Source organism: Solanum lycopersicum, chromosome 10, assembly GCF_036512215.1.
Source record: "Solanum lycopersicum chromosome 10, SLM_r2.1".
Lineage (NCBI taxonomy): Eukaryota > Viridiplantae > Streptophyta > Magnoliopsida > Solanales > Solanaceae > Solanum > Solanum lycopersicum.
The window spans coordinates 50,901,507-50,973,595 of NC_090809.1; positions in this window are offsets into that span (position 1 = coordinate 50,901,507).

The window sequence follows — 72,089 nt, forward strand, 5'->3', positions numbered from 1 at the left end:
TCTCTGAGTTTGGAGGTTATCCCCAGACTCCGTTGTTCTCACAGAGGCCTATGCTTGAACCCATAGAGTGTTATGGATGTGGGGAGACTGGATATATTAAGAGGTATTGTCCAAAACAGAGTTACAGACCCCCAATAGTCAGAGGTAGAGGTGGTCATGGAAGAGGCCGCTATTCTGGAGGACGTGGTGGCCGAGGTAATGGTGGTCACAAAAACGACCGGGGTGACGGGCAAACTGGAACTTCTGCAATACAACATGGTAGGGGCAAAAGACAGGCAGGTGATAGGGCCCATTGTTATGCTTTCCCTGGGAGATCTGAAGCAGAGACATCTGATGCTGTCATCACAGAAATCTTTTGGTTTGTGATTGCATGGCTTCTGTATTGTTTGATCCTGGATCCACATTTTCTTATGTATCTTCCTCATTTGCTACTGGTTTCGATTTACATTCTGAGTTGCTTGACATGCCTATTCGTGTTTCTACTCCGGTGGGTGAGTCTGTGATAGTTGAAAAGGTGTATAGGTCTTGTCTTGTAACTTTTGTGGGGAGCAATACTCATGTAGACTTGGTTATCTTAGAAATGGTTGATTTCGATGTAATTCTGGGTATGACTTGGATTTCTCCAAATTTTGTGATCTTAGATTGTAATGCTAAAACTGTAACATTTGCCAAGCCTGGGACAGATCCGTTAGTGTGGGAGGGTGACTACACTTCCACTCCAGTTCGTATCATCTTTTTTCTTTGTGCTAAGAGAATGGTTAGTAAAGGGTGTTTAGCTATCTTGTCACACCGCAGGGATGATACTACCCAAGTACCTTCAATTGAGTCGGTTTCGATAGTCGGTGAGTTTCTGGATGTGTTTCCTGCAGACCTTCCAGGTATGCCACCGGATAGAGATATTGATTTCGGTATTGATCTGGGCTGGGTACTCGCCCCATTTCCATACCCCCTTATAGAATGGCTCTCGCTGAGTTAAGGGAGTTATATTTCCAACTTCAAGAGTTGTTAGGTAAATGCTTTATTAGACCAAGTGCATCCCCCTGGGGTGCTCCTATTTTGTTTGTGAAGAAGAAGGATGGAAGTTTTCGGATGTGCATAGACTACAGGCAACTGAATAAGGTAACTGTTAAGAACAAGTATCCTCTTCCTCGCATCGATGATTTGTTCGATCAGTTACAAGGTGCTTGTACCTTCTCAAAAATCGATTTGAGATCTGGTTATCATCAATTGAAAAAACGGGCAGCGGATGTGCCAAAGACTGCTTTTCGGACCAGGTATGGGCATTATGAATTCTTAGTAATGTCTTTTGGGCTTACGAATGCCCCTGCTGCTTTCATGAGCTTGATGAACGGGATTTTTAAGCCATATCTGGATCTCTTTGTCATTGTGTTCATTGATGATATACTGGTATACTCAAAGAGCAGGAAAGAACATGAAGAGCACTTGAGAATTGTGTTGAAAGTGTTGAGGGAGAAAAAGCTTTATGCCAAATTCTCCAAGTGTGAGTTTTGGCTAGATTCAGTGTCCTTCTTAGGGCACGTAGTTTCTAAGGATGGAGTGATGGTTGATCCATCTAAGATTGAAGCAGTGAAGTGTTGGGTAAGACCTACAAATGTTACAGAAGTAAGGAGTTTTGTTGGTTTAGCTAGCTACTACCGTCGATTTGTCAAGTGATTTTCTTCTGTTGCTTCCCAATTGACAAATTTGACTAAGCAGAGTGTTCCATTTGTATGGTCGAACAAGTGTAAAGAAAGCTTTCATAAACTCAAGAGCTTGTTGACTACTGCACCAATTCTTACCATTCAAATGGAAGGTAAGAATTTCATTGTTTATTGTGATGCATCCTATTCCGGTTTGGGTGCAGTGCTAATGCAAGAAAAGAATGTAATTGCTTATGCCTCGAGGCAATTAAAGGTGCATGAACGTAATTATCCGACCCATGATTTGGAGTTGGCTGCAGTAGTGTTTGCATTAAAGCAATGGAGACATTATCTATATGGGGTTAAGTGTGAAGTCTATACAGATCATCGTAGCTTACAGTATGTCTTTACTCAGAAAGATTTGAATTTGAGACAGGGGAGATGGATGGAACTACTGAAGGACTACGATATCACTATTTTGTATCACCCAGGAAAAGCTAACGTTGTGGCAGATGCGTTAAGTAGAAAAGCAGGGAGCATGGGAAGCCTAGCTCACTTACAGGTGTCCAGACGCCCATTGGCTAGAGAGGTTCAGACTCTAGCTAATGACTTTATGAGAGTAGAAGTAATGGAGAAGGGAGGATTTTTGGCCTGTGTGGAGGCAAGATATTCCTTTCTTGACAAGATTAAGGGAAAGCAGTTTACTGATTAGAAACTAATTCGGATTTGAGATAAGGTATTGCGAGGAGAGGCTAAAGAAGCAAAAATCAATGAGGAAGGCGTTTTGAGAATTAAGGGAAGGGTATGTGTACCCCGCATCGATGATTTGATTCACACTATTCTTACATAGGCTCATAGTTCAAGGTATTCTATACATCCTGGTGCAACCAAGATGTATTGTGACTTAAAGCAACATTTTTGGTGGAGTAGAATGAAGTGTGACATTGTTGATTTTGTTGCTCAATGCCCTAATTATCAGCAGGTAAAGTATAAACACCAGAGGCCTGGAGGGACAATTCAGAGAATGCCCATTCCTGAATGGAAGTGGGAGAGAATTGCAATGGACTTCCTGTTTGGTCTTCCAAAGACATTGGGTAAGTTTGATTCCATTTGGGTAATTGTTGACAGATTAACTAAGTCTGCTCATTTCATTCCGGTCAAGGTAACTTACAATGCAGAGAAGTTAGCCAAACTTTACATCTCAGAAATTGTTCGATTGCATGGAGTTCCACTTTCCATCATATCAGATAGAGGTACACAATTTACTTCTAAGTTTTGGAGAACAATTGCATTCCGAGTTTGGTACTAGGTTGGATCTTAGTACTACATTTCACCCTCAGACCGATGGTCAGTCTGAGCGAACGATTCAGGTTTTGGAGGATATGCTTCATGCATGTGTGATAGAGTTTGGTGGTCATTGGGATAACTTCTTACCCTTAGCAGAGTTCGTATACAACAATAGCTATCACTCAAGTATTGATATGGCCCCATTTGAGGCACTGTATGGGAGAAGATGTAGGTCTCCCATTGGTTGGTTTTATGCATTTGAGGTAAGACCATGGGGTTCTGACCTTCTGAGGGAGTCGTTAGATAAAGTAAAATTTATTCAGGAAAAGCTTCTAGCCGCTCAGAATAGGCAGAAAGAATATGCAGATCGAAAGGTTAGGGACTTGGAGTTTATGGAGGGTGAGCAAGTCTTGCTGAAGGTTTCGCCCATGAAAGGAGTGATGTGGTTTGGTAAGCGAGGTAAGCTTAGTCCGAGGTATATTGGTCCATTTGAAGTTCTGAAGCGCGTGGGGGAGGTAGCTTATAAATTGGCATTTCCATCAGGGCTCTCAGGAGTGCACCCGGTATTTCATGTGTCTATGCTGAAAAGATACCATGGAGATGGAAACTACATTATCCGTTGGGATTCAGTTCTTCTTGATGAGAATTTGTCTTATTAGGAGGAGCCTGTGGCAATTTTAGATAGAGAAGTCCGCAAGTTGAGATCAAGGGAGATTGCATCCATAAGGGTTCAATGGAAGAATCGGCCAGTTGAAGAGTCCACTTGGGAGAAGGAGGCTAATACGCAAGAAAGATATCCACACCTTTTTACTGATTCAGGTACTCTTTCTTGCCATTGTTTTTCTTCTTGTGATCGTTCGAGGAAGAACGATGGGTAAATTGGTATCTATTGTAACGACCTGTTTAGTCATTTCGCGCAGTAGAATTACTTTTGATAATAACTGACTGGGTCGACAGATCACGTGACGGACCGTCATGGTCACGACGGATAGTGACGGACCCCATCGTCCCACACTTGTGAAATTTCTCCTGTGGCTCCCTTCATTGCCTTGACGACAGGTAGGACGAACCGTCTGAGACCCGATGGTCCATCGAGTGTCTCGTGCCAAAACACTTAGATTCTGAAAATTTGGGTATTGAGAACAACTCTCTGAACTTCGCGACGACATGGCAGGACGGACCGTCGTGGGCACGACGGACCGTCACAGGCTGCGTAACCCTGACTGGGTCAGATTTCTGTTAAAAGTTTTAAGGGGTGTTTTGGACTATTCCTGCTTATAATTATAAAGTTAGTGGTTTAATGTTAATAATTTAATTACTTGGGGTTAAAGGAGATAACCTTGAATTAATTAGTGGGTTACTTTTTTCATCTTTTATACTTAATTATATGGTAATTAGGGAAAAGAAAAAGAGTTGATAAGGAAAAATAAAAAGAACAGAGAAAGAGAGGGAGAACAATCGAGAGAAGAGAGAAACGAAGAGGAAATCAAAGGTTTTGGGGGATAGCTTGCTTGATCGCGAATTCTTCGGTGGAGGTAGGTTATGGTTTATTTCTATTTGATAGATAAACTCTAAATAGAGATTGATATGTATTGAGTGATATTGTAAAGTCCCCTATGTACTTGATTCTGTGTTTTGTGGTTGACCTAAAATTATGAGACTGTTGAATTTTTAATCTTGAACCATCTCTATTAAAATGACGCCTTGAATAAAGAAGGCTTGATAAAATAAAATAATGAGATAATTGGATCGAAGTGTAACAATCTGTTTAGTTGTTTCGAGCAGTAGAATTACTTTTGATAATAACTAACTGGGTCGATGGATCACGCGACGGACTGTCATGGTCACGATGGACCATAACGGACCCCGTCATCCCACACTTGTCAAATTTCTCTTGTGGCTCCCTTCATTGCCCTCGACGACAGGTAGGACGAACCGTCTTAGGCACGACGGTCCGTCGAGGGTCTCGTTGTAAAACATAGATTCTGAAAATTTGGGTATTGAGAACAACTCTCTAAACTTCGCGACGACATGGCAGGACGGACCTTCGTGGGCACGACGGACCGTCACAGAACCTTTAGTGAAATTTAGTCTCTGAACTTTGTGACGGAAGCAGCAGGACGAACTGTCACAGGCACGACGGGCCGTCACAGGCTGCGTAACCCTGACTGGGTCGGATTTCTGTTAAAAGTTTTAAGGGGCGTTTTTGACTATTCCTGCTTATAATTATAAAGTTAGTGGTTTAATGTTAATCATTCAATTACTTGGAGGTTAAAGGAGATAACCTTGAATTAATTAGTGAATTACTTTTATCATCTTTTATTCTTAATTATATGGTAATTAGGGTAAAAGAAAAAGAGTTGATAAGGAAAAATAGAAAGAACAGAGAAAGAGAGGGAGAACGATCGAGAGAAGAGAGAAACGAAGAGGAAAGCAAAGGTTTTGGGGGATAGCTTGCTTGATCGCGAAATCTTCGGTGGAGGTAGGTTATGGTTTATGCTATTTCATTGTAAACTCTTAATAGCGAATGATATGTATTGGGTAGTATTGTAAAGTCTTCTATATTCTTAATTGTGTGTTTGCATGATGTGATTATATAATTGTAATAAAATAAGCATGATGAGGCTGTTAAATCTTAAACCTTGAAACCTCTTTGTTAATGATGATGCCTTGTTAAAAAAGAAGGGGTGATGAACTAAAAGAATGAGGTTAGTGGATCAGGTGTAACGTTCCGGCACCAGGATAGTAGTACTGGATCGGGTGTCACCTTCCGACACTAGGATAGTATTAGTGGATCGGGTGTCACGTTCCAACACCAGGATAGTATTAATGGATCGGGTGTCACGTTCCGACACCACGATAGCATTAATGGATCGGGTGTCACGTTCCGACACCAGGATAGTACTAGTGTATCGGGTGTCACATTCCGACACCAAGATAGTATGAGGAGGATCGGAGTGTCACATTCTGACACCAGCATAGTAAAGAGAATGAATCTTGAATTATGCTAATATACTCAGATTTAATGAACCTATTTCCCAAATGAGTATGGTATGGAGGCTCGAGTCCTCAAGGGTGTACTTGGCATTATTTATCAATGATTCTTGTACTTATTTTTGCTACCTGTTGAGCATTGTAGTTGATGTTATGATATTATCTGATGTATATTGCTTTCTATTTTGAGTTGGCCGATGATATCTACTCAGTACTTGTGTTTTGTACTGACCCCTACTTGTATGTTTTCTCTTTGTTAATTGTGGAGTGCAGCAAACGTACCGTCCTTTTCAACTCAACCGCAACTCTAGCCAGTCTTCATCACGTCAGAATTCAGGGTGAGCTATTGCTTCTAGCTTGGACTGGAACTTCTTTTTCACGTCTTGATGCCTTGAAGTTCTGGCATGGACTAGCTGTTTAGTTATTTTAGCTTCTTAGATACTCTTAGATTTAGTAAGTTGAGGATAGATGTTCTTGTGGTGATGACTTCCAGATTTTAGGGATAATAATAAGTATTGAATTTTAGAAGTTATTTATTGGTTATATTAATGAGTTTTTAAGTCTTCCGCATTATTTTCTGTTGATTATAGTTGAAATGTTGGGGTTCAGATTGGTTGGTTCGCTCACATAGTAGGATAAGTGTGGGTGCCACTCGCGGCTCGTTTTGGGTCGTGACATGTAGTATGTACACTCGAAATTTGATAATCATCAATATTATTCCAATAATGTTATTTCATTTTATGAAAGACTCAGTTTCATCATGTTTTTCAAATTTAACCAGAGTAAACTTGTTCAATAATAAAGGATAATCTTTTTATTAGTACTTAACTATAAAGACATCTATCAAATACGCTAATAAGAACATATATTTTTCTGTTTCGTAAAAAAAAATCATAAGAACAAGTACGATAATAACATTCTAAATGACTTAGAGATAAAAAAAATAGTATAATATGTAATTGTTTCAATAGGTAAAAGCACACTTATGGTTAAGTGATTACACCAAAATTCATGTTTAAAGAAGCTATACTCGGAGATGGATGTGTAGACCAATTTAGTCGTTCAATTGAACCAACGATTTTTCAAATGTACATATTTGCAGGTTCGTTGAGAAAGAAATTGAGGTCCTAAGAACAAAATGTTAAACATATATGACAATAATTAATAAACGCATAATACATATATTGAACCCTGAACTTGACTTCAAATTTTAACGTTTATCTCCAACTTTCATAATGCATAAATAGACAATTTCACTATCCAACTTTTAAATAAATAAACAAATGAGTCCTACATGGCACAATACACGTAGGACACCACATATGGCAAAAAATGACATGTAGGATGATATGTAAGACATGTTGTCTGTTTGTTAAACTTTATACAAGTTTAAGTGTCTACTTGTGCACATCAAAAGTTGAAGGGCCTAAATATGATTCAAAGCCAAGTTAAAAGGCTTATTTATATATTATGTCATTAATAAATACGTCCATTAATACTTATTATTATACACAATACATTCAGTATGATTTTATAAGTGAAGTTTAACGGAATATAGTAGATAGACCTTACTTCTTTAGAAAGATAGGTCGTAGTCCAATAGATCTCAATTGAGAAATAATAATAATGTATTAGTTCACATCGTGTGAAATGTAACTTCTAAAACAACAATCTAGTCATTATATGAAAAGCATCACAATACATACTATTAAAAGCATCACAATACATAAAATGCAATTGGATAAGAAAAATTAATGTTGTAATTGAGATGTAGTTAAAAGTTATTACATGCTAAATATACTATTTAAAGTCACTATTTGAACTCAAAGAATTCTATTGAAAACTGTCCTAGGTTATTGTAAAAAAAATTCACTTTGATAGTGAAGAAAGGAAACTGTAATGCTTTCATGTGGAAAAATTAGGATGCTTTTAACTATTGAGTGATTTTTTTCGCACATGCATTTTTTGATCAGCTAATTTTATGGACATCAAGTGAAAAAATTAGGAATCTTCTCACTATTTAGTAACATTTACTTTTTGCATGCATAATTTAAATGGAAAACGATTGATCATGCCAACTGATATTTATGTTGGAAATATGGAAGGAAAAAAGTATCTTTAGAGAATGCTCAAGTTTATTATGGGCTACTTAAGATCACTTGAGATGATTACAATCATCAACTATATCACTTTTTGTACTACTCAAAATAGAAAACAAAAAGTCTTTCACAAATAACTAAGTACATGTATCACAATTTACTAGATACATGTACTATGAAATTCTAAAGAGACTTTTTGAAAAACTAAGAGACAACTTTGGAAGACTAAATATTGATGCATTAATTCGAACAGTCTCCCTTAATGCATTTGCCTGATAACTCCAATGTGTTCTCGAAGATAGCAAGAAAAATTTCTAGAAATTTCTTTGGTGAAGATGTCAGAATTCCCCTGTCTGACAATAATGAAACTGAATTTCACCTTTCTATTTTGCTTCTCAGATAAAATGATACTCTATGAAAATATGCATTGATCTTTCATGACTGACTGGATTCATGGCAATTGCAATTGTTGATCTGTAATGACCTGTTTAGTCATTTTGAGCAATAGAGTTTATTTCTGGTAATAACTATCTGAGTCGACGGATCCCATGACGGACCGTCATGGGTACAACGGACATTCGAGGGTGTCTCGTTCCAAAACACTTAGACTCTAGAAAAATTGGGTACTGAGAACAACTCTCTGAACTTTGTGACGGAAGAGCAGGACGGACCGTCGTAGGCACGACGGACCATCACCGACTCTTTAATGAATTAAATCTCTGAACTTTGTGACGGAAGCAGCAGGACGGACCGTCGCAGGCACGACGGGCCGTCACAGGCTGCGTAATCCTAACTGGGTCAGATTTCTGTTTAATGTTTAAAGGGGTGTTTTGGACTATTCCAGCTTCTAATTATAAAGTTAGTGGTTTAATGTTAATAATTCAATTACTTGGGGGTTAAAGGAGACAACCTTGGAATAAATAGTGGGTTACTTTTACCATCTTTTATACTTAATTATATGGTAATTAGGGTAAAAAAAAAGAGTTTGAATAAGGAAAAAATAGAAAGAACAGAAAAAAGATGGGGGAACGAACGAGAAGAGGGGAAAAACGAAGAGGAAAGCAAAGCATTGGAGAAGTAGATTTCTTGATCACGATTCTTTGGTGGAGGTAGGTTATGGTTTATGCTATTTCATAGTAAACTCTTAATAGCGAATGATATGTATTGGTAGTATTATAAAGTCTTCTATATGTTTAATTGTATGCTTGCATGATGTGATTATGTAATTGTAATGGGTTGGAAAGATGAGGTTGTGAAGGTTAAACCTAACACCCTCTCTGTTAATAATGATGCCTTGGTATAAAATAAGGCTTGATGAACTAAAAGAATGAGGTTAATGGATTGGGTGTCACGTTCCGACACCAGGATAGTAGTAGTGGATCGGGTGTCACGTTCCGACACCAGGATTGTATTAGTGGATCGGGTGTCACGTTCCGACACAGGGATAGTAGTAGTGGATCGGGTGTCACGTTCCGACACCAGGATAGTAGTAGTGGATCGGGTGTCACGTTCCGACACCAGGATAGTAGAGGATCGGAGTGTCACGTTCCGACACCAGGATAGTAAAAAGAATGAATCTTGAATTATGTTAATATACTCAATTTCAAGACCTATTTCCCAAACGAGAATAGTGTGGAGGCGTGAGTCCTCATAGATGTGCTTGAGTTGTAGCCAATGGTTATGGTACTTGTTGTTGTTATCTTTTGAGTATGGTATTCGATTTTATGTTATTATCTGATATGTATTGCTTTCTATTTTGAGTTGGGCGATGATATCTACTCAGTACTTGTGCCTTGTACCGACCCCCTACTTGTATGTTTCTTTATATGTTATTTGCGGAGTGCAGCAAACGTGCCATCGACTTCGACACAACCGCAACTCTAGCCAGATCTCAGCATAATCAGATTTTAGGGTGAGCTATTATTCCTAGCTCGGACTGGATTCTCTCTCATTCATGTCTTGATGTCCTTGAAGTTTGGACATGGACCATCTCTTTTATGTATTTTAGCTTCTTAGATACTCTTAGATTTAGTAGTTTGAGGATAGAATGTTCTTGTGGTGTTATCCAGATTTTTGGGGATAATAATAAGTTTTGAATTTTAGAAGTTATTAATTGATTTCGTTAATGAGTTTTAAAGTCTTCCGCATTATATTCTGTTTATTATGGTTTAAATGTTGGGGTTTAGATTGGTTGGTTCGCTCACATAAGAGGGTAAGTGTGGGTGCCACTCGCGGCTCGTTTTGGGTTGTGACAAACTTGGTATCAGAGCATTAGGTTCGTTGGTCTCATCACACAAGAACGAGTCTAGTAGAGTCTTGAGGAACGGTAGAGGGACGCCTTTACTTTTCTTTGAGAGGCTATAGGACTTTAGGAAAATTCCATTCTTTCTTTCTTTCGTGCTATTACTTGAATCCAATTGGTATTTAGGTGATACAAATTGGTATTTGACCATCTTCACTCTATTTCCCAGATTGTTAGAACTAGAGCAACAACTGCGCCAACACCTACACCGGCAAGACAAGATGCATCTGAGCCAGCCACTGGGGCGGTAACTCGAAGAGGAGCAGTGGCAAGAGGCCATGGTAGAGGTCGCGGGAGGACGTCCTCTAGAGGAAGAGGACAAGCACCGGGCCTAGCTAGTACTAGAGCGGTGACTCCTCCACCGACTGAGGAAGTATTAAGACAGGGTGAGGAAGGGGAGAATGAACAAGTGCAGAGTAAGGAATTACCACCCTAACCTACCCCAGAGATGATTAATCAGGTTCTTGCTTATCTTAGCGGGTTATCTGATCAAGGCCAGACACCTCCAGTGTTTTCTGCACCAGCACCTCAGGCTCCGGGAGTACAAAATGAAGTTGTTGTGGCTCCCCACATGGATGCGTCATTGGAAATAGACACGTTTCCTCGGTTTACTACAGGTCCTATAATGATAAGTGATCAGCATGAACTTTTCAGTAAGTTCTTGAAATTGAAACCTCCAGTCTTCAAGGGTGCAGAATCTGAGGATGCTTATGATTTTCTGGTTGATTGTAATGAGCTACTACACAAGATGGGTATAGTAGAACGATTTGTCGTCGAGTTTGTGACCTATCAATTTCAAGGGAACGCCAAAATATGGTGGCGTTCGTATGTTGAGTGTCAACCAGCACAAGCACCACCCATGACGGGCATCATTCTCTAGCTTGTTTATGAAGAAGTATATACCCCGGACTTTGAGGGATAGGAGAAGAGATGAGTTCCTCATCCTAGAGCAAGTCAGGATGTCGGTTACTACATATGAGGCTATGTTTCGTGCATTATCTAGGTATGCCACCCAGTTTTGCTTCAGTCCACAAGAGCGGATTCACCATTTTGTGAAGGGATTGAGGTCAAATTTGGAGATTCCAGCCTTACAGGTATCTACTACAGTAAAATTCTTTAAGGAAGTGGTAGACTTTGTGATAGAGGTGGAGGGAGTGAAGCCAGATGACTTCACCATGGCATCAGAAACTAAGAAGTTTCGTAAGGGAGGTGAGTTTAATGGTTCTTACTCCACAGGACATGGTGCAGGAGGTTACTCAGCCTGACCTATTCAGTCTTCACTGCAGGCTGTAGCTGGGGGTCCACCGCAGACCAATCAACATTTCTCTGAGTTTGGAGGTTATCCCCAGACTCCGTCGTTCTCACAGAGACCTATGCTTTAACCCAGAAAGTGTTATGGATGTGGGGAAATTGGACATATTAAGAGATATTGTCCAAAACAGAGTTACAGACCCCCAATACTCAGAGGTAGAGGTGGTCATGGAAGAGGCCACTATTCTCGAGAACGTGGTGGCCGAGGTAATGGTGGTCACCAAATCAATCGGGGTGGCAGGCAAACTGGAACTTCTGCAGCACAACATGGTAGGGGCAATGGACAGACAGGTGATAGGTCCCATTGTTAAGCTTCTGTATTGTTTGATCCTGGATCCACATTTTCTTATCTATCTTCCTCATTTGCTACTGGTTTTGATTTACATTGTGATTTGCTTGACATGCCTATTCGTGTTTCTACTCCGGTGGGTGAGTCTGTGATAGTTGAAAAGGTGTATAGGTCTTGTCTTGTGACTTTTGTGGGGAGCAATACTCATGTAGACTTTCTTATCCTAGAAATTGTTGACTTCGATGTAATTCTGGGTATGACTTGGCTTTCTCCAAATTTTGCAATCTTAGATTGTAATGCTAAAACTGTAACGTTGGCCAAGCCTGGGATAGATCCGTTAGTGTGGGAGGGTGACTACACTTCCACTACAGTTCGTATTATCTCCTTTCTTCGTGCTAAGATAATGGTTAGTAAGGGTTTTTTTATATTTCTTGGCACACCTCAGGGATGATACTACTCAAGTACCTTCAATAGAGTCAGTTTCGATAGTCCGTGAGTTTCTGGATGTGTTTCCTGCAGACCTTCCTGGTATGCCACCGGATAGAGATATTGATTTCTGTATTGATCTGGAGCCGGGTACTCGCCCCATTTCCATACCCCCTTATAGGATGGCTCCCGTTGAGTTAAAAGTGTTAAAGGCCCAACTTCAAGAGTTGTTAAGCAAAGACTTTATTAGACCAAGTGCATCCCCTTGGGGTGCTCCTATTTTGTTTATGAAGAAGAAGGATGAAAGTTTTCGGATGTGCATAGACTACAGACAACTGAATAAGGTAACTATTAAGAATAGGTATCCTCTTCCTCGCATAGATGATTTATTCGATCAGGTTACAAGGTGCTTGTACCTTCTCAAAAATCGATTTGAGATCTGGTTATCATCAATTGAAAATACGGGCAACAGATGTGCCAAAGCCTTCTTTTCGGACCAGGTATGGACATTATGAGTTCTTAGTAATGTCTTTTGGACTTAAGAATGCCCCTGCTGCTTTCTTGAGCTTGATGATTGGGATTTTTAAGCCATATCTGGACCTCTTTGTCATTGTATTCATTGATGATATATTGGTATACTCAAAGAGCAAGAAAGAACATGAACAACACTTGAGAATGGTATTGGGAATGTTGAGGGAGAAAAAGTTTTATGCCAAATTCTCCAAGTGTGAGTTTTGGCTAGATTCAGTGTCCTACTTGGGGCATGTGGTTTCTAAGGATGGAGTGATGGTGGATCCTTATAAGATCGAAGCAGTGAAGAGTTGGGTAAGACCTACTAATGTTACAGAGGTAAGGAGCTTTGTTGGTTTAGCTAGCTACTACTGTCGATTTGTCAAGGGATTTTCCTCCGTTGCTTCCCAATTGACAAATTTGACTAAGTAGGGTGTTCCATTTGTATGGTCAGACGAGTGTGAAGAATGCTTTCAGAAACTCAAGACCTTGTTGACTACTGCACCAATTCTTACCCTGCCAGTGGAAGGTAAGAATTTCATTGTTTATTGTGATGCATCCTATTTTGGTTTGGGTGCAGTGCTAATGCAAGAGAAGAATGTAATTTCTTATGCTTCGAGCCAATTAAAGGTGCATGAACGTAATTATCCGACCCACGATTTGGAGTTGGCTGCAGTAATGTTTGCATTAAAGCAATGGAGACATTATCTATACGGGGTTAAGTGTGAAATCTATACGGGGTTAAGTGTGAAATCTATACGGATCATCATAGTCTACAATATTTCTTTACTCAGAGAGATTTGAATCTGAGACAAAGGAGATGGATGGAACTACTGAAGGACTACAATATAACTATTTTGTATCATCCGGGAAAAATAACGTTGTGGCAGATGCGTTAAGTAGAAAAGCAGGGAGCATGGGAAGCCTAGCTCACTTACAGGTTTCCAGACGCCCATTGACTAGAGAGGTTCAAACTCTGGCTAATGACCTCATGAGGCTAGAAGTAAATGAGAAGGGAGGATTTTTGGCCTGTGTGGAGGCAAGATCTTCCTTTCTTGACAAGATTAAGGGAAAACAGTTTACTGATGAGAAACTGATCCGGATTCGAGATAAGATATTGCGAGTAGAGGCTAAAGAAGCAAAAATTGATGAGGAAGGTGTGTTAAGGATTAAGGGAAGGGTATGTGTACCCCGCGTCGATGATTTGATTCACACTATTCTTATAGAGGCTCATAGTTCAAGGTATTCTATACATCCTGGGGCAACCATGGTGTACCGTGACCTAAAGCAACATTTTTTGTGGAGTAGGATGAAGCGTGACATTGTTTATTTTGTTGCTCAATGCCCGAATTGTCAGCAGGTAAAATATGAACACCAGAGGCCCGGAGGAAAACTTCAGAGAATGTCCATTCCTGAATGGAAGTAGGAGAGAATTGCAATGGACTTCGTGGTTGGTCTTCCAAAGACATTGGGTAAGTTTGATTCTATTTGGGTAATTGTGGACAGATTAACTAAGTCTGCTCACTTCATTCCAGTCAAGGTGACTTATAATGCAGAGAAGTTAGCCAAACTCTATATCTCAGAAATTGTTCGATTGCATGGAGTTCCACTCTCCATCATATCAGATAGGGGTACACAATTTACTTCTAAGTTTTGGAGAACATTGCATGGTGAATTAGGTACTAGGTTGGCTCTTAGTACCGCATTTCACCCTCAGACCGATTGTCAGTCTGAGCGAACCATTCAGGTTTTGGAGGCACTGTATGGTAGAAGATGTAGGTCTCCCATTGGGTGGTTTGATGCATTTGAGGTTAGACCTTGGGGTACTGACCTTCTGAGGGAATTCGTTAGATAAAGTGAAATGCATTCAAGAAAAGCTTTTAGCGGCTCAAAGTAGACAGAAAGAATATGCAGATTGAAAGGTTAGAGACTTGGAGTTTATGGAGGGTGAGCAAGTCTTTCTGAAGGTGTCACCCATGAAAGGGGTGATGTGGTTCGGTAAGCAAGGTAAGCTTAGTCCGAGGTACATTGGTCCATTTGAAGTTCTAAAGCGCGTGGGGGTGGTAGCTTATGAATCAGCCTTACCCCCAGGACTGTCAGGAGTGCACTCGGTATTTCATGTGTCTATGTTGAAAAGATACCATGGGGATAGAAACTACATAATTCGTTGGGATTCAGTTCTTCTTGATGAGAATTTGTCTTATGAGGAGGAGCCTGTTGCCATTTTATATAGAGAAGTCCGCAAGTTGAGATCAAGGGAGATTGCATCCATCAAAGTTCAATGGAAGAATCGACCAGTTGAAGAGTCCACTTGGGAGAAGGAGGCCGATATGCAAGAAAGATACCCACACCTGTTTCCAGATTCAGGTACTCCTTTTCGTCCTTGTTTTTTTTCTTGTGACCGTTCAGGGACGAACGATGGATAAATTGGTATCTATTTTATCGACCAGTTTAGTTGTTTTGAGCAGTAGAGTTTATTTCTGGTAATAACTGTCTGACTCGACGGATCCCACGACGGACCGTAATGGGCACGATGGACCGTCAAGGGTGTCTCGTTCCAAAACACTTAGACTCTGAAAAAATTGGGTACTGAGAACAACTCTCTGAACTTCGTGATGGAAGAGCAAGACGGACCGTCATAGGCACGACGGACCGTAACACACTCTTTAATGAATTGAATCTCTAAACTTTGTGACGGAAGCAGCAGGACGGACCGTCGCAGGCACGACGGGCCGTCACAGGCTGCGTAACCTTGACTGGGTCGGATTTCTGTGAAATGTTTTAAGGGGCGTTTTGGACTATTCCTGCTTATAATTATAAAGTTAGGTGTTTAATGTTAATAATTCAATTACTTGGGGGTTAAAGGAGACAACCTTGGAATAAATAGTGGGTTACCTTTACCATCTTTTATACTTAATTATATGGTAATTATGGTAAAAGAAAAAGATTTTGAATAAGGAAAAAATAGAAAGAACAGAGAAAAAAGGGGGGAACGAACGAGAAGAAGGGAGAAACGTAGAGGAAAGCAAAGCATTGGAGAGGTAGATTTCTTGATCACGATTCTTCGGTGGAGGTAGGTTATGGTTTATGCTTTTTCATAGTAAACTCCTAATAGCGAATGATATGTATTGGTAGTATTGTAAAGTCTTCTATAAGCTTAATTGTATGCTTGCATTATGTGATTATGTAATTGTAATAGGTTGGAAAGATGAGGTTGTGAAGCTTAAACCTAAAACCCTCTCTTTTAATGATGATGCCTTGGTATAAAAGAAGGCTTGATGAACTAAAAGAATGAGGTTAATGGATCGGGTGTCACGTTCCGACACCAAGATAGTAGTAGTGGATCGGGTGTCACGTTCCGACACAGGATAGTATTAGTAGATCGGGTGTCACGTTCCGATACCAAGATAGTAGTAGTGGATCGGGTGTCACGTTCCGACACCAAGATAGTAGTAGTGGATCGGGTGTCACGTTCCGACAACAGGATAGTAGAGGATCGGAGTGTCACGTTCCGACACCAGGATAGTAAAAAGAATGAATCTTGAATTATGTTAATATACTCAATTTCAAGAACCTATTTCCCAAACGAGAATAATGTGGAGGCGTGAGTCCTCATAGATGTGCTTGAGTTGTGGCCAATGGTTATGGTACTTGTTGTTGTTATCTGTTGAGTATGGTAGTCAATTTTATGTTATTATCTGATATATATTGCTTCCTATTTTGAGTTGGCCGATGATATCTACTCAGTACTTGTGCCTTGTACTGACCCCTACTTGTATGTTTCTTTCTCTGTTATTTGCGGAGTGCAGCAAACGTTCCATCGACTTCGACTCAACCGCAGACCTCAGCATAATCAGATTTCGGGATGAGCTATTATTCCTAGCTCGGACTGGATTCTCTCTCATTCATGTCTTGATGTCCTTGAAGTTTAGACATGGACCATCTCTTTTATTTAATTTAGCTTCTTAGATACTCTTAGATTTAGTAGTTTGAGGATAGAATGTTCTTGTGGTGATGACTTCCAGATTTTTTGGGGATAATAATAAGTTTTGAATTTTAGAAGTTATTAATTGATTTCGTTAATTAGTTTTAAAGTCTTCCGCATTATATTCTGTTTATTATGGTTGAAATGTTGGGGTTTAGATTGGTTGGTTCGCTCACATAGGAGGGTAAGTGTGGGTGTCACTCGCGGCTCGTTTCGGGTCGTGACAGTTATCACAATACAAAACAATTCCTCTTTTTTGTTTTTCACCAATGTCTTCAAATATTCTCCTAAGCCAAATAGCTTAGGAAGTAGCCTTGGATGTTTAAACATATTCTATTTCAATAGTGGATTGAGCAACAACGCTTTGCTTTTTTGATAACCAAGAAAAAATACTTTATCCAAATAAGAAAGCATAACCAGAAGTACTCTTCATGTCATCTATACTTCCAGCCCAATCACTATCAGAATAAAAAATTAAGTTTAAATCTCCACCAAATTCGTACATTATCCCATAATCCATTGTTCCTTACAAGTAGAGTAGAACACTCTTTGCAGCTCTAAAATGCACTTGTCTTGGTTCTTGCATGATTCTGGATAACAAACTAGTAGCAAACATAATCTAGCCTTGTTGAAGTAAAATAAAGCAAACTTCCATTCAAGCTCCTATAAAGTGAGCTATTAACATTCTTTTCTCCATCATCTTTTCTAAACTTCTCATTTGCTGGTAATGGTATGGCTACAGACCTGCAATCCATCATTTTGAATTTTTGAAGAATACTTTTAGTATTCTTCTTTCTAAACTTCTCATTTGATGCTAATGGTATTGTTGTATCCACTACTTCTACCCATAAATGTTTTTGCAACCTTTTCTCATTCATCATAGTTCTGACCATTTCAACAATTGTTCTATTTCTTCATTTAGATTTCCCTGTTGTAAGTTGCTTCTACATACCTTTATTTTTGCAATATTATTCAAATTCTCGAATTGTGTATTCACTTCTTCTATAACTGCGAATGGTTATCATGCTGTAACATTTTTTGAATATGGCAAATGCTTATGACTTTTCTTTCATGAAATAAACCCAAGTAATTCTTGAGAAATCATCAATAAAGATTATAAAATACCTTTGACTTCCAAGAGATGAAGTCTTCATTGGTCCGCAAATGTCGGTATGGATTAGCTCCAGAAGCACACTTGCTCTCCAAGATACCCCATTTGAAAAAGACTTCCTATGTTGCTTTCCCATTATAGAACTTTCACATGGATCCACCTCAGTATGTATCTCAGGAAGGCCTTGCACCATGTCGTTTTGCTTGAGAAGCTTCAAACCATGAAAATTCAAGTGACAAAATCTTTTGTGGCAAAGCCATGAATCATCTATAATTTGATTTTTTAATGAATTTTAATGAAATTGCAAAGGGAAGTTTCATTTTATCTTCATTACTTCATCAATGACTTGATTTTGACTGAATTTTATCATATATCCTACAATAATTATCTCTAAACACAAGAGAATAACCATTTCCATGAGTTTACCAACACTAAGAAAATTTTCTTCCAAGTCAAGAAGATAAAAAACATCATTAATTTGCTTACTTCTTCCTTTTATGTTGATCGAAATAGTATCTTTACCTTTCGCATCAACTAAGGCGTCATTTCCCATTCTCACTTTAGTAGTGATGCTATTATTAATTGAGAGAAAAGCCTTTTCATCTCCAGTCATGTGATTACTACAACACCTATCAATATACCATTCATTAATTTTTGTTGAAGCATCAGATTTAGAAGCAAAGAAAAGGTTTTCTTCCCTTTCTTCCTCTTGTTTTAAACAAAAAAAATTACTTCCTCCCGTTTCTTGTGCCAGCAATCCTTTTTAATGTGGCCAAACTTTTTACAAAAGTTACATTGGGCTTGCCTTTGTGCCAACATTTTTCTGCAGTGTGATTAGTCTTTTTGCAAACTTTACATTAAAGACGAGAGTTTTTTTCACCTTTTTATTCAACCTTCTTTGAAGAACACTCATGATCCTGCTTCTTTTTTGGCTTGTAATTCTTCTTCTTTTGATTTTTTGAGAAATTTTGAGAATTCTCATTTGTTAGACTGGAAAGTCGTCTCTTTGGGTTGATCTTCACGAAAAAATCTTCACTTTTTGTGTGCACGAAATGATCCAACTAACTCTTTGATGGAAAGCTTAGAAAGATCTTTCGTCTCCTCAATGATAGCAACAATGTAATCATACTTTTCAGTGACACTAATTAGAATCTTTTCTACAACTTGTTGGTCAAAAATAGTATCACCATGATTTATCATTTCATTAACAATATTCATTACTTTTGTGCAATATTTATACATTTTTTCAGATTCTATCATCTTTAAATTTTGAAACTGTCGACTAAGAGTTTGAAGATTTATAGTGCGTACCTTTTCGTCACCATACACCTCAGCTTTTAGAGAATCCCAAGCTTCCTTTGCAGTCTCACAAGTAGCAATTTTTGTAAATTATGCTCTTGAGACCCCCATTTGGATTTTGCTCAAGGCTTTTGCATCTTGACGATACTTAGCCTCAAGATTTTTAATCTCTGCTGGTGTAAGATCACCATCGTTGTCTAGCTCTTCAAAGCCGTTTGCAAAATTAGTCCACAAACCTTCATTTTTTCAAATGTGTTCTCATTCTTATCTTCCAACACTCCAAATCAGTTCCATAAAAAAATGTATACAACTTTATGTTAGTCATCATCATATCATCACCATAGTACATTAGGACTAAAACTCATTGTTTTACCAATATGAAGAAACAAAAGCACCAAACCCAATTGGAAATGCACCATTGCTGAGAGTTAGTTGAGTAATAAAAATTCATTGAGAGAAGGAACATTTATCTAAGCGAAGAAAGTGATAAGATTCTTTTGCCTCATCCAACTGCAGCTCCTCCCCCCCCCCCCCAAAAAAAATTGATTTTGAAAAATATTTCAAAGGTAAGTTTTTAAAATGATTTTACGTACTCTCCCAATTATCTATTTTAACCAAACCCAACCAGCTATACTAAAGAAACTCATACTATTCAAATCCCTAGTCCATGTCTTCTCCTGTTTAGCACCACTTCCCAATTTTCCTCCCAAAATTACAATGCAAATTCACAAGACCAAAGATTATTTCAACCTAATTTTCAATCTTAGTGTTCTCTTGCAAAACAAAATTCCAAATTGTTTTCCTAAATGCAAAAAGGAATACATTTTCATTATCATTGGATCAATATTCCTAAATACATCAACCAAATTCATATTCTAATATCATATATTAAGCACAAACACATGAATTATTAATATTGATATCAGATTCTTAGAAAATATCAAAACTCCAAGTTCAGAATGATACTGCAAGAACACTACCGTTGACTGACATAACAACCAAAGTAAACATATACCCAATTGCAGAATCGATCCCAGAAAAGATTGCCGCAATGAATCTCACAGACTTTCACTTATTGTCGACGGTTGGAAAAATATAAAGAAGGGTAACATTTACGGCAGTGTCGGAGGGTAATTTCTAAATCATAGACGCTGATCTTCCATGTACTTGTCACACCCGAGCCTACACCTAGACGTGGCCGAAACTTGAGAACTTTTTCTAGTCCACAAGCGAAACGTTGGCCTAACTCATTACTTAACGGAAGACTTACTCAAGTGTCAATACAGACCAACGTGATTGGCACCCACACTAACCCTCTGGTGGGAGAACCATTACTATAATCCAACTAAGAAATTTGACAAGAAACTAAGCATTTAAATATAAAAAAGCAAGTTTAAATGATAGAAAAATATGGAGTTCCCATAAACTTCGAAAGCTTAACAAACAACTAAACATAACTATTGCGGAAATCCACCCTTAGAACATGAAAGTCAATGTACCAAAACTCTACTAAGGACAAGTCGAAGAAAAATGGGTGCAACCCCAAAAGTAACATATATATAAGTCTTATTATAAAATCTCAGTCGGAAATGGACGAAAAATAGAACATCCATCAAGCCTAGAAAATTGTCTCACTCTTACATCCGGTCGCAATCAATAATCATTTAACTGAGGTCGGTTAGTAGCATGCCTGAAGATGCCCGGTACTCAACAAAGAAAAAATAAGTGCAATATCAATACACAAACACAATGTATTGATAGGATCACACGACTACTCCCATAAGCACAATACACAATATCAATATGACAGGTACCCAAGAATGTAACAATCATAAGTGGTCCTCTCATGGAACCAACACCCAAACTGTTAGTGTGTTGGAACGTGACATTCAATCAAATATATATGTAGTGGAACGTCACATCTGATCCAACATAAGTGTCGAGAGGTGACACACGATTCAATCAGGTTAATCACATTCACAACCACATCATAATGAACAATACTCAAATTGTACAATCAACTAACATGTTTATGGCATGTAATGTTCTCAGATCATCATTTCATTAGATTGATTCACATTCCCTATTCACATACATGCACTCATATAATGAAGCAATTATTCAGCATATATCACACTACAGGAAAAAAAATCATCACCTACCTCGAAACCAATCTTGATTACTCCTAAGATACTCGAGCTTTCTTTTCCTTAGTCTTTCAACTTGTTCTTGGTCTATAAACAAGTAATTTAACTCAAGGATCAATAAATAAGATCTAATTTACCAGAATTTTAACAAAATCAATCACCCAAAACCAATCCCATGATCTTAACCTTTACTAGGGCTTTCCCCCCACCATAACCTTCACGCCAAAACTCTCTCCCAATGATAGTTACCTAAGATATTAAGTTCTAGACGTCAAATACGAATTAGGGGAGTAATTTTCTTTCTTTAGCGTTAGAAATCATGGAAAACTATTAAGAAGTGCTCTACGCCATCTCGCAACTCTTAAGAATGAAGTTTTACAGAAAATAACGAAGTGAGGTTTTCCCCCAAGTTATTTCATACCGTTCGGCCACAATGATCCAGCCCTGGCAGAACTAACCTCGCCCCGACGGCTTGCACGAAGACAAAAACTCAAAATTTAAGTTTTAAGCTCCCATTTCACAACACACTTTCAATTTGGGATATTCTAAAATTATATTTTTCACGCCAAGATCAATTTCGGGAGTTCTACTCACCCGACTTTGATTTTGTAAAGCTGTATAGGCTCCTTAATGTCTTGAATATCCACTTATGTGATAAAATTCTTAATTAGATTCCCCATGCATTACAAAATTTCCCTAGACTTCACATGACTCGGATTTCGTCTCAATCTGGCCAAGGCTAGAAATATTCAAGTCACTACTTCTAGCCCAAATTTCTTCCCCATTGGATTTTCCATAACGACGAAAGCAGGTCATTACATCAACTAAAATAAAAATATTAAATGCAAACTCAACTTATAAACATACCATTTATGAAATAGATTCTTGATCATGATTCTTCGGTGGAGGTAGGTTATGGTTTTTATGCTATTTCATAGTAAACTCTTAATAGCGAATGATATGTATTGGTAGTATTGTAAAGTCTTCTATATGATAAATTGTATGCTTGCATGATGTGATTATGTAATTTCAATGGGTTGGAAAGATGAGGTTGTGAAGCTTAAACCTAAAACCCTCTCTGTTAATGATGATGCCTTGGTATAAAAGAAGGCTTGATGAACTAAAAGGAATGGGATTAGGGGATAGGGTGTCACGAACAAACACGTAGTATTAATAGATCGGGTGTCACGAACCGACACGTAGTATTAGGGGGATCGGGTGTCACGAACCGACACGTAGTATTAGGGGGATCGGGTGTCACGAACCGACACGTAGTAATAGGGGGATCGGGTGTCACGAACCGAGACGTAGTATTAGGGGATCTGAGTGTCACGTTCCGACACCAGGATATTAAAGAGAATGAATCTTGAATTTTGCTAATATACTCAGATTTAATGAACCTATGTCCCAAATGAGTATGGTATGGAGGCTTGCGTCCTCATGGGTGTACTTGGCGTTATATTCAATGATTCTTGTACTTGTTGTTGCTACCGGTTGAGTATTGTAGTTGATTTTATGATATTATCTGATATATATTGTTTTTTATTTTGAGTTGGCCGATGATATCTACTTAGTACTTGTGTTTTGTACTGACCCCTACTAGTATGTTTTCCTTTTGTTCATTGTGGAGTGCAGCAAACGTACCATCGTCTTCAACTCAACTGTAACTCTAGCCAGTCTTCATCACGTCAGATTTCAGGGTGAGCTATTGTTCCTAGCTTGGACTGGATCTTCTTCTTTACGTCTTGATGCCTTGAAGTTCTGGAATGGACTAGCTGTTTAGTTATTTTAGCTTCTTAGATATTCTTAGATTTAGTAATTTGAGGATAGATGTTCTTGTGATGATGACTTCTAGATTTTGGGGGTAGAAATTGATAAATTTTAGAAGTTGTTAATTGATTTCGTTAATGAGTTTTAAGTCTTCCGCATTATTTTCTGTTCATTATGATTGAATGTTGGGGTTTGGATTGGATGGTTCGCTCACATAGGAGGGTAAATGTGGGTGCCACTCTCGACACGTTTTGGGTCGTGACAAACTTGGTATCAGAGCATTAGGTTCGTTGGTCTCATCACACAAGAACGAGTCTAGTTGAGTCTTGAGGAACGGTAGGGGGACACCTTTACTTTTCTTTGAGAGGCTATAGGACTTTAGGAAAATTCCATTCTTTCTTTCTTTCATGCTATTTCATGGATCCAATTGGTATCTAGGTGATACAAATTGGTATCTGACCATCTTCACTCTATTTCGCAGATGGTTAGAACTAGAGCAACAACAGCGCCAACACCAACACTTGCAAGACAAGATGCGTCTGAGCCAGCCACTGGGACTGTAGCTCAAAGAGGAACAGTGACAAGAGGCCGCGGTAGAGGTCGTGGGAGGACGTCCTTTAGAGGAAGAGGACAAGCGCATCTGGTACTAGGACGGTGACTCCTCCACCTACTGAGGAAGTAGTAAGAGAGGGGGAGGAAGGGGAGAATGAGCAAGTGCAGAATGAGGAATTACCACCCTAACCTACCCCAGAGATGATCAATCAGGTTCTTGCCTATCTTAGCGGGTTATCTTAACAAGGTCAGACACCTCCAGTGTTTTCTACACCAGCACCCTAGGTTTCGGAGGTACAACATGAGCTACTGTGGCTCCCCGCATGGATGCCTCATTGGAAATAGACACGTTTCCTCAGTTGACTACAGGGCCTATTATGACAAGTGATCAGCATGAACTTTTCAGTAAGATCCTGAAATTGAAACCCCAGTCTTCAAGGGTGCTGAATCTGAGGATGCCTATGATTTTCTGGTGGATTGTCATGAGCTACTACATAAAATGGGCATAGTAGAACGATTCGGCGTCGAGTTTGTGGCCTATCATTTTCAGGGGAATGCCAAAATGTGGTGGTGATCACATGTAGAGTGTCAACCAACAGAGGCACCACCTATGACTTGGGCATCATTCGCTAGTTTATTTATGGAGAAGTATATACCGCGTACTTTGAGGGATAGGAGGAGAGATGAGTTTCTAAGCCTAGAGCAAGACAGGATGTAGGTTTCTGCTTATGAGGCTAAGTTTCGTGCACTCTCCAGATATGCCACCCAACTTTGCTTCAGTCCACAAGAGCGGATTCACCGTTTTGTGAAGGGGTTGAGGTCATATTTGCAGATTTCAGCCTTACAGGTAGCTGCTACGGCAAAATCCTTTCAGTAAGTGGTAGACTTTGTGATAGAGGTGGAGGGAGTGAAGCCAGATGATTTCACCATGACATCAGCAACTAAGAAGTTTCATAAAGGAGGTGAGTTTAATGGTTCTTACTCTAGAGGGCAGAGTTCAAGAGGTTATCCAGCCCGACCTATTCAGTCTTCACTACAGGCTGTAGCTGGGGTCCACCGTAGACCGGTCAACATTTCTCTGAGTTTGGAGGCTATCCCCAGACACCATCGTTCTCACAGAGACCTATGCTTGAATCCATAGAATGTTATGGATGTGGAGAGACTGGAAATATTAGGAGGAATAGTTCAAAACTGAGTTACAGACCCCCAATAATTAGAGGTAGAGGTGGTCATGGAAGAGGCCGTTATTCGGGAGGACGTGGTGGCCGAGGTAATGGTGGTCATCAAAATGGTCGGGGTGACGGGCAAACTGGGACTTCTGCAGCACAACATGGTAGAGGCAACGGGCAGACAGGTGATAGAGCCCATTGTTATGCTTTCCCTGGAAGAGCTGTAGCGGAGACATCTGAGGCTGTCATCACAAGTATTCTTTTTGTTTGCGATTGCATGGCTTCTATATTATTTGATCCTGGATCCACATTTTCATATGTATCTTCCTCATTTGCTACTAGTCTTAACTTACATTTTGAATTGCTTGACATGCCTATTCGTGTTTCTACTCCGGTGTGTGAGTCGGTGATAGTTGAAAGGGTATATAGGTCTTGTTTTGTAACTTTTGTGGGGAGCAATACTCATCTAGACTTGGTTATCTTAGAAATGGATGATTTTGATGTAATTCTGGGTATGACTAGGATTTCTCCAAACTTTGCAATCTTAGATTGTAATGCCAAAACTGTGACATTGGCCAAGCCTGGGACAGATCCGTTTGTGTGGGAGGGTGACTACACTTCCACTCTAGTTCGTATTATCTCCTTTCTTCATGCTAAGAGAATGGTTAGTAAGGGTTTTTTAGCTTTCTTGGCACACCTCAGGGACTGTACTACCCAAGTACCTTCAATGGAGTCTGTGTCGATAGTCCGTGAGTTTCTCGATGTGTTTCCTGCAGACCTTCCTGGTATGCCACCGGATAGGGATATTGACTTTTGCAATGATCTGGAGCCGGGTACTCGCCCCATTTCCATACCCCCTTATAGGATGGCTCCCGCTGAGTTAAGAGAGTTAAAGGCCCAATTTCAAGAGTTGTTAAGCAAAGGCTTTATTAGACCAAGTGCATCCCCTTGGGATGCTCCGATTTTGTCTGTGAAGAAGAAGGATGGAAGTTTTAGGATGTGCATAGACTACAGACAACTGAATAAGGTAACTGTTAAGAACAAGTATCCTCTTCCTCGCATCGATGATTTGTTCCATCAGTTACAAGGTGCTTGTACCTTCTCAAAAATCGTTTTGAGATCCGGTTACCATCAATTGAAAATATGGGCAACGGATGTGCCCAAGACCGCTTTTCGAACAAGGTATGGGCATTATGAGTTCCTAGTAATATCTTTTGGGCATACGAATGCCACTGCCGCTTTCATGAGCTTGATGAATGGGATTTTTAAGCCATATCTGGATCTCTTTGTCATTGTATTCATTGATGATATACTGGTATACTCAAAGAGCAAGAAAGAACATGAGGAGAACTTGCGAATTGTATTGGAAATGTTGAAGGAGAAAAAGCTTTAACGCAAATTCTCCAAGTGTGAGTTTTGGCTAGATTCAGTGTCCTTCTTAAGGCACGTAGTTTTTAAGGAAGGAGTGATGGTGGTTCCATCTTAGATTAAAGCAGTGAAGAGTTGGGAAAGACCAACTAATGTTACCGAGGTAAGGAGCTTTGTTGGTTTAGCTAGCTAATACCGCCGATTTGTCAAGAGATTTTCCTCTGTTGTTTCCCAATTGACAAATTTGACTAAGCAGAGTGTTCCATTTGTATGTTCGGACGAGTGTGAAGAAAGCTTTCAGAAGCTCAAGACTTTATTGACTACCGCACCAATCCTTACCCTGCCAGTGGAAGGTAAGAATTTCATTGTCTATTGTGATGCATCCTATTCGGTTTTGGGTGCAGTGCTAATGCAAAAGAAGAAGATATTTGCTACTGCTTTGAGGCAATTAAAGGTGCACGAACGTAATTATCCGACCCATGATTTGTAGTTGGCTGCAGTAGTTTGCATTAAAGCAATGGAGGCACTATTTATATGGGGTAAAGTGTGAAGTCTATACGGATCTTCGTAGCCTACAATATGTCTTTACTCAGAAAGATTTGAATCTAAGACAGAGGAGATGGATGGAACTATTGAAGGACTACGACATCACAATCTTGTATCATCCGGGAAAGGCTAATGTTGTGGCAGATGCGTTAAGTAGAAAAGCAGGGAGCATGGGAAGTCTAGCTCACTTGCAGTTTTCTAGACGCTCATTGGCTAGAGAGGTTCAGACTCTAGCTAATGACCTCATGAGGCTAGAAGTAAATGAGAAGGGAGGATTTTTGGCCTGTGTCGAGGCAAGATCTTCCTTTCTTGATAAGATTAAAGAAAAGCAGTTTACCGATGAGAAACTGATCCGGATCCGAGATAACGTGTTACGAGGAGAGGCTAAAGAATCAAAAATCAATGAGGAAGGTGTTTTGAGAATTAAGGGAAGGTTATGTGTACCCCGCGTCGATGACTTGATGCACACTATTCTTATAGAGGCTCATAGTTCAAGGTATTTTATACATCGTGGTGCAACCAAGATGTACCGTGACCTAAAGCAACATTTTTGGTGGAGTAGGATGAAGCGGGACATTGTTGATTTCATTGCTCAATGCCCGAATTGTCAGCAGGTAAAGTATGAACACCAGAGACCTGGAGGGACACTTCAGAGAATGCCCATTCCTGAGTGGAAGTGGGAGAGAATTGCAATGGACTTCGTGGTTGGTCTTCCAAAGACCATGGGTAAGTATGACTCTATTTGGGTGATTGTTGACAGATTAACTAAGTCTGCTTATTTCATTCCGGTCAAGGTGACTTATAATGCAGAGAAGTTAGCCAAAATTTACATCTCAAAAATTGTTCGATTGCATGGAGTCCCACTCTCCATCATATCTGATAGAGGTATGCAGTTTACTTCTATGTTTTGGAAAACATTGCATGCTGAATTAGGTATTAGATTGGATCTTAGTACTGCATTTCTCCCTCAGACCGATGGTCAGTCTGAGTGAACGATTCAGGTTTTGGAGGATATGCTTCATGCATGTGTGATAGAGTTTGGTGGTCATTAGGATAACTTCTTACCCTTAGCAGAGTTCTCATACAACAATAGATATCACTCAAGTATTGATATGACCCCATTTGAGGCATTGTATGGGAGAAGATGTAGGTCTCCCATTGTGTGGTTTGATGCATTTGAGGTTAGACCTTGGGGTACTGATCTTCTGAGGGAATCGTTAGATAAAGTGAAATGCATTCAAGAAAAGCTTTTAGCGGCTCAAAATAGGCAGAAAGAATATGCAGATCGCAAGGTTAGAGACATGGAGTTTATGGAGGGTGAGCAAGTCTTGCTGAAGGTTTCACCCATGAAAGGGTGATGCGGTTTGGTAAGCGAGGTAAACTTAGTCCTAGGTACATTGGTCCATTTGAAGTTCTGAAGCGCGTGGGGGAGGTAGCTTATGAATTGACCTTACCCCCAGGACTGTCAGGAGTGCATCCGGTATTTCATGTGTCTATGTTGAAAAGATGCCATGGGGATAGAAACTACATCATTCGTGGGGATTCAGTCCTGCTTGATGAGAATTTGTCTTATGATGAGGAACCTGTTGCTATTTTAGATAAATAAGTCCTCAAGTTGAGGTCAAGAGAGATTGCATCCATCAAGGTTAAGTGGAAGAATCGGCCGGTTAAAGAATCCACTTGGGAGAAAGAGGCTGATATGCAAGAAAGATACCCACACCTGTTTACAGATTCAGGTACTCCTTTTCACCCTTGTTTTTCTTTTTGTGATCGTTCGGGAACGAACGATGGGTAAATTGGTATCTATTGTAACGACCTGTTTAGTCGTTTTGAGCAGTACAATATTTCTGGTAATAATTGTCTGAGTCGACGGATCCCACGACGGACCGTTATGGGCACGACGGACCGTCGAGGGTGTCTCGTTCCAAAACACTTAGAATTCTGAAATTCAGGTACTGAGATCGAGTCTCTGAACTTCGCGACGAAATGGCAGGAGGGACCATCACAGGCATGACGGGCTGTCACAAACTCTTCAAGGAATCGAGTCTCTGGACTTTGTGACGGAAGCAGCAGGACGGACCGTCGCAGGTACGACGGGCCGTCACAGGCTGCGTAACCCTGACTGGGTCGGATTTCTGTTATATATTTTAAGGGGCATTTTGGACTATTTCTGCTTATAATTATAAAGTTAGTGGTTTAATGTTAATAATTCAATTACATTGGGGTTAAAGGAGATAACCTTGAATTAATTAGTGGATTACTTTTGTCATCTTTTATACTTAACTATATGCTAATTAGGGTAAAAGAAAAAGGGTTTGAATAAGAAAAATAGAAAGAAAAAGAGGGAAAGAGAGAAACGAACGAGAGAAGGGAGAAAACGAAGAGGAAAGCAAGCATTGGAAAAGTAGATTCTTGATCATGATTCTTCGGTGGAGGTAGGTTATGGTTTTTATGCTATTTCATAGTAAACTTTTAATAGCGAATGATATGTATTGGTAGTATTGTAAAGTCTTCTATATGCTTAAATGTATGCTTGCATGATGTGATTATGTAATTGCAATGGGTTGGAAAGATGAGGTTGTGAAGCTTAAACCTAAAACTCTCTCTGTTAATGATGATGCCTTGGTATAAAAGAAGGCTTGATGAACTAAAAGGAATGGGGTTAGGGGATCGGGTGTCACGAACCGACACGTAGTATTAATGGATCGGGTGTCACGAACCGACACGTAGTATTAGGGGGATCGGGTGTCACGAACCGACACGTAGTATTAGGGGGATCGGGTATCACGAACCGACACATAGTAATACGGGGATCGGGTGTCACAAACCGACGCGTAGTATTAGGGGATCGGAGTGTCACGTTTCGACACCGGATAGTAAAGAGAATGAATCTTGAATTTTGCTAATATACTAAGATTTAATTAACCTATGTCCCAAATGAGTATGGTATGGAGGCTTGCGTCCTCATGGGTGTACTTGGCGTTATATTGAATGATTCTTGTACTTGTTGTTGCTACCGGTTGAGTATTGTAGTTGATATTATGATATTATCTAATATATATTGCTTTCTATTTTGAGTTGGCCGATGATATCTACTCAGTACTTGTGTTTTGTACTGACCCCTACTTGTATGTTTTCCTTTTGTTCATTGTGGAGTGCAACAAACGTACCGTCGTCTTCAACTCAACCGTAACTCTAGCCAGTCTTCATAACGTCAGATTTCAGGGTGAGCTATTGTTTCTAGGTTGGATTGGATCTTCTTCTTCACGTCTTGATGCCTTGATGTTCTGGCATGGACTAGCTGTTTAGTTATTTTAGCTTCTTAGATACTCTTAGATTTAGTAATTTGAGGATAGATGTTCTTGTGATGATGACTTCCAGATTTTTTGGGTAGAAATTGATAAATTTTAGAAGTTGTTAATTGATTTCGTTAATGAGTTTTAAGTCTTCCGCATTATTTCATGTTCATTATGATTGAATGTTGGGGTTTGGATTGGATTGTTCGCTCACATAGGAAGGTAAATGTGGGTATCACTCACGACACGTTTTGGGTCGTGACAATGGGCGCACAGGAAAGAGTGCAAAATGCTAGGAATTGGAAATTGAATTTCAGATTCCAAAAAAGCTCAAAAGATAGTTGTATACGTGAAGTATACATTCTATATACATGATATATGGACCCAATAATTGATATCCAGGTTGAGGTGCAGTGGAATATGGCTTAAAATTGAAATGCAGGTCAAGAGGCTCAAGAGAAGATTGTATACATTCGATATACGTCTAGTACACATCACTATACAACTATGTATACACAACTTACTTTGGCACAAAATTGGGCCAAGACCCAATTACACGTTTGTTTTGATTCCAGTAGACCCAATTAGATTTTAAAATGGGGAAATTTTTCAAAAAGTCAATATTTTGACATTTTATAGGACCCACTGTCAATACTTTCATTATTTTGTAAAAATGTCAAAGTTTTAGTTTATTGTATCTCATTTATTTATTTTTATTTGGTTTAATTGATAGAATTAATGTTAAAAAAGGAGAAATTGAGGGGAGCGAAAAATACTAAAGATGAATGATTGACTAAAATCTTCATCACTTACAAAAATTAAAAAATAAAAATAATCAATCGACACTCCCATAGCTAATGAATTCTTTCAAATTTTGATTTTCAAGATTCTCATACAATTGAAAACCTCTTTTTAGTTTCTGTTTGAGAGGAACAATTTTAGACCAAACCTTATAAACAATGTTTGAAGAAAGATTTTTCTACTACAAGTTCGATCAAATAGTTTGAATACAAATTTAACAAGGTAATTGTTGTTTCATATTTTTTTCTAATTGCTTATAATTTTGATATACAATTTCAAAATAATTGTAAAACGTAATTTGTTTTCATCAGTATTCTGTTTTTGTTGTAAATTCTAAGAACTATGAACAACATATGAATATTTTATTTGTTGACTTTTTATTTTGGTTGTTTATGTTTTGTTTGAAGACATGATTTTGTTGATTGGATGTTTGTTTTTAATGTTTTGAAATAAATTGTATCCGTAACAGAATACGAATAGGAGCAAATACAGTTTTTAATGACAATCTTCAATTTTTTTTGTTAATTTCACTTTACATAAATACGTTGTAATCCTTATTGAATAGATATGATCAATGTAATGCATTTTTTAAGTGATTATTCTGAATACCATTTCAATATTTGTTTAGTATACATATATGTTGGCAGACTACATTGAAATATGAAAAATACAGTTTTGTCCATTACATGATACAAGGTACTATTATGAATACACACATTTGTTACTTGGATAAAATTTTGTTCATAACAAGATGCAAGTACTATTGTGAATATATATATATTTGTTGCGTGGATACAAAAAACTGTGATTTTTGTATGCAAATGCATTTTCCTGAGTAAATAATATATGTAAGAAAAAGTATTCAACTTGGCAAGCCTAAAAATATAATAAGTATACATAATGTAGCATAGAAACTACATCACATAAAAACAATTTAGATAATAATGTAACTTTGAAAACATTCAAATAGCATTGCTATTTGTTAAAAAAATGTATAAATTTTATATAGATGTTTACTTTACTGATACAAACAAGACTCTCACAAACCATAATGAATACAAACACATCTATATACAAAATCATCCAAAATGAATTCATTAATAAATATCATACAACACAAATACATGAAAATTTCATAGCATACAACACAAATACAACAAATACACCACAACGAATACAAAACCATCCAATTAGAATTCATTAAAAAATCTGAAATATCATATTCATGTAAAATGTATTCTTAAATTATTGAATATCTACCAATGTAAAAAATAAATAAAGGAATGATTAAAAATTTGATATATTATCAAAAATAACAATAATTGTCGCCAAAATACAATAATAAAATAAAAAAGGAATAGAAATACAAACTAACAAAAATTGCACGGTCTACATAAGAAATTTGTGAATATATTCAATACACATACTAAATTTATTTTTGATACATAAAAGAAATAAAATCAAACTACATTGTTGAAAAAAAATTGTTCTTTAACTTCAACTCAATATGCAAAATACCAAACATGCAAAAATAATTAAATACCTTTTTATCAACTATTTGGTTTTCTCCGTCCTTTTCAAGTACCCCACGAGTAGATGAAGATACTACATTTTTTATCTGAATTTGAGGAAGAATTTGTTCTGATCGTCTCTCTTCCTTCATTTTAGGAGTGGATCCTACATATCCGCTATTTCTTGAATAATACATAGATTAAAGGATGAAAAATCACTAGAAATTTGAAGATTAAGTTGAATAACTCTAGTAAGTCTCTTAGATTCAACCATTGAAGATTGTTATAGTGGTCTAATCGAGATTTATTCTACTTTCAACAATTATATAAATAAAATAAAATCAAAAAATAAATCTACAAAAAAAGATAAAGATGAATACCTTAATTAACGGGATTTGTGTGAATTCAATTTCTGAAGATAACAAATACCAAAAATAAGGTAGAGAGATATGAGAAAGTTGAAAGTTCAATGAGAATATAAATTAGAAAATACGAAAGAGAGAGAAAAACTTTTTTATTTTTATTTTTATATATGAGCCAAATTGGAAGAGAGATACGTAGGAAACATGAATAAATGGAAACCAAAGATTTTTATTTTTATAAAAATAAAAATAGTTGGGTAAGATGTATGAATGGGATATACATGGGAAACCTGAATCAGTGGAGTTAAATAAAGTAACTTTTTTATAAAATTAGTCGGAAAACATGTAGGCAATAGGAGATTAAATATAGATTTAATTAGGATACATATTATTTTTCAATATAATGATATTTTTGACATTTTGTAATGACCTGTTTAGTCGTTTTAAGCAGCAGACTTTATTTCTGGAAAAACAGGCTGAGGCGACGGACCCCACGACGGACTGTCATGGGCACGACGGACCGTCGCAGGGTCTCGTTTCAAAACACTTAGAAAAACTGAAAATTGGGTACTGAAAATTGACTCTCTGAACTTCGTAACGAAATGGCAGGACGGACCGTCACAGGTGTGACGGACCGTCACAGGTGTGACGGACCGTCACAGACCCTTGGTGGAAATTTGGGTCTCTGAACTTTGCGACGACCTGCACGACGGACCGTCGCAGGCACGATGGACCGTCACAGGTTGCGCAATCCCAGTTCGGGTCGGATTTCTTTATACGTTTTAAGGGACGTTTTTGACTATTCCTGCTTTAATTATAAGATTAGTGGGTTAATGTTAATAAGTCTAATTACTTGGGGGTTAAAAGAGGTAACCTTAAGTTAATTAGTGGGTTATTATTGCCATCTTTTACACTTGATTATATGTTAATTAGGGTAAAAGAAAGAGGGTTTGAATAAGGAAAATAGAAAAAACAAAGAGAAAACAGAAAAAGAAAGAGAACAAGTAGAGAGAGAGAGAAACGAAGAGGATAGCAAGGATTTTGAGAAGATAGCTTGTTGATCGCAATTCTTCGGTGGAGGTAGGTTATGGTTTTCATGCTTTCATAGTAAACTCTTAATACAGAATGATATGTATTGGTAGTATTGTAAACCCTGCTATGTGCTTAATTGTATGCATGCATAAACGTGATTATATAAATGTGATTATACTAAGCATGATGAAGTTATTGAATCCCAAATCTTGATAAAAACCTAATCTCTTTTTAATGATGGTGCCTTGGTAAGGGAGAAGGCTTGATGAACTAAAGTAATGAGATTGGTGATGCCTTGGTAAGGGAGAAGGCTTGATGAACTAAAGTAATGAGATTGATGATGCCTTGGTAAGAAAGAAGGCTTGATGAATTGATAGAAGGAGATTAGGGGATCGGGTGTCACGAACCAACACGTAGATTTAGGGGATCGGGTGTCACGAACCGACACGTAGAATTCGGGGATTGGGTGTCACGAACCGATACGTAGAATTAGGGGATCGGGTGTCACGAATCGACACGTAGAATTAGGGGATCGGGTGTCACGAACCGACATGTAGAATTAGGGGATCGGGTGTCACGAATCGACACGTAGAATTAGGGGATCGGGTGTCACGAACCGACACATAGAATTAGGGAATCGGGTGTCACGAACCGACACGTAGATTTAGGGGATCGGAGTGTCACGAACCGACACAAAAGGATTAATGAATATGAGGGATCGGAGTGTCACGTACCGACACAAGAGGATTAATGAATTTGAGGGAGCAGAGTGTCACGTACCGACACAAGAGAAATAAAGATAATGAATCTTGAAAGATGTTAATATACTCAATCTAATGAACATAATTCCCAAATGAGTATGGTATTGAGGCTTGAGTCCTCATGTGTGAACTTGACGGTAATTGTTAATGATATAGTACTTGTTGTTGCTACATGTTGAGTATCATGGTTGATTTTATGATATTATTGGTATATATTGATTTCTATTTTGAGTTGGCCAATGATATCTACTCAGTACCCGTGTTTTGTACTGACCCCTACTTTTATATTCTCTTCTTGTTTATTTGTGGAGTGCAGCAAACGTGCCATCGTCTTCAACTCAACAGTAATTCAAGCCAGTCTTACTACATCGGAAATTCAGGGTGAGCTAATGCTTCTAGCTTAGACTGGATCTTCTTCTTCAAGTCTTGATGCCTTGAACTTCCGGCATGGATAGCTTCTTATGTATTTTTAGCTCTTAGAATACTCTTAGTTTAGTCGTTTGATCGTAGATGTTCTTCTGATGATGACTTCCAGATTTTGGGGAATAATAGATGTTGAATTTTAGAAGTTAATGAATTGGTCTTTATTTAATGAGTTTAAGTCTTCCGCATTACTTTATGTTGATATTATATTGAAATGTTAAGGTTAGATTGGTTGGTTCGCTCACATAGGAGGGTAAGTGTGGGTGCTAGTCGCAACCCGGTTTGGGTCGTGACAAACTTGGTATCAGAGCATTTGGTTCGTTGGTCTCATCACACAAGAACGAGTCTAGTAGAGTCTTAAGGAACGGTAGGGGGACGCCTTTACTTTTCTTTGAGAGGCTATAAGACTTTAGGAAAATTCCATTCTTTCTTTCTTTCTTTCGTGCTACTACTTGAATCCAATTGGTATCTGGGTGATACAAATTGGTATCTGACCATCTTCACTCTCTTTCGCAGATGGTTAGAACTAGAGCAACGACTACGCCAACACCAACACCAGCACCGGTGGGACAGGGTGCGTCTGAGCCAGCCACTGGGATTGTAGCTCGAGGAAGAGCAGCGGCAAGAGGCCGTGGTAGAGGTCGTGGGAGGACGTCCTCTAGGGGAAGAGGACGAGCACCTAGCCCATCTGATACTAGGGCAGTGACTCCTCCACTGACTGAGGAAATAATAAGATAAAGGGAGGATGGGGAAACTGAACAAGTGCAGAATGAGGGATTGCCACCCAAACCTACCCCAGAGATGATCAATCAGGTTCTCGCCTATCTCAGTGGGTTGTCTGATCAAGGTCAGGCACCTCCAATGTTTTCTGCGCCAACACCTCCAGTTTCAGAAGTACAACATTCAGCTACTATGGCTCCTCGTATGGATGCCTCATTGGACATAGGCACATTTCCACGTCTGACTACTGGGCCTATAATGACAAATGATCAGCATGAACATTTCAGTAAGTTCTTGAAATTGAAACCTCCGGTCTTCAAGGGTGCTGAATCGGAGGATGCTTATGATTTTCTGGTTGACTGTCACGAGCTACTACACAAGATGGTTATAGTAGAACGGTTTGGTGTGGAGTTTGTGACTTATCAGTTTCAAGGGAATGCCAAAATGTGGTGGCGGTCACATATTGAGTGTCAACCAACAGAGGCACCACCTATGACTTGGGCCTCGTTCTCTAGCTTGTTTATGGAGAAGTATATCCCCCGAACTTTGAGGGATAGGAAAAGGGATAAGTTCTTGAGCCTAGAGTAAGGTAGGATGTCAGTTAATGCATATGAGGCTAAGTTTCGTGCATTATCCCGGTATGCCACCCAACTATGTTTCAGTCCACAAGAGCGGATTCGCCTTTTTGTGAAGGGGTTGAGGTCAGAGTTGCGGATTTCAGCCTTACAGGTAGCGGCTACGGCAAAATCGTTCCAAGAGGTGGTAGACTTCGTGATAGAGGTGGAAGGAGTGAAGCCAGATGACTTCACCACGACATCGACATCAAAAAGGTTTCGAAAGGGAGGTGAGTTTAATGGTTCTTACTCTAGAGGACAAGGTTCCGGAGGTTACTCAGTTCGACCCATTAAGTCTTCACTACAGACTGTAGTTGGGGGTCCACCTCAGACCGGTCAACACTTCTCTGAGAGACCTATGCTTGACTTCAGAGAGTGTTTTGGGTGTGGGGAGACTGGGCATATTAGGAGAAATTGTCCAAAACAGAGTTATAGACCCCCAATGGCTAGAGGTAGAGGTGGTCATGGTAGAGGCCGTCATTCTGGAGGACGTGGTGGTCGAGGTAATGGTGGTCACCAAAACGGCCGAGGTGATGGTCAAACTGGAGAAACTACATCACAACATGGTAGGGGCAACGGACAGACGAACGATAGGGCCCATTGTTACGCTTTCCCTGGGCGGTCTGAAGCGGAGGCATCTGATGCTGTCATCACAGGTAATCTTCTGGTTTGTGATTGCATGGCTTCTGTATTGTTTGATCCTGGATCCACATTTTCTTATGTATCTTACTCATTTGCTAATGGTCTAAATTTACATTGTGAATTACTTGATATGCCTATTCGTGTTTCTACTCCGGTGGGTGAGTCTGTGGTAGTTGAAAAGGTGTATAGGTCTTGTTTGGTGAACTTTGTGGGGAGCAACACTTATGTAGATTTGGTTATCGTAGAAATGGATGATTTTGATGTAATTCTGGGTATGACTTTGCTTTCTCCGCAATTTGCGATTTTGGATTGTAATGCTAAAACGGTGACGTTAGCCAAGCCTGGGACAGATCCGTTAGTTTGGGAGGGTGACTACACTTCCAATCCGGTGCGTATCATCTCCCTTCTTCGTGCTAAAAAAATGGTTAGTAAAGGGTGTTTAGCTTTCTTGGCACATCTCAAGGATGACACTACCCAAAACCTTCGATTAAGTCAGTTTCGGTGGTCCGTGAGTTTCTGGATGTGTTCCCTGCAGATCTTCCTGGTATGCCACCAGATAGGGATATTGATTTTTGTATTGACCTTGAACCGGGTACTCGCCCCATTTCGATACCCCATTATAGAATGGCTCCCGCGGAGTTAAGAGAGTTAAAAGCCCAACTTCAAGAGTTGTTAAACAAAGGCTTTATTAGACCAAGTGCATCTCCTTGGGGTGCTCCAATTTTGTTTGTAAAGAAGAAGGATGGGAGTTTTCGAATGTGTATAGACTACAGACAACTAAACAAGGTAACCATAAAGAACAAGTATCCTCTTCCCCGCATTGATGACTTGTTCGATCAGTTACAAGGTGCTTGTGTCTTCTCTAAGATTGACTTGAGTTCCGGTTATCATCAATTTAAAATACGGGCAACGGATGTGCCAAAGACTGCTTTTCGAACGAGGTATGGGCATTACGAATTTGTAGTGATGACTTTTGGTCTTACGAATGCCCCTTCTTCGTTCATGAGCTTGATGAACGGGATTTTTAAGCCATATTTGGACCTCTTCATGATCGTATTTATTGATGATATATTGGTATACTCAAAGAGCAAGAAAAAACATGAAGAGCATTTGAGAATTGTATTGGAAATGTTGAGGGAGAAAAAGCTTTATGCCAAGTTCTCTAAGTGTGAGTTTTGGCTAGATGCAGTGTCCTTCTTGGGGCACGTCGTTTCTAAGGATGGAGTGATGGTGGATCCTTCTAAGATTGAGACAGTGAAGAATTGGGTAAGACCTACTAATGTGTCAGAAATAAGGAGCTTTGTTGGGTTAGCTAGCTACTACAGTCGATTTGTGAAGGGATTCTCTTCTATTGCTTCCCAATTGACGAACTTGACTAAGCAGAATGTTCCATTTGTATGGTCGGACGAATGTGAGGAAAGCTTTCAGAAGCTCAAGACTTTGTTGACTACCGCACCTATCCTTACCTTGCCAGTAGAGGGTAAGAACTTCATTGTTTATTGTGATGCATCCTATTCTGGTTTGGGTGCAGTACTAATGCAAGAGAAGAGTGTGATTGCTTATGCTTCAAGGCAACTAAAGGTGCATGAACGTAACTATCCGACCCACGATTTGGAATCGGTTGCGGTGGTGTTTGCATTAAAGCAATGGAGACACTATTTATATGGGGTTTAGTGTGAGATCTATACGGATCATCGTAGCCTACAGTATGTCTTTACTCATAAAGATTTGAACTTGAGACAGAGGAGATGGATGGAACTACTGAAGGACTACGACATCACTATTTTGTATCATCCGGGGAAGGCGAATGTTGTAGCGGATGCTTTAAGTAGAAAGGTGGGAAGCATGGGAGGTCTAGCTCACTTGCAAGCTTCTAGACGCCCATTGGCTAGAGAGGTTCAGACTCTAGCTAATGACTTGATGAGATTAGAAGTAAATGAGAAGGGAGGATTGTTGGCTAGTGTGGAGTCAAGATCTTCTTTTCTTTACAAAATTAAGGGAAAACAATTTGATGATGAGAAAATAAGGCGAATCCGAGATAAAGTATTGCGAGGGGAGGCTAAGGAAGCACAAATCGATGAGGAAGGTGTTTTGAGAATCAAGGGAAGGGTATGTGTACCCCACGTCGATGATTTGATCAACACTATTCTGACAGAGGATCATAGTTCAAGGTATTCTGTACATCCGGGTGCAACCAAGATGTATCGTGACCTAAAACAACACTTTTGGTGGAGTAGAATGAAGCGTGATATTGTTGACTTTATTGCCAAGTGTCCAAACTGTCAACAAGTAAAGTATGAACACCAAAGGCCCGGAGGAATACTTCAGAGAATGCCCATTCCGGAATGGAAGTGGGAAAGAATTGCAATGGACTTTGTGGTTGGTCTTCCAAGGACAATGGGTAAGTATGACTCCATTTGGGTGATTGTTGATAGGTTAACTAAATCTGGTCATTTCATTCCGGTAAAGGTGACTTACAATGCAGAGAAGTTAGCCAAGATCTATATCTCAGAAATCGTTCGATTGCATGGGGTTCCACTATCCATCATATCAGATAGAGGTACACAGTTTACTTCTAAGTTTTGGAAAACATTGCATGCGGAATTGGGTACTAGGTTGGACCTTAGTACTGCGTTCCATCCTCAGACCGATGGTCAATCTGAAAGGACGATTCAAGTGTTGGAGGATATGCTTCGTAAATGTGTGATAGAGTTTGGTGGCCATTGGGATAGCTTCCTACCCTTAGCGGAGTTTTCATACAATAATAGCTATCACTCAAGTATTGATATGGCCCCATTTGAAGCATTGTATGGGAGGAGATGTAGGTCTCCCATTGGTTGGTTTGATGCATTCGAGGTTAGACCTTGGGGTACTGACCTTTTGAGGGATTCTATAGAGAAAGTGAAGTCTATTCAAGAAAAGCTTCTAGCGGCGCAAAGTAGACAAAAAGAATATGCAGATCGAAAGGTTAGAGGCTTAGAGTTCATGGAAGGTGAACAAGTCTTGTTGAAGGTTTCGCCAATGAAAGGGGTGATGCGATTTGGTAAGCGAGGTAAGCTTAGCCCAAGGTATATTGGTCCATTTGAAGTACTTAAGCAAGTAGGGAGGTGGCTTATGAGTTAGCCTTGCCTCCAGAGCTGTCCGGAGTGCATCCGGTATTCCGTGTGTCTATGTTGAAAAGATATCATGGGCATGGAAATTACATTATCCGTTGGGATTCAGTTTTGCTTGATGAGAATTTGTCTTATGAGGAGGAACCTGTTGCCATTCTAGATAGAGAAATTCGCAAGTTGAGATCAAGGGAGATTGCATCCATCAAAGTTCAATGGAAGAATCGACCAGTTGAAGAAGCCACTTGGGAGAAGGAGGCGGATATGCAAGAAAAATACTCATATCTGTTTACAGATTCAGGTACTCCTTTTTGCCCTTATTTTCTTTCTTGTGATCGTTCGGGGACGAACGATAAGTAAATTGGTATCTATTGTAACGACCTGTTTAGTCGTTTTGAGCAGCAGATTTTATTTCTGGAAAAACAGGCTGAGGCGACGGACCCCACGACGGACCGTCGCAGGGTCTCGTTTCAAAACACTTAGAAAAACTGAAAATTGGGTACTGAAAATCGACTCTCTGAACTTCGTAACGAAATGGCAGGACGGACCGTCACAGGTGTGACGGACCGTCACAGACCCTTGGTGGAAATTTGGGTCTCTGAACTTTGCGACGACCTGCAGGACGGACCGTCGCAGGCACGACGGCCCGTCACAGGTTGCGCAATCCCAGTCCGGGTCGGATTTCTTTATACGTTTTAAGGGACGTTTTTGACTATTCCTGCTTTAATTATAAGATTAGTGGGTTAATGTTAATAAGTCTAATTACTTGGGTGTTAAAAGAGGTAACCTTAAGTTAATTAGTGGGTTATTATTGCCATCTTTTACACTTGATTATATGTTAATTAGGGTAAAAGAAAGAGGGTTTGAATAAGAAAAATAGAAAGAACAAAGAGAAAACAGAAAAAGAAAGAGAACAAGTAGAGAGAGAGAAAAACGAAGAGGATAGCAAGGATTTTGAGAAGATAGCTTGTTGATCGCAATTCTTCGATGGAGGTAGGTTATGGTTTTCATGCTTTCATAGTAAACTCTTAATAGAGAATGATATGTATTGGTAGTATTGTAAACCCTGCTATGTGCTTAATTGTATGCATGCATGAACGTGATTATATAAATGTGATTATATTAAGCACGATGAAGTTATTGAATCCCAAATCTTGATAAAAACCTAATCTCTTTTTAATGATGATGCCTTGGTAAGGGAGAAGGCTTGATGAACTAAACTAATGAGATTGATGATGCCTTGGTAAAGGAGAAGGCTTGATGAACTAAAGTAATGAGATTGATGATGGCTTGGTAAGAAAGAAGGCTTGATGAATTGATAGAAGGAGATTAGGGGATCGGGTGTCACGAACCGACACGTAGATTTAGGGGATCGGGTGTCACGAACCGACAGGTAGAATTCGGGGATCGGGTGTCACGAACTGACACGTAGAATTAGGGGATCGGGTGTCACGAACCGATACGTAGAATTAGGGGATCGGGTGTCAAAAACCGATACGTAGAATTAGGGGATCGGGTGTCACGAACTGACACGTAGAATTAGGGGATCGGGTGTCACGAATCGACACGTAGAATTAGGGGATCGGGTGTCACGAACCGACACGTAGATTTAGAGGATCGGGTGTCACGAACTGACACGTAGATTTAGGTGATCGGAGTGTCACGTACCGACACAAGAGGATTAATGAATATGAGGGATCGGAGTGTCACGTACCGACACAAGAGGATTAATGAATATGAGGGAGCGGAGTGTCACGTACTGACACAAGAGAAATAAAGATAATGAATCTTGAAAGATGTTAATATACTCAATCTAATGAACATAATTCCCAAATGAGTATGGTATTGAGGCTTGAGTCCTCATGTGTGAACTTGACGGTAATTGTTAATGAAATAGTACTTGTTGTTGCTACATGTTGAGTATCATGGTTGATTTTATGATATTATTGGTATATATTGATTTCTATTTTGAGTTGGCCGATGATATCTACTCAGTACCCGTGTTTTGTACTGACCCCTACTTTTATGTTCTCTTCTTGTTTATTTGTGGAGTGCAGCAAACGTGCCATCGTCTTCAACTCAACAGTAATTCAAGCCAGTCTTACTACATCGGAAATTCAGGGTGAGCTAATGCTTCTAGCTTGGACTGGATCTTCTTCTTCAAGTCTTGATGCCTTGAACTTCCGGCATGGATAGCTTCTTATGTATTTTTAGCTCTTAGAATACTCTTAGTTTAGTCGTTTGATCGTAGATGTTCTTGTGATGATGACTTCCAGATTTTGGGGAATAATAGATGTTGAATTTTAGAAGTTAATGAATTGGTCTTTATTTAATGAGTTTAAGTCTTCCGCATTACTTTCTGTTGATATTATATTGAAATGTTAAGGTTAGATTGGTTGGTTCGCTCACATAGGAGGGTAAGTGTGGGTGCCAGTCGCAACCCGGTTTGGGTCGTGACACATTTTTACTAATATTTTTAATGTAGTGAGGATTTTACTAATTAAGTTATGAATTTTGACTAGTTTGCTAATTTTTCCTTTAAAATGAGGATTGAAACCCATGAAACTAGTTTAGGACAAGTTGAAAAACAGTTGGGCCTGCTATCTCATCAATTCAAAAAATGGAAAATTTCATATATGAAAAACTTAATTGATTAAATAACATTATATGGATATAGTTTACCCAATACAATCTATGGGTATCGTTTAGTTATTTTAGGTATCTTTAATTTTGAATATAATTTTTTTATTTATAAAATTATATTTTTAAAATTGGTTTGTAACTGAAGCGTTAAATATGCTAACAATAAATTTAGATAATTCCACAATTTTAGGGAAACGTCCCTTTTTTAAGCTAAACGTTCAAATTCATATATTTTTTTTTAAAAAAAAGTATTATACAGCAATTGAAACATAATTTAATTTTTTTTGCTGTTTATGAAACTGATGTTCAGCAATTTTTTTTATTATTTATTTGCAATCGAATACAGGTAAGTTTTTCTTTGATAAAAATTCACGTTTATTATTGCAATAATTTTACAATGTTCAATTGGATTTACAAATTTTTATTTATGTGCGTTCGTTAATATGGTGTAGTGATTTTTTTTTTTTGAAAACTGCTTTCAAAATATGATTTTTTAAGCTGAAATTTTGTAATATACAATTATATACTTTTTATTGAAGCAGTATTTGTATATTATAAAGAATATCAGTGTAAGCTAATACAGGTAATCGTTGGTGATAATTTTATATATCCGTAAAGTAAGTATTTTACTTTTGATACAATTATATACTTTTGTTGATGTAGTATCTGGTAATCCTCATAGATGAAGATGATTCATTCATTGTGTGACCAATTTGAGATCTAACAAGAACAAACAATCGATTACTTCTTAAAAAAATATGAAAAAACATAAGAAACACAATACATATACAAATGTTGAATAAGGAAAAAAGAAGAAGAGGTAAACGACTAAAATTGAGGAGTACTTACAAAATTGAATTCAATTTCAGGAGGGAGTAATTTAATTTTGAACAAATTTGAAATTCAAATCGGATAGCTAGAAGTATTAAATGTAGGAGAAAAGTTGGAATGTGAAAAGGAGAGAGAATATTGTTTTGTGTATAAATTATATACAAAATTTTAAAAAAAGGTTTTTATACTATTGGTTATATAATAGGTGGTGGACCCCATTAATTATAGCAAAAAAAAAAACTATAATTAGATAAAGTAAATAAATTAAACTATACCCATATTATATAATTACTTATGAATGTTTGCCATTCCATATAATTTTCCCTTCAAAATTTGGGAGAAGGCCCAAGTTTATAACCTCATCTTACCTTTTATTGTATTTGATTATTTATTGTCAAACTTACCTTTCTTTGCATTGGTTTTTATTTGATTAAATTCCCCGAAAGAACGTCATTTATCCTTTTTAGGTTCAACATTATAATATTTATTCATTTATTTACCTAGTTTTGTTTTATTTCATTAGTTGTCTTGCAACTTGAATTATTCTCTATAGAAGATTTCCCTTTAGTTGTTCCTCTTAAAAAGTAAATAAATAAAAAGTAAATTATATATCGTTAGTTATAATTTGAAAAGTCATTTTTAGTAAAATCGTCGGTCAACCGCGAGTTAGCGGATATTCCGAGGGCTGAACACCTTCTCGAAAATGTATATTTGAACTTCGAACCCTTTTTCAACTTATTTTTATCTGTTTAAATTTTTTGAAAATAATTATAAGTTTTTCTTGATTTTTTAACTAAAGAATTAAATGGGGACTCTTTCAATTTAAAAAATTGATTTCTCTTAAATCGTAAGATTAGTTGATTTTTTGAAACCTAGTCATTTTTTTAAATTCATTTGAATAAAACAATTAACATTATGACTTATGGATTTTCAAGACAAATATGTGTCTTGTATTATTTGTAAAAGATGTGTATACAATTCACACTATGACATGGACTATCAAGTGTCTTGACCCGAGTCTACACTTTTGGTGTGACTATATTCAAGATAACCGATGATTACAAGCGAACACTTGGTATTGACATGTCGCAAATGAATTGATCCGACATTTTATGAATGAGATCGAAAATTGAAACTTTGTCAAGTGAAATATATACTAAATATAAATCTGTGCATTTTAAAGAAGACAAGATTTCAAGTACTTGTGACATGTTTACTCAAATCGAGGGTCTATCGGATATAGTATCTTTACCTTTACAAGGTAAGTACAAGCATTGTTGTTTATATTAATTTGAGTGATTGCACCATTATGAGTTCTATTTATTGGCTTTAAAGAGGCGATGTTTATTAAATTTTTTATAATTTTGTTTGATAATATACTGATAGAGGGGTTTAGTTAATTAGTGCTTTGTGAAATAAGATTAATTTCAATATGACTTATGTCATTTGAGCATGTTGACAAACAAAATAGTTTTGTTGAACACTTGCCTCATTGCAAGAAACAGTTGTTTTTTTTCATGCCAAATCACTGAAAAATTTTGTGATGTAGAATACGATTTTATCACTTATAATTTTCACTTAATTACCTCACTGAAAAGGTACCGTGAAGAACATATTCTCATTAAGATGAGGAGAAATTTCTTAATTCTTCCATATGAAAATAGTACTATTTTTTTCCTTCACCATTTAAACCAAAATATTTCAGTTGAAAAGTTCAACGTGAAAATAGTAATTTTTAGAGAAAATTAGCAAATTAGTCAAATAACTTAACTTAATTAGTAAAAATATATATACTTTATAAATATTAGTAAAAATGTCATTATTTTTGAAAGAATTGTGTATTTTAATTTACTTCCTATTGTATCTCATTTTAATTACAAATTTCCCAACTAATCCTCTCTTATATGTTTTTTAAAAATGAAATATTTTCTCTCTCATATTTTCATATTCCAATTCTTCTTCATTTCAAAATCTGCCTCTCTTCTTCTTTTTTCAAAATTAAAAAATATATTTATAAAGATATTCATAGAATCCCTTTTATTAAAATACGAGTCTTTATCCGTTTTCTAATATTTGTTTTATGATTTTATTTTTGTTTAAATCGTTCAAAATTGTTGTTTGTAGTTGAAATCACGTTTTGGGTTTGATAAACTCTAAATCACTCTCCAGTGGCAGAATCTAAGAGAATTAGTAGAGGTATTCAACTTAATCAACAATGTTTAATTTTTCAAATATGACAATTTTCTACTTAGAACACAAATAACTATAATTTTAATTTTAAATTGTTGATTTTCTATTTCAATATCACTTTGTATACAAACAAGTTCTAATTTTTTAAAATTTTGTATTTATCATAATGTATACCAACAAATTCACATTTGTATTTCTATTGAAATGAGTATTTATTGTGCTCATTTTGTATTTCAATCTTAATTTTCTATGACAACCACTTTGCATTTCTTTTGTATTAAGTTTTCATCATAATTGTATGGCATCAACTTTTATATTTTATTTGTTCACTTTACAATTCAAATTAAAATTGAATATCATATTGTGGTGGGTATTTTATTTTGAGCATTTTGTATTTAACTCTCACATTGTATTCAGAAAAAGTTTGTATTTTTTTGTGTTTATCATAATGATATATCAACAAAGTCAATTTTGTATTCCAACTATTGTCAGTATTTATTGTGCTCATTTCGTATTTTAGTCTCAATTTTAATGACAACAAGTCTGTATTTCTTTTTATTATATTTTCGTCATAATTGTATATCAACAATTTTTGTATTTTATGAGCTCAGTTTACCATTTAAATTAAAATCGGCGTTTACATTGATAGTGAAACTAAAATTGTATCCTAGTGATCAAAATTGTATTACATAACTGCCAAATATATTTTTCTTTTATTTATATTATAAAAATTTTACGAATTGTATTCCAATATAATCTAGTCATTACATATGAATACGATTAAAGAAAGATACATGATTCTAGAAAAAAAATAGAGTACATAATTAAAATACTACATTCTATTGATGTTGATACAATATTCTAAAAAATACAAATTTAAAAAACTCAATTTAATCTAATTCAATTCAACAAAAATTGAGTATTAGCAACGAAAATTTAAAAATCGATACAAAAAATTTAATGAAAAAGAGGGATGAGTTCTTTGTGTTTATTTTTTTGAATTTGTATTTATTTTTGAATTTTTGTAACTGAAGAGACTTTTAAACACTGGTTCCTTTTATAGAAAATCTCTCCCCTAAATTTCTCCTTTTTGTTAGTTAACAATTTTATTCTTTAAATTAAAACAAATAACAAAAATTTAAATAAGATACATATATAAATTAAACTTTTGAAATTTTTACTAAATATTAAAAGTGTTGACAATTGTTCATGTTAAATATTAAGATATTGACATTTTGAAAATTTCCCTAATTTTTAGTAGTGTTTGTGGCATCTAAGACTTTCATTATACAATATGTCTCAATCCCAAAGTTATTTATTCTTATCCATCCTTTTGAACCAATTCAATTGTACTTGTGCATTGTGAGAATTTTCATAAATTAACTAGATTATCACTTCAAAAAGCAATTTTCACAAGATATGTAAAGTAGAATGTACTATTCCATAACTTCTCAACAAAAGAGTCTACCATAAATAGCCTCTATAAATCTCAAAGTATGAGTAAGATGTACATGCATTATATATACTCAGCTTAACTTGTTGAATTATACTTAATATGTTATTGTTGTTGATAATGATCATTTCTAAATTATGGACACATTAATTTTTTCATATATATATGAACTTGTTGTCCAAATGACCTCAAATGTTTTCTAAAAGAACCTATAACATTTTCATTTGCAAATGGTAGGTTAATTGAATCAATTAACAAGACAACATTGAAATGTGGATTTCAATTCTCTAAACATGTATTTTGTATAATTGCTTGATCATTAATATGTTATTAGCTATTGAAATTTTTTAATATCATGAGTCACTTATAATTTTATTATTTTACTTTAAATTTTTATTGAACAAAGATTTTCCTTTCCAATTACCTTCTTTGGTAGATATTGACACATTTTAATACTAATAAAGGTTGACATTTTTTGTTTTTAGACAAGCTTACTCAAACTGAATATGAAAAACATGTTGCAAGAAAGTCCTTAAAATTAAAGAAAATCTCTGGATCTATGTTTAGGATTACAAAATTTCAATGATAAAGACTTTAATTTTGAAATATTATAACCAATCTTCAAAAAATGTCAATTAAGCTTTCAAAATGAATTTATTATACGTACCATGTGCAAAAAAAGAATGCATGTTCCATAGCACTCTAAGAAGGATTGCAGGATTTATCATGATTCTTTGGTTCATGCACGTTGAATGTATTTTGATAGTCCTTTTGACAAATATGTTTTCTTTTCGCGCTTCGTTTTATAAATATTATATTTTTCATATGCAAGTTGTAATTTTTAATTAGCTGTTCATATTAAATTAATTCTCTTCTAATTGAACGACTTAACTTTCATAAGGAAAGCAATTATTAAGATCAATTACTAATAGTAAACGATCGTAATAATATATTAAAAATTATATAGATCATATGGATCAACTAGAAGATAACTCATTTTAAGATAAACTAACAAATTTGAAAATAACTTGCATACTTAAGAAAAATATTTTAAAAACAGGCATGAAAATAAAAAATACATGCCAAAATAAATATCAATACACGTCCAATGCGCATAAGCCGATAAATCATGTTACATTCTAGATTCCTCCTTGGAACATTAATAAATGTTCATTCTTTTTTACACTTGATACATGCGATAAATTTATCATGATGACCAAATTTATGTGATCCACGTACTTATTTGAAGACTTATTATAATGCCTTAGTAGTGTAGTATATACCACCAAAACTTTGTAATAAAAAATAATGATTCAAATATTTTTATTATGTTCTAGAAGTCTCTCATTTTCATGTTGTTGGAATAAGCATATCTAATAATGAAGAATAATCCTTTTATTAATATTTAAATATTAAGACATTTGTCAAATCAGTTAATAAAAATGAATATTTTTTTATTTTAAAAATTCATAAGTATAATAATAACATTTTAAATGACTTAACGATAAAAAATAGAGTATGATTTTAAATTGTTTTAATTGGTAAAAGTATATTAATGATTAATTGATTACACCAAAATACATATATTCTAAGAAGCTATACTTAGAAGTGGATATAGACTTGTGTCCTTGTTCAATTAAGCCTGCTATTTTCTAAATGTACATGTTGCAGGTTCTTTGAGAAAAAAAATTGAGGTCTTATCTATGCAATTATTGTTGATAATGATAATTTCTGATGGACAAATTAATTTCTATCACATATGTTTTTAACCACATGACCTCAAATGTTTTCTAAAAGAACATATAACATGTCCATTTGAAAAATGGTAGGTTGATTGAATCAATAAACAAGACAACATTGACATGTGGTTCTAACTTCTCTAAACATGTAATTTGTGTAATTGCTTGATCATTAGTACGTTCTTAGAAATTGAAATGTTTTAATGTTGTATTACTTTTTTTCTTCTCATGAGTCATTTATAATGTTATTATTTTACTTGTAGTTTTTACAAAACAAAGATTTTCCTTTCTAATTACCTTCATTGGTATATATTGCCACATTTTGATAGTAATAAAGGTTGATTGTTTTTGTTGTTAGACAAGATTATTCAAGATGAATATGAGAAACATATGGAAATAGAGTCCTAGAAATAGAAGAATAATATCTGAATCTTTGTTTAGAATAGAAAGTTTCAATGATAAAGACAACACTATTGATATATTATAACCAATCTTCAAACAATGCCAATTTAGCTTTCAAAATAAATTTATTATATGTACTATGTGCAAAAAAGAATGCAGGTTCCATAACACTCTAAGGAGGATCACATGATCTATCATGATTCTTTGGCTTATGTACGTTAAAAATGTTTTGATATTCCTTTTGACAAGTAGGTTTTCTTTTCACGCTTCATTTTTTTAATATTATAGTTTTCATATGAAGCTTTAGTTTTCAATTAGTTCTTCATATTAAACGGAATCTCTTCTAATTGATCAATTTGGTTTTCATAATGAAAAGTTGTTATTAGGATCAATTACTAGTAGTAAATGATCTTAATAATATACTAAAATTATACAAACCATATTGATCGACCAGAAGAGAAGTCCTTTTAAGATAAACAACTAATTTGAAAATTGCTTGCATGCGTTAAATAAAATATAAAAAATTAAGTATGAAAATAAAACATAAGTGCCAAAATGAATATCGACACTCTTTCAATGCCATAAGCCAATACATTATAGTACATCCCTCCTTAGAACACAATGAGTGTGCATTCTTTTTTTGTACTTGATACGTATTACAATGACTTAATTTATGTGATTTACTGACTTATTTGAAGACTTATTATAATGTCTCAACAGTGTACTATATATCACCGAAATGTTGTAACAATAAAACAATGATTCAAATATTTATATTCCATTTTATAGAATACTCTCTTTCTTCATGTTGCCGAAGTACTCTTGTCTAATAATAAAAGATAATCCTTGTATTTGTATGAGATTATGGAGACATTTGTCAAATAATTTAATAAAAATGGATATTATTTTATTTAATAAAAAAATTACAAGTACTATAATAACATTCTAAATGACTCAATTAAGAAAAAAGAGAGTACTATTTTATTTCCTACTTTATTCAAATAAGGCGAAACGTCATGGTGATTCGAAAAATAATTAGTCAATTAAATTTTAAGAAATATAAATAATAAATGAACTTTAAAAGGAATTTCCATCTAATTTTAGGGAAACTAGAAAATTAATTATATGATTCCCGAAACATTAGATTCGAGTTCAGGTTAAGTCGAAGGGAATGTGTTAAGCATTTTTCAAAATTTTTTTATTGACCAACTTTGACCTATGATATGACAAATATTATCTAAAATAACTCAAGCAACGACAATGCACTCGAAACATTACAGGAAGTAAATAGCTTTAAACAAAATATAATCCTAATTAAAGCAACACAGAATTAGAGCAATCTGAGAGTTACCAATATAGAATAAATAATTTTTTTAAGCTAAAACTTATATTAATCAAGGAAATAACACTTCAAAGAAAGAAAAATTATTGAGAAGTGAACACTTACCAACTCAAATTTTGAAGCATGACTAGTGGTGAAAGTTGTTGTTGGTAGTAGGAATTTTCCGGTCAGATTTAGAAATCTTAAGCACGGCACCATGGTTCCGGGTTTGTTGAAGTGTCGTTGTTCACCGGAATGGAGGGAAAAATGGTGTTGGTTTGGTTCAGCTTGGAGCTTCTAGTACTATGATGACTGCAAAACAATTAGAAAAACGAAAAATGAGGGAATGGGGTAAGGTGTCCGGACGACGGTCACTTATTTTTTATTATTCAGGTTCATCAGAGCTAAGATCTCCTCGCCGGAGTATGTGATGGAGGTCTGTTTGGATCTGGTTGTGTTTGCCGCTGGTGAGAGTTGCAGCAGCGTGGTGGCATTTTGGTTTTTTGATGGATTTTCGGTTGTGGAGCAAGGAAGAAGATACCTGGTTCTTGTTCGCTTCTGTCAGAAAGGAAGAATAGTTGGTGTTTGGTTGGCAGCTGTGTGAGCTTATAGGAGGAGAGAAAAACCTGAATATTTTTCACCACCCTTAGCTTTTGACCTAATATTTATTTAAAGGGAAAATTGTATAAAATAGCAAACTAATAACCTAAATTAAATGGAATAGCTAGGGTTTGATTTAATTGTGCTCCATAGCAAACATTATCTAAAAATTTGTCAGTCTCTCTCTCCCAGGAATCTCGCTCGCCACTCTCCATTCTCGTTCGCCTCTTTCGCTTTATACAGAGAAGTGTATAATTCTGTTTCTGTTTTGTATAAAGCGAGAAAAAATTGTATATACACATGCAAAAATGTATATCTTCGTGTTATACACTTAATTATACAATTTACAAACATTTTACTTCAAAAATTGCAGAGAAAAAGGCCAACGAATTATACAATTGTGAATTATACAATTGCAGTAAAATACAATTTTCTCTAGCTTTATACAACAAAAGTGTATATATTGTGTTTCTGTTTTTGTATAAAGCGAGAAAAACATATATCTTCTTGCTATACACTTATAATTATGCAATATACATACATTTTAATTCGATTCAAGTATATGCAAAGCAAATTATACAATTGCAGCGAAATAGGCCAGCGAATTATACAATTTAGGCCAGCGAATTATACACTTGTATAGCGAATTATACAGTTTTTATGTTTGCTATGGAGCGCAATTATGCAAAGTTTGCTATATTATACAAATATGAATTTTTTGTTTGCTATATGTGAAAGTTGCCCTTATTTAAATAGTGAATTGTTATTGAATGGCTGAATATTATGGGCTTGTAATTGTGAATCAAAATCATTGATTAATTTGTTAATGAAGTTTTAGACTGTGCAAAATACCAAAATAAATATTAACAAATATAAAAAATAAAATAAAATTCAAAAAAATTTAATGAACCTAACTAATAACGTGTAAAAATAGAATTTTAAAACTAATTAATAAAGTATTCTAAATTTGATAAATAAGAATAGTTATCGATAAACTTATTAAAAATTAAAAAAAAATTATTTTAAACTATTAAATAAATAAAACTTAAAAATTACAAAATTTGAAATGTTAGATCAAAATTAAATGTCAACAATTACAATATTAAATTATTTCAATGGGTAAAAGCATACTAATGAGTAGGTGATTACACCGAAATACATGCTTTAAAAAGCTATACTCAAAGGTGGATATAGATTTATTTCCTTGTTCAATTGAACATACCATTTTTCAAATGTACATTTTGCAGGTTCTTTGAGTAAAAATTTAAGTCCAAAGAGAAAAATGTCACACATATATGACAAGAATTAATAAATACGCCCTTTATTACTTATTATTATCAATAATAGCATAATATACTTAGTGTAATTTTATAAGTGAGGTCTAACACAATATAGTAGGTAGACCCTACCTCTTTGGGAGATAGATAGTAAATAGATCTCAATTGAGAAATAATAAGTGCAGCATTAGTTCACTTCTCTTATGAAATTTTACTTGTAAAACAACAATCTAGTCAATTTATGATAGTCATCACAATACATAAAATGCAAATGGATAAGAAAAATTAATGTTAGAAATTGAGATGTAATTGAAAGTCGTTGCATGCTAAATACACTATTAAAACTCACTATTTGAACACTAATATTTTCTATTGAAAACAATCAAAGGCTATTATAAAAAAGTTCCTAATTTGATCAGTGAGGAAAGATAATTGTAATGCAAGTGGAAACAAAAGTTTTCCTTTAATATTATCTTCTTTGGTAGATATTATCAAATTTTAATTCTAATAAAAGTGGTGAAAAAATCTAATAAAAGTGAATTTTTAGTTGTTAGGCAGACTTACTCTAAATGAATATGAAAAACACGCTGAAAGAGAGTCCTGAAAATAAAAGAATAATATTTCAATCTTTAGGTTGGATTACAAAATTTCATTGGTAAATACTGCGTTACTAAGTATTCTTAATCGAACTTTAAAAATGTCAATATATGAATTTATCATGCATAACAAGTGCAGGTTCCATTTCTGCTCTAAGGAGGATTGCAGAATCTATTATGATTCTTTGGCTTATGCACATTTAAAGTGATTTTATACTTTTGTTGGCAAGTATGTTTTCTTTTCTCACTTTATTTTTTAACACTACATTTTTCATATGCAAGATATTATTTTCAATTGCTTATTCATATTAAATGGAATCTCTTTTATATGATTAATTTGACTTTCATACAAGTAAATGATCTTTACAATGTACTTAAATTATAAAATGGTATTGATTTACTAGAAGAAAACTCTTTTTAACGTAAATAACGAATTTTAAAATACCTGCATACGAAAACATAATATTAATAAAATTAAGCATGAAAAAAAATATGTTTGCCAAAAGGAATATCAAGACACTTCTATGTGTATTAGCTAATACATCATGGTACATTTTGCATTCCTGAGAGAATCAATGATTCTACATATTTTTGTAGCTCTTGATATATACGATAAAATAATCGCAATGACTAAATTGATGTTATCCATTGATATATTTAAAGATTTATTATAAAATTTGAGCAGTGTAGTATGTACCATCGAAACTTAATAATCATCAATAATATTCAAATAATATTATTTCATTTTATGGAAGACTCTCTTTAATCCTGTTTCTCAAATTTGACCGGAGTAAACTTATTCAATAATAAAGCATAATCTTTTTATTAGTACTTAACTATAAAGACATCTATCAAATACGATAATAAGAACATATATTTTTCTGTTTCGTAAAAAAAATCATAAGAACAAGTATAATAATAACATTCTAAATGACTCATAGTTAAAAAAAAGTATAATATGTAATTTTTTCAATAGGTAAAAGCACACTAATGGTTAAGTGATTACACCAAAATGCATGTTTAAAGAAGCTATACTCGTAGGTGGATGTGTAGACTAATTTACTTGTTCAATTGAATCAACCATTTTTCAAATGTACATATTGCAGGTTCTTTGAGAAAGAAATTGAGGTCCAAAGAACAAAATCTTGCACATATATGACAATAATTAACAAAGGCATAATATATATATTGAATCCTAAACTTGACTTCAAATTTTAACTTTGATCTCCAACTTTCATAATGTACAAACAGACACGTTAACTATCCAACTTTTAAATAAATAAACACATGAGTCCTACATGGCACAATACACGTAGGACATCACATATGGCAAAAAATGATATGTAGGATAACGTGTAAGACATGTGTGTCTGTTTGTTCAACTTTATACAAGTTTAAGTGTCTACTTGTGCACATCCAAAGTTGAAGGGCATAAATATGATTCAAAGCCAAGTTAAAAGGCATATTAATGTATTATGCCATTACTAAATACGTCCATTAATATTTATTATTATACACAATACATTCAGTATGATTTTACAAGTGAAGTCTAAAAGAATATAGTAGATAGACCTTACCTCTTTAGAAAGATAGGTAGATAGTCCAATAGATCTCAATTGAGAAATAATAATAATGTATTAGTTCACATCGTGTGAAATGTAACTTGTAAAACAACAATCTAGTCATTATATGAGAAGCATCACAATACATACTATGAAAAGCATCACAACACATAAAATGCAATTGGATAAGAAAAATTAATGTTGTAATTGAGATGTAGTTGAAAGTTATTACATGCTAAATACACTATTGGAAGTCACTATTTGAACTCAAAGAATTCTATTGAAAAATGTCCTAGGCTATTGTAAAAAAAAATTCACTTTGATTAGTGAAGAAAGGAAACAGTAATGCTTTCATGTGGAAAAATTAGGATGCTTTTCACTATTGAGTGATTTTTTTGTCACATGCATTTTTTGATTAGATACTTTTATGGGCATCAAGTGAAAAAATAAGGAATCTTCTCACTATTTAGTAATGATTTACTTTTCACATTCATAATTTAAAGGGAAAACGAGTGTTCATGTCAACTGATATTTATGTAGGAAATATGGAAGGAAAATAGTATCTTTAGAGAATGCCCAAGTTTATTATGGGATACTAAAGATCATTTGAGATGATTACAATCATCATCTATATCACTTTTTGTACTACTCTAAATAGAAAACAAAAAGTCTTTCACAAATAACTAAATATATGTATCACAATTTACTAGATACATGTATTATGAAATTCTAAAAAGACTTTTTGAAAAACTAAGAGACAATTTTGGAAAACTAAATATTAATGCATTAATTCGAACACTCCCCCTTAATGCATTTGCCTGATAACTCCAATGTGTTCTCGAAGATAGCAAAAAAAAAGTTCTAGAAAGTGTTTTGGTGAAGATGTCAGAAATTTTTCTTCTGTCTGATAATAATGTAACTGAATTTCGCCTTTCTCTTTTGCTTCTCGGATAAAATAATACTGTATGGAAATATGCTTTGATCTTTCATGGCTGACTGGATTCTTGGCAATTGCAATTGTTGATTTGTTATCACAATACAAAACAATTCTTCTTTTTTGTTTTTCACCAATGTCTTCAAATATTGTCCTAAGCCAAATAGCTTGGGAAGTAGCCTTGGATGCAGAAACATATGCTGTTTCGACAGTGGATTGAGCAACAACATTTTGTTTTTTTGATAACCAAGAGCAAATACTTGATCCAAATAAGAGAGCATAACCAGGAGTACTCTTCATGTAATCTATACTTCCAGCCCAATAACTATCAGAATAAAAAATTAAGTTCAAATATCCACCAAATTTGTACATTATCCCATAATCCATTGTTCCTTACAAGTAGCATAGAGCACGCTTTGCAGCTCTAAAATTCACTTGGCTTGGTTCTTGCATGAATCTGGATAATAAACTAGCAGCAAACATAATATCTAGCCTTGTTGAAGTAAAATATAGCAAACTTCCAATCAAGCTCCTACAAAGTGAGCTATTAACTTTCTTTTCTCCATCATCTTTTCTAAACTTCTCATTTGTTGCTAATGGTATGTCTACTGACCTGCAATCCATCATTTGAATTTTGAAGAATATTTTTAGTATAGTTCTTTTGAGAAATGAATATTCCTTCTTTCACTTGAGAAACTTCGATGCCCAAGAAATAATTTAGCAACCCAATATCACTCATTTAATAAGCTTGTATCATGTCTTGCTTTAAATTTTGCATCATCTTTACATCATTTCCTGTAAAGAGCAGATCATCCATATTGACACAAACAATGATAATCCTGCCGTGTTCTTTCTTGACATACAAAGTGGCTGCACTCTTACTTCTTTGAAAATTAATTTTCGGAAAGTATGTATCAATTTAATTGTACCAGGATCTTGGATCTTGTTTCAGCCCGTAAAGAGCTTTTTTTAGCCTGTACACCTTATTTTCTCCCCCCTAAACAAAAAATCCTTGAGGTTGCTCAACATAAATCTCTTCATCAAGTTTTTCATTCAGAAATGCAGATTTAACATCAAGTTGAAATATCTTCCATTTCTTTTGTGCAGCAGCAAAAATTATAGTTCTAATTGTCTCAATACAAGCAACTGGAAAGAAAGTTCCATAAAAATCACTACCTGATTTTTGCGTGAAACATCTAGCAACAAACCTTGCTTTGTAATTTTGAATATTTCCTTCTTGATTGAGTTTGATTTTGTAAATACATTTTAGAATTACAACTTCTCTTTCTTTGGTTATAGCCACAAGCTCCCAAATATTATTTTGTTCAATCATTCGAATTTCTTCTTCCATGGCTTTCTTCCAAACATCATGATTTATTGCTTCTTTATAATTTTCTGGCTCAACACCGACAAATTTACATATTTGATAAATGTCACTCAAACTTTTTTGTCATATTCAAGGCGGTTCTCTATCATATGAATTTGGGATTCTACCCCTTGAGAGACATCTTCATCTTTCTCATCCTCTTCTTGATTTGAAGATATGATAGCAGTATTCTTTATATTCTTATTATCCCAATTCCATGTTGTTTTTCATCAAAAATGACATCCCTACTAACAACATGTTTGTTAGTTTAGACATCGAAAAGCTTATATCCTTTTGTCACATCACTATAACCAAGAAAGATACATTTTTTTGACTTTTTTCATCAAATTTTGTTCTTTTCTCAGTAGGTGCATGAGCATAACAAATTCACTCAAAAATTTTAAAATGACTTACAGAAGGTTTGATTTCACTCGAAGCTTCACCTAGTGTCTAGTCCTTTAGTGCCTTTGTTGGACACTTGTTAAGGATGTGAATTGATGTATCCACTGCTTCTACCCAAAGCCATGAATCATCTACAATTTCATTTTTTGATGCACTTTAATGAAATTGCAAAGTGATGTTTTTTTTATCTTATTTACTTCAACATTGACTTGATTTTGACTCAATTTTATCATAAATCCAACAATAATTATCTCTAAACACAATAGAATAACCATATTCCATGAATTGACCAACACTAAGCAAATTTCTTCCAAGTTAGGAAGATAAAGAAGATCATGAATTTGCTTACTGTTTCCTTTCATGTTGATCGAAATAGTATCTTTACCTTTCACATCAACTAAGGCGCAATTTCCCACTCTCACTTTAGCAGTGATGTCATTATTAATTGAGAGAAAAACCTTTTCATCTCTAGTCATGTGATTACTACAACCACTATCAACATACCATTCATTGCTTTTTGTTGAAGCATCAGATTTAGAAGCAAAGAAAAGGTTTTCTTTCCTTTCTTCCTCTTATTTTTCACAAAAAATTGCTTGCTCCCGTTTCTTGTGCCAACAATCCTTTTCAATGTGGCCAAACTTTTTACAAAAGTTACATTGGGCTTGCCATTCTGCGAATATTTTTCTGCAGTGTGATTAGTCTTTTTGGAAACTTTACAATAAAGACTAGAGTTTTTTCACCTTTTTCTTCAACCTTCTAGGAAGAACCATCATGATCCTACTTCTTTTTTTGCTTTTAGTTTTTCTTCTTTTGATTTTTTGAGAAATTTTGAGAATTTTCTTTTGTTAGACTAGAAAGCCGTCTCTTTGGGTTGATCTTCACAAAAAAATCTTCGCTTTTTGTGTGCACGAAATGATCCAACTAGCGCTTTGATAGAAAGATTAGAAAGATCTTTCGTCTCCTCAGTGATAACAACAATGTAATCATACTTTTCTGTCACACTGATTAGAATCTTTTCCAAAACTTGTTGGTCAGAAATTGTGTCACCATGATTTATCATTTCATTAACAATATTCATTACTTTTGTGCAATATTTATCAATATTTTCAGGTTCTATCATCTTTAAATTTTGAAACTCTCGACTAAGAGTTTGAAGATTTATAGTGCGTACCTTTTCGTCACCATACACCTCAGCTTTCAGAGAATTCCAAGCTTCCTTTGCAGTCTCACAAGTAGCAATTTTTGTAAATTATGCTCTTGAGACTCCCATTTGAATTTGCTCAAGACTTTTGCATCTTGAGGATACTTAGCCTCAAGATTTTTCATCTCTGTTGGTGTAAGATCACCATCATTGTTTAGCTCTTTAAAGCCATTTCCAAAATTTGTCCACAAATCTTAAGCTTTCAAATGTGTTCTCATTCTTATCTTCCAGCATTCAAAATCAGCTCCATAAAAAAATGGAGTAAGAACAATTGAAGAATCAACACATTCATTTGTTTTGGATGCCATATATTTTTTCTTCACCTAACATAAGTTAAAAACGAACACCTGCTCTATACCAATTTGTATAAAATATGAAAGGAAAATGGTATCTTTAGAGAATGCTCAAGTTTATTATAGGCTACTTAAGACCACTTGAGATGATTACAATCATCAACTACATCACTATTTATTATACTCAAAATAGAAAACAAAAAGTCTTTCACAAATAACTAAAAATACATGTATCACAATTTACTAGATAAATGTACTACGAAATTCTAAAGAGAATTCTTGAAAAACTAAGAGACAATTTCAGAAGACTAAACTTTGATGCATTGAGTCCAACAATTTATGGTAGTAAACTTCTAGTTTATCTTTGCATGCGATTGGATCATCATTTTTATATTTGTATACAACAAAAAAGAGAAAGGCGGGTAACCTTTTATGTAAATATTCATAACCCACTTTGACTGTAGTAATCCAAAGACATTTAATATTTCAATAATTTACAGATCTCAATATAATATGTCTTTCAGTTCCTCTGAAACTTAAAAATTTTCTTTTGAGAATTACTACAATCTCAATATTATGAACTAATTTCATTTCTCGATAGTAACAAATAAATTTTTTTGAAACTCTTAATTAAGTTTGTGTACTGCCAGAAATTTCACAACGTCATTCTTATGGTGACCATCTCATTCAAGAAGAAAATTATTATTATTGTTATGGTTAAAATTATTAGAGTTTTTGGCCAAAAACATCCTTAAACTATACTCCAACTTTAAACTACATCCTTAAAGTATTATTGTTTGCAAAAAAAATATTCTTCGAGTATTTATGTAACGACCTGTTTAGTCGTTTCGAGCAGTAGAATCATTTGTAATAAAAACTGACTGGGTAGATGGATCACGCGACGGACCGTCATGGTCATGACAGACCGTCATGGACTTCGTCATCCCACACTTCTGAAATTTCTCCTGTGGCTCCCTTCATTACCCTCGATGACAGGTAGGACGAATCGTCATAGGCACGACGGTCCATCGAGAGTCTTCGTGCCAGAACACTTAAACTCTAAATTCTGGGTACTGGGATCAACTCTCTGAACTTCGCAACGGAATTGCAGCACGGACTGTCGTAGACACGACAGACCGTCACAAAACTTTCTACTGAATTGACTCTCTGAACTTTGTGACGGACCGTCCTACGTAAGATGGGCCTTCATGAGTTGCGTAACCCCAACTGGGTCGGATTTCTTCTAAGAGTTTTAAAGGGGTGTTTTGGACTATTCCTGATTATAATTAGGAAATTAGTGGGATAAGTTTAATAACATATTTACTTGGAGGTTAAAGGAGGTAACTTTATAATAAATAATGGGTTACTTTTATCATAAGGAATTATATGATAATTGGAGTAAAAGAAAAAGACAGAGAGAGGGAGAACGAGCGAGAAAAGGGAGAGAACGAAGAAGAAAGCAAAGGCATTGAGGAGTAGCTTTCTTGATCACGATTCTTCTGTGGAAGTAGGTTATGGTTTATGTTATTTCATAGTAAACTCTAAATAGCGAATGTTATGTATTGGGTGATTTTGCAAAGTCCTATATATGCTTAATTGTGTGGTTGTATGTTATGATCATGTACTTGTGATGGATTATAATGATGAGACTACTGAATCCTAAAACCTAAGTCCTCTAAATTAAGATGATGTATTGACATGAAAGAGGCTTGGTGAACTAAAGCAATGAGGTAAATGGATCGGGTGTCACGAACCAACACGTAGTATTAGGGGATCGGATTTCACAAACCGGCACGTAGTATTAGGGGATCGGGTGTCACGAACCGACACGTAGTATTAGGGGATCGGGTGTCACGAACCGACACGTAGTATTAGGGGATCAGGTGTCACGAACCGACACGTAGTATTTAGGGGATCAGAGTGTCACGTGCCGACACAGTAATAATGAAGGAAATGAATCTTGAATTATGCTAATATACTCTAATTTAAAGAACCTATTTCCCAAATGAGTATGGTGTGGAGGCTTGAGTCCTCATAGGTGTGCTTGGTGTTGTTGCCAATGGTTCTTGAACTTGTTGTTGTCACCTGTTGAGTATTGTAGTTGATTTTATGTTATTACTCGATGTATATTGCTTTATATTTTGAGTTGGGCGATGATACCTACTCAGTACGTGTTCCTTGTACTGACCCCTACATGTATTTTTCTTTCTTGTTATTTGTGGAGTACAACAAACGTGCCTTCAACTTCGACTCGTCCGCAACTCTAGCCATTCTCCAGCATATCATATTTCAGGGTGAGCTATTATTCCTAGCTCGGACTGGATTCTTTCCTTCACGTCTTGATGTCTTGAAGATCGGACATGGACCATCTCTTTTACTTATTTAGCTTCTTAAATACTCTTAGATTAGAAATTTGAGGATAGATGTTCTTGGTGTGATGACTTTCAGATTTTGGGGATAATAGTTGATAAACTTTAGAATGTTTATTTATTGGTTATATTAATTAGATTTTGAGTCTTCCGCATTATATTTTGTTCATTATTGTTGAAATGTTGGGGTTTAGATTTGTTGGTTCTCTCAAATAGTAGGATAAGTGTGGGTGCCACTCGCGGCTCGTTTTGGGTCATGACAATTTAAATGAACAATTTTCATTGTTAGATATCATAAAAAAGCTAAGGAATCCTACAAAAAGCATGAACAGTTCACGTGACTATCAACAAAAGTTTTCCTGCATAATTTAATTGTATGCTATAAGATGTTCTTTAAAAAAATATTAAAAATCTTATACACTATTTCTTGTTATTTAGTAATGGAACGAAGGTGGACCTTAATGATCTTTACCTTTTTCATAGTCAAACTATATTTAGATCAATAGATTTTTTGATCAATCTAATACACAAGTGATCAAAATATTGATTATGTCTTTTATTTGAGTTTCATTCTACATTATTAGAAAAGGAAGTCTCCAATAAATGCAGCTTCTAGCATAATCGATTACGAAGAAACATATTTCTGCTAATATATTCAATTAAAAAGAAACAAATTTCAACTAACAATATTTTTAATATCAAATTAATCCTAAACTCAATTTCAAGTTCACGATAGTATTTTGATGTATCGAAGAATAATAACTATGAGGAATGAATTGATTTTTTTGGGAATTTTCTAATAAATTCAAGTAGAATGATGAAAATTGTTTACTTTTAAATACTTGAAGGACATTTTCTGCTAAGAATGATACTTAAAGGATTTCGTTTATGTTTGAGGTATATTTGAACGATGATTTTCGCCAAAAACATGCTAGACTTATTTCTTGACAACTAGTGACAAATTAGTGTTGCCACAACATCATTTATTTTGGTGATGACCACAACCTTTATAGATAATAATTTTGTTTTTGTCCTCCAATAGTTCATAATAAAATATATGAACAAACTTCTTGTGGAGGTGAATTGTGACATTTATCTAATAATATGAACATTTTCTTGTCCAGATGAACGCAAGTCACATATTCTTCGAGAAATGGACCATAACCTTTTGTATATGAACTTATTGTCATGCTCTGACAATATCAAATTTATGTGACTCATCTCGACATCACTTTAAGAGGTCAAATGTGTCAAATGTACTATCGTTTTGTATTCTTTTATTTTGATGGAGAGCCTACAAATATTTTCAAATTGGGTTCACCAACAAAAATGTGCACAATATCTTTTCTACCACTATGATGGATAAAAATTACCTTTACATTTGAAGAACCATCTTCAGAATTATAATGTTCTTCCTTTTAATTACAACAATTTTACCACACTCATAATAACACATTCAACTACTTGTCCTTTTCCATACATATTGTATGTATTGCTACCACAATCACATAAAAGAATGGAGTAAATTAATTGAAAAATTTTATGACTTTTAGTAAAAAAAAGTATACAACTTTTTATTAGTCATCATCGTATCATTACCATAGTACATTAGTTCTAAAACTCAATGTTTTACCCATATAAAGACACAAAAGCACCAAACCTAATTGGAAATGCACCATTGCTGAGAGTTAGTTGAAAAATATTTCAAAGCTAAATTTTTAAAATGTTTTTATGCACTCTCCCAATTATCTATTTTAACCCAACCCAATCGGCTATACTAAAGAAACTCATACTATTCAAATCCCTAGTTCATGTCTACTCCTGTTTAGCACCACTTCCTAATTTTCTGCCCAAAATAACGATGCAAATTCACAAGACAAAAGATTATTTCAATATGATTTTTCAAGCTTAGTGTTCTATTGCAAAACAAAATTCCAAATTGTTTTTCTAAATGCAAAAACGAATACATTTTCATTATCATTGGATCATTACTCATAAATACAACAACTAAATCCATTTTCTAATATCATATATCAAGCACGAACACATGAATTATCAATATTGATATTCGATTCTTAGAAAATATCCAAACTCCAAGTTCAGAATGATACCGCAAGACCACTGCTGTTGACTGACATAACAACCAAAATAAACATATACCCAATTGCCGAATCGATCCAACTAAGCAATTTAACAAGAAACTAAGCATTTAAAGATAAAAAAAAGCAAGTTTAAATGATAGAAAAATATGGAGTTCCCGTAAACTCCGAAAGCTTAAACAAAAAACTAAACATAACTATTACGGAAATCCACCCTTAGAACTTGAAAGTCAATGTACCAAAACTCTACCAAGGATAAGTCGAAGAAAAATGGGTGCAACCCCAAAACTAATATATATATAAGTCTAATTATAAAATCTGAGACCAAAAGGAATGGACGAAAAAATAGAAGATCCATGAAGTCTAGAAAAACTATCTCACCCTTACCTCCAGTCGCAATCAATAATCATTTAACTAAGGTCGGTTAGTAGCATGCCTGAAGATGCCGAGTACTCAACAAAGAAAAAAGAAGTGCTATATCAATACACAAACACAATGTATTGGTAGGATCACACGGCTACACCCATAAGCACAATACACAATGAATATTAAAACATAGTAAACACGTATTAACAAATTTACAAAGATCAGTTCTCATTTTAGGAGCAACATTCAATTCCTCAATATCAATATGACAGGTAACCGAGAATGTGACAATCATAAGTGGTCCTCTCATGGAACTCAAACCCAAACTGTTAGTGTGTTGGAACGTGACATTCAATCAAATATATATATGTCTTGGAACGTGACATCTGATCCAAAACTCTCTCCCAATGATAATTACCTAAAGTATTAAGTTCTAGAAATCAAATACGAATTAGGGGAGTAATTTCTTACTTTAGCATTAGAAATCGTGGAAAACTATTAAGAAGTGCCCTGGGCCATCTCACAACTTTTAAGAATGAAGTTTTATAGAAAATAGCGAAATTGAGGTTTTTCCCCAACTTATTTCATACTGTTCGGCCACAAAGATCCAACCCTGGCAGAACTAACCTCGCCCTGACAGCTTGTACGAAGACAAAAGCTCAAAACTTGAGTTTCAAGCTCCCATTTCACAACAAACTTTCAATCTGGGATATTCTAAAACTACATTTTTCACCCCAAGATCAATTTCGGGAGTTCTACTCACCCGACTTCGATTTTTAAAAGCAGTATAGGCTACATAACATATTGAATATCCACTTATGTGATAAAATTCTTAATTAGACTCCCCATGCATTACCAAATTTCCCTAGACTTCACATGACTCAGATTTCGTCTCAATTTGGCAGGCTAGAAATTTTCAAATCACTACTCAAAAATTCCTGGCCCAAATTTCTTTTGCATTGGCTTTTCCATAACGATGAAAGAAGGTCATTACATCAACTAAAATACAAATATCAAATGCAAACTCAACTTAAATAGATACCAATTATGAAATAGTTTAAATTAGTATATCCTAAAATACTCAAAACATAATTGTTCAACTTACGTCTTTAAAATATTACAAAAGAGTTGGCAAAACACTCGCCAACAACTAGTGTCTGTGGAGCCTCTAATAACTATGATGGAAGTTGGGACAAGACCCACGACATCCTAACTTACTGGAAAATAAATGTTGAACCCTCCAAAAATAAGGAGACTCCCCAAATCTAATTGGGACTGTAATTGATATCAATGGAGCGCATGTTGATGACCCTTATTACTTGTATTTGCATCATGAAAGTACGAGCATGTAACGGAATTGTTAAAATAAACACTAGCTTGAATTGATAAAGAAGGAAAATATACTCACCTTGTCTCAACTCAACTAAAAGTCAACCCCTTTGTTTACTACGAGATTTTAAAAGTACGAATTATAATTATATGCCTTTTTTCTCAAAACATAAATCCTATGAATTTTTGATAATCCTATGACTTTTCACTTAATACTTTACTAAATTATTTTTGTCTAAATTTTTAGTCTACATTTTTGAATCATTAGTTATAATTAAGTTAACTAGTTTGTCTTGTTAAAATTAAGAAGCTCGTTAATTAACCAACGCCAATTGAATTTATTTAAATTTTAGATGAATTTAATAATCAACTCAATTTGGTTAAATTTTGAAATTCATTTGGCCAAGATTGCAATCCATTGGTCAAATCCTTAGCTCAAGATCTAATCCTTCTTTCAACCCATTGTGAAATCAATTTTGGGCTCTTATCCTAAAATTTTCAGACGGACCACTCCCTCTCCAAAAACAGTAATCCAGATCCCTCCCTATTCCAATTCATTGCCAGCCCACAACTTTTCCCCTAACCCGGCCCTTTCAAAAACAAAGAAACTCAGAATGCTACAACGTCTCCTTCTTAAAATCGTTGTACAAATTTTCTGCAATTCCAGCTGTTGCCCCGTCCTGGCCATCGAGAGATCATTCCACTTCGACGCCAAGGACTCTAAAATTCTTTCCAAGAGTCCATCCCCTTCCTCTTCCGGAATGGGGTTGAACCTTCAGAAAAAGGTGTTTAGCCTAAAAGGGGAAAAAATTCAGAGTTTTGAATTTTGAATAGTTTTGGTTTTGGTTCAAAAATTTAAGGTGATCCCCCCCCCCCTCCTTTTTTTTCCGAACCCTAATTTTTCTTGTATATATAGTTTCTTATCTTTTTACTGTTGGAGTGGAAGAAAATATTGGAGAGATTTACATAGAATTGAAATATATATAGATAGAAAAAGGTAGAAAAAATTGGGAGAAACAACAGAGAAAAATTGGGAAAAAGTTGAGGAAAAAGGGTTGGAGAATATTACAGGTGTTGAAAAAAAAAGAAAAAAAAAGAAAACTAGAGGTTGAATGGGATATTGAGAAAAAAAAATTGAACAAAAAAAGAGGTATGAAGTTAGTCATAATCTACCGATAGAAAATATAGCTTAAAAGAGTCACTTGTTCTGTTTTGTTTAATTTTTTTTTGGGGGGGTCTTGCTATTTGAATCTGAACTTCTGCAGTAGAATAATAGTGGAAGGTCGCTCCCCTACTCGTTTCCGTCTCAGTTCGTTGTCCATAAAGAGGTAGACTCTTTCTTGTTTCATTTAAATTCAGTTTCTTCTATGTCGTTTTGTTTATAATATGCTATCTTGAGTTCTCTTTTATGTGTTAACTTTGTTTGGATTTTCATATGTTAGGACTTGGTTAACAAGTTTTAGCTAGTAATATCTTTTCTTTGTATATGAGTAAACATTTGACTGTAAATCCTGTTTGGAGTTGGTTTGGGGTTATTTACAAGCATGTTCGTTTTCTATCAAAAATATATCACAAAATTGTGCTAAAATCATTCGGTGTATTTTGTTTCCTAAGCTTCTTTTCTTCTCTGCTTGAAGTTGTGGAATTTGCTTAAAAAAAAGATAAAGGAAAAATCTATCTCATTTTTTTCATTCCTAATTTTAGCAAAACAGTGATATTTGAACTAATTTTTGGTTACTGCTTTGGCTCTAGTTTAAAATGTTTACATATCCCTTTGTCATGTTACTAGCCGTTAGTTGATTTTATTTGTGTTTGGATTCACTATTTAATGTATTACTTGTACAGGCTTTATATGTTTACTTCCCCAACTCTTGTAATCATTAAGTGTCAGTTGATATATAGTAGTTCATTCAGGTTTGTTTCAAGTCATCGTTTATTGTGATTTAATAGTGATTTAGGTTTTCATCTTGGATCATAAAATACATGAGTTAATTTGTTCTCAATCAAAGTTATGTCTCATTTGTTTTATTTGATTCACATGCGAATATTGTTTCTTTCCTTTCTTGTATGAATCATTTCCGAGTCCATAATAGAGCTCTTCCCTTTGCATTCCGGAATCAAGCCATAGAGGCTCAAACCTATTTTTGTCATCGAGTCAGCCGAATCATGGGTATACAGGAAAGAGTGTGAAATGCTAGGGGTTGGAAATTGAATTTCAGATTCCGAAAAAGCTCAAAAGATAGTTATATACGTGAAGTATACATTTTATATACATGATATATGGACCCAATAATTGATATCCAGGCTGAGGTGCAGTGAAACATGGCTTAAAATTGAAATGCAGGTCAAGAGGCTCAAGAGAATGTTGTATACATTCGATATACGTCCAGTATACAATTATGTATACACAACTTTCTTTGGCACAAAATTGGGCCAAGACCCGATTACACGTTTATTTTGATTCCAACAGACGCAATTAGATTTTAAAATGGGGAAATTTTTCAAAATGTCAATATTTTGACATATTATAGGACCCATTGTCAATACTTTCATTATTTGGCAAAAAATGTCAAAATTTTTGTTTATTGTATCTCATTTATTTATTTTTTATTTATTTTAATTGAGAGAATTAATGTTAAAAACAAAAAGGAGAAATTGAGGGGAGCGAAAAATATTAAAGATGAATGATTGACTAAAACCTTCATCAGTTACAAAAATTCAAAAATAAAAATAATCAATCGACACTCCCATAGCTGATGAATTCTTTCAAATTTTGATTTTAAAGATTCTCATACAATTGAAAACCTCTTTTTAGTTTCTATTTGATAGGAACAATTTTACATCAAACCTGATAAAAAATTTTTGGAGAAACATTTTTCTACTACAAGTTCGATCAAATTGTTTGAATACAAATTTAACAAGGTAATTGCTGCTTCATATTTTTTTTTCTAATTGCTTATAATTTTGATATGAAATTTCAAAAATGACTGTAAAATGTAATTTGTTTTCATCTGTATTTTGTTTTCGTTGTAAATTCTAAGAACTATGAAGAACATATGAATATTTTATTTGTTGACTTTTTGTTTTGGTTGTTTATGTTTTGTTTGAAAACATGATTTTGCTAATTGAATGTTTGTTTTTAATATTTTGAAATAAATTGTATCCGTAACAGAATACGAATAGGACCAAATACAATTTTTAATGACAATCTTTAATTTTTTTTGTTAATTTCACTTTATTTAAATACGTTGTAACCCTTATTATAATCAATGTAATGTATTTTGTAAGTGATTATTTTTAATCTCATTTCAATATTTGTTTAGTATACATATATGTTGGCAGACTATATTAAAATATGAAAAATACAGTTTTGTTCATAATATGATGCAAGTACTATGATGAATACACACATTTGTTACTTCGATACAATTTTGTTCATAACAAGATGCAAATACTAGTGTGAATACATATATTTGTTGCTTGGATACAAAGAAACTGTGATCTTTGCATGCGAATGCAGTTCCCTAAGTAAATGATATATGTAAGAAAAAGTATTAAACTGGAAAGCATAAAAATATAATAAGTATACATAATATAACTTAGAAACTACATCACATAAAAACAATTCAGATAATAATGTAACTTTAAAAACATTCAAATAGCATTACTATTTGTTAAAAAAATGTATAAATTTTGTATGTATGTTTACTTTACTGTTACAAACAAGACTCTCACAAACCATAATGAATACAAACACATCTATATGCGAAATCATCCAAAATGAATTAATTAATAAATATCATACAACACAAATACATAAAAATTACATAGCATACAACACAAATACAGTAAATACACCACAACGAATACAAAACCATCCAATTAGAATTCATTAAAAAATTTGAAAAATCATATTCATGTAAAATGTATTCTTAAATTATTGAATATCTACCAATGTAAAAACTAAATAAAGGAATGATTAAAAATTTGATACATTATAAAAAATAACAATAATTGTCGCCAAAGTACAAGAATAAAATAAAAAAGGAATACAAATACAAACTAACAAAAATTACACGGTCTACATAAGAAATTTGTAAATATATTCAATACAAATACTAAATTGATTTTGGATACATAAAAGAAATAAAATCAGATTACATTGTTGATAAAAAATGTTCTTTTACTTCAACTCAATATGCAAAATACAAAACATGTAAAAATAATTAAATACCTTTTTATCAACTATTTGGTTTTCACCGTCCTTTTAAAGTATCCCACGAGTAGATGAAGATATTACATTTTTTTTATCTAAATTTGAGGAAGAATTTGTTCTTATCGTCTTTCTTCCCTCATTTTAGAAGTGGATCTTACATATCCGCTATTTATTGAATAATACATAGATTAAAGGATGAAAAATCACTAGAAATTTGACGATTAAGTTGAATAAATCTAGTAAGTCTCTTAGATTCATCCATTGAAGATTGTTATAGTGGTCTAATTGAGATTTATTCTACTTTCAACAATTATTTAGATAAAATAAAATCAGAAAATTAATCTTAAAAAAAAAAGATAAAGATAAATACCTTAATTAATGGGATTTGTGTGAATTCAATTTCTGAAGATAAAAAACACCAAAAATTATGGTTGAGAGATATGCGAAAGTTAAAAGTTAAATGAGAATATAAATTAGAAAATATGAAAGAGAGAGAAAAACATTTTTATTTTTATTTTTATATATGAGCAAAATTGGAAGAGAGATACGTAGGAAACATGAATAAATGGAAACTAAAGATTTTTACTTTTTTTAAAAAATAAAAATAGTTGGGTAACATGTATGAATGAGATTTACATTGGAAACCTTAATAAGTGGAGTTAAATAAAGTAATTTTTTTTTATAAAATTAGTTGGAAAACATGTAGGCAATAGGAGATAAATAGGGATTTAATTAGGATACATATTGTTTTTCAAAATAATTATATTTTTGACATTTTTATTATTATTTTTAATTTAATGAGGTTTTTACTAATTAAGTTATGGATTTTGACTAGTTTGCTAATTTTTCCTTTAAAATGTGGATCAAAACCCATGAATTTAGTTTAGGACAAGTTGAAAAAAAGTTGGGCCTGTTATCTCATCAATTCGAAATTTGGGAGAAGGCCCAAGTTTATAATCGTATCTTACCTTTTATTGTATTTGATTATTTTTTGTCGAACTACCTTTCTTTGCATTGGTTTTTATTTGATTAAATTCCCCGAAAGAACGTCATTTATCCTTTTTATGTTCAAGATTATAATATTTATTCTTTTATTTAACTAGTTTTGTTTTATTTCATTAGTTTTCTGGCAACTTGAATTATTCCCTATAGAAGATTTCCCTTTAGTTGTTCCTTTTAAAAAGTAAATAAATTGTAACTACCTTTTAAGTCGTTACGAGAAGTAGAATTACTTTTGATAATAACTGACTGTGTCGACGGATCACACGACGGACCGTCATGGTCACGACGGACCGTCGAGTGTCTTCGTGCCAAAACACTTAAACTCTCAAATTTGGGTACGGGGAATCAACTCTCTGAACTTCGCAACAGAAGTGCATCATGGACCGTCGTAGACACGACGGACCGTCACAAGCAGTTTCGCTAAAATTTACTCTTTGAACTCTGTGAAGACCCTGCAGGACAGACCGTCGCAAGCACGATGGACCGTCACAAGCTGCGTAACCTCGACTGGGTCGGATTTCTGCTAAAAGTTTTAAGGGGTGTTTTGGACTATTTATGACAAACTGTATGAAATTAGTGGGTAAGTTTAATAACTTATTTACTTGAGGGTTAAATGAGATGACCTTGAAATAAATAGTAGGTTACTTTTATCATCTTTTATGCTTAATTATATGATAATTAGGGTAAAAGAAAAAGAGTTTGAATAAGGAAAAATAGAAAGAACAGAGAGAAGAGGGGAGAACGAACGAGAGAGGAAGAAGTGAAGAGGAAAGCAAAGGCATTGAGAAGTAGCTTGCTTGATCACAAATTCTTCGGTGGAGGTAGGTTATGGTTTATGCTATTTCATAGTAAACGCTAAATAGCGATTGATATGTATTGGGTGGTATTGTAAAGTCTTCTATATGCTTAATTGTGTTGTTGCATGTTGTGATTATGTAAATGGTGATGGATTATAATGATGATACTGTGGAGTCTTAAAAACCTTAAATCCACTCTATTAATGATGATGCCTTGATATAAAAAAGGCTTGATGAACTAAAAGAATGAGGTTAATGGATCGGGTGTCACGAACCGACACGTAGTATTAGGGGATCGGGTATCACGAACCGACACGTAGTATTAGGGGATCGGAGTGTCACGTTCCGATACATGAAGAATAAAGAGAAGGAATCTGGAATTATGTTAATATACTCAATTTAAAGAACCTATTTCCCAAATGAGTATGGTGTGGAGGCTTGAGTCCTCATAGGTGTGCTTGGTGTTGTGGACGATGGTGTTTGTACTTGTTGTTGTCACCTGTTGAGTATTGTTGTTGATTTTATGTTATTATTTGATATATATTGCTTTCTATTTTGAGTTGGCCGATGATACCTACTCAGTACATGTTCCTTGTACTGACTCCTACTTGTATTTTTCTCTTTGTCATTTGTGGAGTGCAGCAAACGTACCATCAAGTTCAAATCGTCCACAACTCTAGCCTGTGTTCAGTATATCAGAATTCAGGGTGAGGTACTGTTTCTAGCTCGGACTGGACTCTCTCCTTCATGTCTTGATGTCTTGAAGTTCGGACATGGACCATCTCTTTCACTGTTTTAGTTTCTTGAATACTCTTAGAATTAGAAATTTGAGGATAGATGTTCTTGGTGTGATGACTCCCAGATTTGGGGGATAGTAATTGATAAATTTTAGAAGTTATTTAATTAGTTTCGTTAATGAGTTTTGAGTCTTCCGCATTATTTTATTTTATTCGTTATGATTGAAATATTGGTTAATGTTGGGGTTTAGATTTGTTGATTCGCTCACATAGTAGGATAAGTGTGG